Below are 72,089 nucleotides of genomic sequence, written 5' to 3' on the forward strand. Positions count from 1 at the left end.
GGTGACAAAAGATATCTGTATTTGCTTGGAAGACGACACAAATGCAAATATCTTCTTCATTAACAAATTCTGGCCTTGCATTGCATGCCTGCATGCTTGGAATTTGGAGGTTCTTTTTTTGACTCATTCAGGAAAATGGTTACCAGGTCTAATCACCACTACTGTAGTGGTGCCCAGTTAATTATTTTATAAAATTCCAAACTAATGTTGCTAGACTAAATAAGTAGAGGACAAGTATTTGTAATTAATAGGAATAACCCTATAATCGAAACATTCATATTTTAAAATGGTAGAGTGGACGATCCTAAGTCGTCTTTAAACCAACATCAAATTCTTAAATCAAATCATCAAACACAAACCTGAAATCAAATTACGAAAACATTACCATCATGATGTGTACGACTTCACCAAAAGCAGTATAAATGCGGTTGCTTTAATCAATTGCAAGTTTCATTAAGAAGCTTCTAGGCTATTAACTACAACCAAGTGGGCTCTAGCTAGGCTATTAATTCACAACCAAGTTCGTTGCAAGTTTTCAGTTGACTTGACTTCGGATTGATAAGAAATTTAAAAATGAAGCTCTATACATATTCCAAAGACACACAAAATCCCATCCATGAATTTAGATTCGAAACCTTATCTAGTGCTGCTGGACTAAATAGTTGTACTGATTGAGAAGGGTAATTTTTTTTTTTTCCGACATTACCTAGAAACCTTCAGGAGGGACGAACAATGGAGGCTCAGCTGATTGTGGATCTTTCAGCATTTCATTTGGAGATAATTCTAATTGTTTTGGGAAAAATTTCATTAGAAGCCAAAAATTGCATTCTTGTGGGTATTTATTAGATTTCTGTACATAAATAATAAAGTAATGATGTGAGATATAAGAATGAACAACAATATATCATGACGTTTACACATATAGTTTTACTGTAACTTATAGGTTTAAAATGGAAATATAGGAAGCCTTTGATGACAAGTTAGGTACATGGATAGATGAATCAGTATGCCCTGATAAGATATTTCCATCATTTGATTCATTTTCATTCACATCAATATTGTTCTCCACCGCTGAGTTGTTCTGCATATCATTTGCATCATGTACACCTCCTATAGCTGTCTCATCAGGAGTATCCACAGCATGTATTCTGGATGTTCTTCGCGTAAAAGGATGAGAAGTGAGATCTTTCTTGTCAAAATGCTTTGCCAATTCAACCATTTTCGACCGAAATGAGTTCTCAGAATGAATCGTGGTCCTCAAAGTAGGCCATTGTGAGCAAAGGAAACGGTACAAGTACATCAAAAGTGAAAACATGGAGACTACACCTGCGATGATGAAGAGTCCCCCGAAGCTGGACACGTGAAGGCTTCGACCATCTGAAGAAATTTTGGCACTTTGATCATCACAGCTGGTTTGGTTTGTGAAGTAATTCCGCTCAATTGAATCCATCGTATCTTTATGTTGAGTGACATTCAAGATTACCCTTGACATGTAGGAGACTAGAGGAGACCCTCTTGGGAAGGCCTGATGTATTAGAAGGCAAAAAAAAAAAAAAAAAATTTAGCATATGGATATAAGAAATGGAACCATTGTTGCAGCACTGTACACTCTGGTTTTTATGGATATATAACAATTCAATCAAAGAAAATTAAGACAGAGAACTCACAAAGCCGAATCCATCAGTTTTGTAGGTTGGTCCAACCATGGTGTACTTGGAACAATTCTTTGCAATGAACAGTTTAAGGTAAGGGATTTCATCGAAAATTGCAGCAACTCCACCATTGTTGGTTCCTCTGGATAGTGCATGGTTATACTCCTCAATGGTTACTGTGGGAACCAAATTAAATCAGAACCCTAATTCCTTCCATTTGGGGATAATTTGACCTAATTGGGAATTTCTAAACCTAATTAGGAGTTACTCAATTTAATTGGGGGTTATCCAATTAAATGAGGAATTACCTAATTATGTTGGAAATTAACCTACCTACCACCATTAGGGATTTGATTAATTCCCTAATTATCAAATCCCTAAATACACCAACTCCACCAACCTCACCTACCACAATTAGGGATTTGATTAATTCCCTAATTAATCAAATCCATAAATGTACCAACCTCACCTACCTCACCAACCACACCAAGGCCCCCTATAAATACTTGGCCACGCACAAGGATGAGGTACGTCAGAATTTCTACTAAAACTCTAGAGAGCTCTTCCCTTCACAAATCCTAGCCAACTCCTCTCTCTCTCTCTCTCTCTCTCTCTCTCTCTCTCTCTCTCTTTTACATAAGGCTCCGGCCGCCCGGTTTTCACCACACATATATATCTCCGTACTCTATTTAGCTATTGATTTTTCCCTAAATCAATTGAACTAACTTAGGCATCGGAGGGCCTTTGGCCAACACCCCCCGGGTGTGGTCCTCTTATCCAATTTATTTTGCAGGGAGAAGGAGGCGGCGAAGAAGAAAGGGGAATCTTTCAACGGAATATTCTCATGGGAGGAAATTTGATCCCACAAATTGGTGCTTTCATTGAGAGCACGAGTTATACTCAAAGCGTGCTCTAAATCCATTTTCCACACTTTTCCAATTCACCAAAGCCTTCCAAACAACCATGGTTGGAAGCAAGAAGACGAGAGGCAAAACCGCCGCGATGGCAAAATCCGCGACGGCTCATAGCCACTCCACCCATGATCCCGCGATCGACATGGTGGCACCACCACCTCTCACCACCGCGCCGGCCACTGCCGTCATCCAAGGCCCCGTGGCCGGATCTAGCCACCCTCATGGCACCACCGCCGAGCATGGTGGAACCTCCCATCAAGGTGGGCTCATTACCACCGCCGACTTAGGCCCAATCTTGGAACAACTTCAAGCATTCCCTCCATTGCCTCCACGCTCGACACACGCTCATGCGCACACCTCCCATGAAACCCTAGCCCGTATGCAGTTGGGCTCCACACACTTCTCTCCTCCCGATCCACGAAGTCAAGCAGACCTCAATATGAGAGTTGACCAACTAGCTCAGAGAATGGACGACCAAAGCAATTTGATGAGGCAGCTCCTCAACCAAATCAATCTGGCTCAAAATCTTGGCCTTGGACCACTGGGCGAAGAGAGAAGGATGGACGAACGCGCCGATAGGCAGCTCGATGGATACCAAGCAGGTCGAGCAGGAGCAAGCAGACAAGGAGAGGGACAACAACGTGATCAGTTTGCCAACATGTCACAAGCATCCGAAAGCCACACTCAGAGCAATGTGCGTGAAAGGTTGGGCCCACAGCCTGACATCCGCGCTCGACTGGGCCCGCAGGGAAATGTTCTTCAAAGGTTAGGCTCCCAGGGTCGTCAACCTGACACACATCGCAATATGGATCGTGAAGAAAGGCGCTCCGCTGACCACTCACAGAGGAACATTCATGAAAGGCTAGGTTCCCAGGGACGTCAACCTGATAACTTTCGCAATGTGGATCACGAGGAAAGGCGCTCCGTTGCTCAATCTCGAAGAGTCGATTCTCATCGACAAGCTACAGAAAACCCTTCGCAGGCGCAGTCCACCAACACGCCGCCCAGGCAACACAGCCGAGAAAATCGAACCTTGCGAGTCAATGAGGAAGTTAATCAGCGTCGCCTAAATCGCGAGGGTCGCCAACGTAACCAACTAGCAATGCGTGCGGAAGACGTTGAGAAGCTTGTGAATGACCGACTTCGAGACTTGAGGACTGGCGGGAACTTCGAAGATGCACTACGCAAGGAGATAGACCAGGCAAACTCCACGCCTTTCACTGCCGAGATTGAGCGGGCTGCTCCCCCGAAGCGATTCTCGACGCCTTCGTTTACCCACTTCAAAGGGGACTCCGATCCCGAAAGTCACCTAAAATACTTCAAAAATGTCATGATCCTTCACAAGACCGACGACGCATTGATGTGCAAGGTGTTTGTAATGACCTTGCGAGGAGCAGCCCAAGACTGGTTCCACACTCTACCATCCGGGTCAATCGACAGCTTCAAGGAGCTGACTTACGTCTTCACTAAAGAGTACACCTCTTACCGGATGATTAAGAAGAACCCGGATCATCTGTTCAACCTACGCAAGAAATCCGACGAATCCCTTCGAGACTACATCAAGAGATTCAAAGCAGAAAAGGCCAACATCGTAGGGTGTGACGACCGAATTGCGTCCTCTGCTTTCAAGAAAGGCCTTCCAGTTGAACACGACTTATACCGCGAGCTGGCTATCGCTCCCAGCCAAACTCTGGCAGAGGTCTTCGCGACCACGGAACGCTATGCGCTCTAGGATGATGATCGAATCGCCGCAAAGAAATCTACTAAGCAGGAAGATCAGCCGTCTAAACGGGCAGGCCAAAGAAGCGATGGGTTTAACAACAAAAACAAGGACAAACGCAGGTCACACCCACAAGGGGACGCTATGGCAGGAGAGAACTACACAAAGTTCTCCATCCCCATACATCAAATCTTAGCCCAAGTGAAAGACAAACCTTGGGTAAAAAGACCACCACCCTTGAGAGGAGATCCAGACAAGAGGGATACCAGGAAATACTGTGCCTTTCATGGGACGAACGGGCACACTACAAACAACTGCTTTGCCTGGAAGACGCATCTTGAAGAACTAGTGAGAGAAGGTCACTGCACGGAATTCATTGCAAAGCAGGCCATCCAGCAAATTGAAAACCGTGACACCGCCAAGGAACCACCTCAGAAATTCATAAGAATTAACACAATCCTGGCCGACTCTGAGGAGTCTGGATTGACAAGCAAAGAAAAGAAGAGGAAGATCAAACAGGCCACTATGATCTCCCAAATCACGACCGACCTTCTACCAGCAGAAGACGACCCTGTGATCGACTTCCAGAAGAAAGACCTGATCGGTCTCGACATGCCACATAACGACGCCCTTGTTATTAGCATTCAAATCGCTCAAGCCATGGTCGACCGAATCCATGCAGATGAGGGCAGCGCAGCTAATATCTTGCAACTGGCAGTCATTCAACAGATGGGCTTGGAAGCAAAGATCAACAAAACAGCCAGATCGCTGACTGGCTTTAATGGTGCAACAACAGTTACTGTGGGCACAATAGACCTTGACGTCTATTCCCCACCTGTAATAAGCTCACAAACATTCATGGTCATTGATGAAGTCTCACCCTACAATGGCATCCTGGGCAGACCATGGATTGGCAAAATCAACGCCATCACCTCTGCCACACATCAGAAAATTCGCTACCCAATTCCTGGGGGCGGTGTCGGCCAGATCAACAGCGACCAGGCAATGGCGAGGAAATGTTCGGCTCAAGGGCTGAAGAAAGGCAAGATAACACAGTTCCTCCCTGTGAATCAGGCAGTTGGACAAGCGAATATCACTCCTTTATAGCAATTAAAGGGTCAGGACCAAGCCGAGGGAATCTATCCAGAGATCTCCCCAGAAGAAGGATGGAAACCCGAAGAGGACGTTGAGCTAATACCCTTGGATCCTGACCAGCCAGACAAAAAAGCGCGGATCGGCTCGCGCCTAAGCCCAGACGAGAAGGTGGAGCTGACCACCTTCCTCCAGAATAACAAAGACATGTTTGCATGGTCGCCATCTGACATGCCTGGCATCGACCCAAACATTATCTGCCACCGGCTCCACGTCAACCCTGCTAGCAAGCCAGTGGCGCAGAAGAGACGCAACTTCGCTCCCGAGAGGGTCGCAATCATTGAAGCCGAGATCGACAAACTCCTAGCCGCCGGCTTCATCGAAGAAGTCTCCTACTCAGAGTGGCTGGCCAACGTTGTTCTGGTGGCAAAACAAGAAAAGGGGAAATGGAGAGTTTGCGTCGATTACACCGACCTCAACAAGGCATGCCCTAAAGACAACTTCCCGTTGCCGAGAATTGACCAACTCGTGGATTCCACCTCCGGCAATGAGTTGCTCAGCTTCATGGACGCCTACTCTGGTTATAATCAAATCCTGATGCACGAGGATGACAGGGCAAAAACCTCTTTCATCATCGAGAGAGGGACCTACTGCTACAAGGTTATGCCTTTTGGTCTAAAGAATGCCGGAGCAACCTACCAAAGACTTGTGAATAAAATCTTCAAGAAACAGATCGGCAAAACAATGGAGGTCTACGTGGACGACATGCTGGTCAAAGCTCCTAAGCGTGCAGATCACATCAAAAACCTCGCTGAGGCATTCAACCTGCTCCGCCAATATCGCATGAAGCTGAATCCAAGTAAATGCACGTTTGGGGTATCGTCCGGCCGATTCCTGGGATACCTAGTCACACAACGAGGCATCGAGGCACATCCACGCCAAATTAAGGCTATTCTCGAGATGAAGTCACCTTCCACAATGAAGGAAATACAAAGTCTGACAGGCAGAGCAGCGGCCCTCAACTGATTCCTCTCTAGATCTACCGACAAGTGCAGACCATTCTTCAAAGCCTTGAAGAAAGGGCAAAGAGACAAATGGGATGAGGAGTGCGAAATAGCTTTCCAAAATCTAAAGACTTACCTCACTTCACCTCCCCTGCTCTCAAAACCAGTTCCTGGTAAGGACTTGTTTGTGTACCTGGCAGTGTCCAACTCAGCCGTCAGCTCAGCTCTCATCCGAGAAGAACTGGGGGCCCAACATCCGGTATTCTACACTTCAAAAGCTCTCCTCGATGCAGAGACTCGCTATCCGAAATTGGAAAAGCTCATTTTGGCCCTTGTAGTTTCCGCAAGAAAGTTGCGACCTTACTATCAAGCTCATCGAGTCATCGTCATGACTGACTCTCCTTTGAGATCAATCCTCCATAGCCCTGATGCTTCTCAACGACTCATGAAGTGGGCTATAGAACTAAGCCAGTATGACCTCCTCTATCGGCCAAAAACCGCAATAAAAGCCCAGGCCTTAGCAGACTTTGTGGCAGAATTCACCCCATCAGCCGATGAAGAAAAACTGGTCAACAGTAAAAAGGAAAGGTCAAAAGCAGATGGTACCTCTGCCGAACCTGGCCAACCTATAGACATGTGGCAATTACGTGTAGACGGAGCGTCAAACCAAAAAGGAGCAGGAGCAGGTGTCGTCATCATCACCCCAGATGGAACCCTAGTGGAGCAAGCCATCACGCTTGGTTTCCCAGCCTCGAACAACGAGGCAGAATATGAGGCATTACTCGCTGGCCTGCGCTTGGCGAAGGAGCTAGCAATCAAGAAGCTAGCCATCTACTCGGATTCCCAGTTGATCACGAGTCAAGCGTCAGGTGAATACATGGCGAAGCACCCAAGGATGATCTTGTACCTTGACAAAGTCCAAGAGCTATTGAAGGCGTTTCCAACCTTCACCATCCAACAGGTACCACGGGCAGAGAACGCGCATGCAGATGCTCTGGCAAGCTTAGGATCAGCGCTGGATACCCAGTTCAGACGCTCCATCCCAGTCGAACACCTTGACCGACCAAGCATCGAAGAAATAGAGCCAGTCAACACAATGCAGATCAACGAGGACCCCAGCTAGCAAGACCCCATCATCGACTACTTGATGAATGGAAATCTGCCAACGGACAAGACCGAAGCCAGAAAGGACCAGCAGAAGGCCGCGAGGTACTACATACACGGCAACAAGCTCATCCGCAGATCATACTCCGGCCCTCATCTCACCTGCATAAAGTATCCTCAAACACTTGAGGTTCTATGTAAAATTCACGACGGCGAATGTGGCAATCACTCTGGGGGCAGATCACTCGCCCAGAAGGCTCTAAATATAGGCTACTTCTGGCCTACCATGCGCCACGACTCCACCGAATATGTCAAGAAATGTGATCGCTGCCAGCGATACAAGCCAATTCCTAACTTGCCTGCCGAAGTCTACCATCCGCAAAACAGTCCCTGGCCATTCATGCAATGGGCCATTGACCTAGTGGGTCCCTTGCCACCAGCGCCTGCCAAGAAAGACATGATGATCGTTGCCACCGACTACTTTACTAAATGGATTGAGGCCGAAGCTCTAGCCTCTACCAAAGAAACCGATGTAGAACGATTCATTTGGAGAAACATCATCTGCCAGTTTGGCTGCCCACAGTCACTAGTAACCGACAATGGCTCACAATTCATCGGCAAGCACATCACCGCCTTCTTCGCAAAATACAAGATCAAACAAAACCTGTCCACCCCGAGGTATCCACAAGGAAACGGACAGGCCGAGGCATCTAACAAAGTCATATTGGACTGCTTGAAGAAAAGGCTAGAAGGCGCCGAAGGGAAATGGGTAGATGAACTCCCCGGAGTACTATGGGCTTATCGCACCACCAAACGAAGATCGACTGGCGAAACTCCATTCTCCCTCGCCTATGGGACGGAAGCGGTCATCCCTCCTCACATCACTGTCCCCTCCTTGAGCCTTGAGGTGGGCAGTGTTGATCAGAACTCTGAGCAGATGAGGCTCAACCTCGACTTGCTTGAAGGCGAATGAGAGAAAACTACTGTCTGGGTTGCTGCCTATCAACAACAGTTGAAGTCTTACTACGACAAAAGGTCAAAGATCAGACAGTTTCAACCAGGCGATCTCGTATTAAGAAAAGCTTTCATCACTGCACCGAGGCAAGGGTCAAAAAAGATGAATCCTAACTGGGAAGGCCCTTACGTAATCAGCCGGATTGGAGGCAGAGGAAGCTACACACTGGACACCATGGAAGGGAAGGAAATTCCACGACAATGGAATGCCTACCATCTCCAAAAATATTATCCATGACACTTCCTCCTGACTGCTCAGTCCCAAGCAGATGATTGAGCCATGCACACCTCTGAAGAAGAGAAGCAACCGTTAGAAGTTTCTGGTTTTTGTATTCAGTTATCTCCATTCTCGAGTGTCACATCTGCTTACTCATTCCAGAACATCTCCATATAAGTTGCCCATAAGCAGCGTCCTTCGGGAGACGCAGGGCGACGACCAGAAGCGTCCTTCGGGAGACGCAGCCCGCAAAAAAGCGTCCTAAGGGAGACGCAGGGTGCGCCAGGAATTTCTTAAAAGGAGGTCTCCATGCCTCCTGCGGGAAGTATCCAGGTTCCTATCCGTTTCCTAAGGGAGGCAGGATAGTCACATAAGTTGCCCATAAGCAGCGTCCTTCGGGAGACGCAGGGCGACGACCAGAAGCGTCCTTCGGGAGACGCAGCCCGCAAAAAAGTGTCCTAAGGGAGACGCAGGGCGCGCCAGGAATTTCTTAAAAGGAGGTCTCCATGCCTCCTGCGGGAAATATCCAGGTTCCTATCCGTTTCCTAAGGGAGGCAGGATAGTCATATAGTTGTCCATAAGCAGCGTCCTTCGGGAGATGCAGGACAACGACCAAAACATCCTACGGGATATGCAGAATACACCCGGAGTCCCTCAAGGGGGACCCTGGCTCTCGCCAATTTCCTAAGGGAAAAGCATCCTACGGGATATGCAGAACACGCCCGGAGTCCCTCAAGGGGGACCCTAGCTCTCGCCAATTTCCTAAGGGAAAGCATCCTACGGGATATGCAGAACACGCCCGGAGTCCTTCAAGGGGGACCCTGGCCCTCGCCAATTTTCTAAGTGAAAACATCCTACGGGATATGTAGAACACGCCCGAAGCCCCCCAAGGGTGACCTCGGCACTCAGAAATCTCCAAAGGGAGATGCGCCATCAAAATACAGACCAACCGGCCAAATTCAACAAAAGGATGATGGTCGAATAAGACCAATTATTCTAAACAAGAAAGCAGACTACAAAAGCTGAAAAGAAATAAAGAAATCTTCATCTACTCCGATACGTTGGCGGGAGGTCCTTGATCTGCAGTCTCTTCTGCATCCGCCTGACCAGCCATGCCTTTAGCAGCTCCACCTGCCTGCTCCACGACATCTGCCATTACATCCTCCTCAGCCGCATCCGCTCCAGCTACCTGCTCTTCAGTTCCTCCTTGCACATGGGACAAGTCAGGGCAGAGCACCTCAATGTCTCCATCTCTAATGCAGACTTGTTATAGGCGCCAAACTTAGCAAGAAGCTTGTCATAACCAAATGAGACGTCAGCATTCTTGCGCTCAAGACGGAAGTAGGCATCTTTTCGACTAACCAAGTCACCAGCAGAAGAGGGGGCAACAGCAGACGAGTTTCATATATTTTCAGCAGCAAAAACTAATCATTTTTTAAGCAAATAGAGTGTCGCTTCCCTTTGTTTTTCCAAGGAAAGACTCGAGAGGGTGCCAAGTTCGCCGGCCTGGCGGACGTGGTTAACCAATTCAGCACAAGTGAACGGGCTTGACAGAAAGTTCGTCTTGAGCAGATCAGACACGCATGCACCTCCTGTGGGGTTGGGCTTGTCAACCTTGGGACCAACAACTGACGTTGCAGAAGAACCCTTCGCTCGGGCAGATGACTCTCTCATCTTCTTAGCCTCTGCCAACCTCGCCTCCAAAGAAGTCCATGAGGCAGAATCAACTCCACTCTTGACTGCCCGTGTCTCAACAACTGAGCCATGAGCAGACCTCCCGCTTCGATCTCCATCCTTTGACTGGTGCAGGTGACTCGAACTTCGGACAGGAATATCATCTCTTTGCTTCTCGGCAGGCGAACTAGTTCGCGAGTGGACTAATTCATGGAGCAGATCACGATTTCCGAGCTTGTTAGTAGGAGGCTTGAGCAGAACGTCCCGAGTGTCTCGCATAGCGCCAACCTTCTTGTTGTCTACACCCAGGAGGGGAGACTGGCAGAACACTTCTCCTGCCCAACTAGCAGATCATCAGAGTATGGACAATTCTACTCCCATCTCTCAACATCCTAGGCTGGGGGCAGACCACCAACTTCCTCCACTGAGGAGCCCAAATCCAAGAAGAAAGCCCAGTTACAACTGGACAGCCCAACAGACGATCTACATCTCCTACATGCCACCACGCGCCATGCAGAAGCTGGGGGGCATTTGTGGGAACCAAATTAAATCAGAACCCTAATTCCTTCCATTTGGGGATAATTTGACCTAATTGGGAATTTCTAAACCTAATTAGGAGTTACTCAATTTAATTGGGGGTTATCCAATTAAATGAGGAATTACCTAATTATGTTGGAAATTAACCTACCTACCACCATTAGGGATTTGATTAATTCCCTAATTATCAAATCCCTAAATACACCAACTCCACCAACCTCACCTACCACAATTAGGGATTTGATTAATTCCCTAATTAATCAAATCCATAAATGTACCAACCTCACCTACCTCACCAACCACACCAAGGCCCCCTATAAATACTTGGCCACGCACAAGGATGAGGTACGTCAGAATTTCTACTAAAACTCTAGAGAGCTCTTCCCTTCACAAATCCTAGCCAACTCCTCTCTCTCTCTCTCTCTCTCTCTCTCTCTCTCTCTCTCTCTCTCTCTCTTTTACATAAGGCTCCGGCCGCCCGGTTTTCACCACACATATATATCTCCGTACCCTATTTAGCTATTGATTTTTCCCTAAATCAATTGAACTAACTTAGGCATCGGAGGGCCTTTGGCCAACACCCCCCGGGTGTGGTCCTCTTATCCATTTTATTTTGCAGGGAGAAGGAGGCGGCGAAGAAGAAAGGGGAATCTTTCAACGGAATATTCTCGTGGGAGGAAATTTGCTCCCACAGTTACATAAGGTTTCAACTTGGATTCTTCAAACCTTAAATTGTCCATTAGAAACCCTTTAATAAATGAATTCTTTTGATATCCTATATTATAACCATTCCTTTTGATCTCTCTTATATCAGTAAATACAGGCTGCAATCTCTGCACTGTTAACATTGAGGCTAAACTTGCAGTGTAACTCTGTGTCAGGATAAGGACCACAAAAACCCAAATTATGAGCACTAATCTTGACCAATTGTTCACCACTTTCTCCCCTATAGCATTAAAAAAGCATTATTAATTAGACTACAAGCTTCATTGAGAATTTTGAAGAAAACAAATGCTTTGGTATAAGGAGAAGAGAACTTACTATGAGCAAAGACAAGAGTTGAAAAGGAGAACCAGAATATCATGCCAAGTTGTTGTTGTGGTGGACCTCTAAACTCAGAGTTTACCCGGTGTTCAAGAACCCATATCACAAAACCTGTAAATATGAAGGCTGCCCCAGTTGTCAGCCAAAGATCCAAACTTAACGGCTTCAAAAAAATCCAAATATTGCCTCTTTCATTATTTTCCACCAAAACTACCATTGACACTCCTGACTCTGAATACGGCAATGTAAAATCTACATACAATGAGCGATTAGCTACAATTGTTGTGTCTCCCACCACAGCATCATACTTCTGCATTTTAAATCACCAATTGAAAAGTACATTAGAGAAGGAGATAGAGAGAAAGAGAGGATGACCATTAATTTAACCTGTAAAATAAAACTTACCGTTGCTTTGATTCCGTAAAGAAGTTCATCATATGTCCCATTGAAGCATAAGAAGTCATGGGGAAGCGGAAATGGTAGTTTAGGCAGTGCAGCAAAGAAGACATCAGCAGCAAATCCCGATATATTTTTGTTTTCCACTTTTATGAATTCATTAAAACCTTCTTTCATTGGAACTCCAATCCTGAGTTTCTTTGTTGCAGGTTGGTCTGTAGTGTCCCCTGGCCAAATTGGTTGCTTGAGTCTTCTCTTTACATCAGATTTTTCTGCTTCACTATTATCATACTTGAGCTGCCTTGACAGCCCTTTTTGTTGGTCAATCCAATATCCAATAATCCTTTCTTTACTGCCAATCACATTGAATATCTCAAAGGTTGAAGGTTCTAACTGTCCCTTGACCAACTGGAAATTCCCACTTAGGCTTTGAAATTTTGAACTTAGGATTGTTTCAAGAAGATTTTTACCCATGTTCCTGGTTTCCAAGCTTGTGTTTTGTTTCATAGACCTAGAACTTGTTGTTCCCACTTTCTCCACCGCCATTGCCAGTGCCCAAACTGTATCATACGCCCATTGAAGAGCATCCTACCCATCAGCCAATGAATATGCAAGGCACTCCCCACAAGTCACGGCAGTCTGTAGCCATTCAAGTGTGATTGCTTCATTATCTCAATCAATCCCTATAATCTTGGAACTGCCTATTTTATGTTTTACCGTTTGTATAATTTACTCTGTTTATACTCATGTACAAAGTCAACTGTATAGCATATAAAAGAAATCCAATACAACCAGAATACTCATCGTGGGGTGTTCTTTCTATTCTACTTCTTATTCTTCTCTAAACCCTAGTTATTTCTCTACATGGTATCAGAGCCTCGCAGAGGCTAGCAACCCCTTTTCGATCCTAATGACAAACTCTTCCTCTCCTATAAACTCTTCTTCTGTCTCTCAGACTACTTTTCAAAATACCATGACCACCACACCATCTTCTATTCCAACTTCTTTCAATATCGCTCACTTGTTTACAACACCAATGGATCGTAATAATTTTCTCTGTTGGAAATCTCAGTTTGAAGATGTACTAGAATTACATGATCTGGAAGATGTGATTAAGACAGAAACCCATCCTCAGAAGAAACTTCCCGATGGTTCTCTCAATCCAGCCTATTCAAAAGACAAACTAGTCTTAAGTTGGATCAAGGCCACGGCTTCATCTTCTATTAAGACCCTTCTGATTCCATGTTCTACAGCATATGAGGCATGGACGCTGCTTGAGAAACGACTGTCACCCTTGTCCAAAACTTATATTCGTACCCTGCGAGATCAGATACGCACCCTCAAAAAGGATCCAGAAAAGTCAGTTGCTGATTATTTGATCCACGCCAAGTCTCTCTTTGATTCTGTCACTGCAGCTGGCACCTTAATTTCTGATGGCGAACTTATTAATTATATACTCGATGGCCTAGGCCATGAATACAAAGAATTTACTACCTCCCTTCATCTTCGACCCTCTCTAACCTTTGATGAATTTTATGATTTGTTAATACAGGAAGAACAGTTGCTGAAGAGGATGTCTTCCCTCTCCTTATCACAAAGTGTAGCACTCACCTCTGATCGCAGTACCAATGATCAGGCCACTCAGAACCGAGCCCAAGGCACCACTCACCACACCCATTCTCAAACCCGGTCTCAAAACTTTGGAAGAGGACGAGGTCGAGGTCGCGGTTGGCATAATGGAAGAAATTCAGGTCGTTCTCCTAACTGGAATTCCAACTACCATAATGGCGGGACCTTCACTCGCGACAACGGCTGGCAAAATAGTCGTGATCACCGTCGTCCTCAATTTCTAACAGATACTAGATCATCAATGCCTTCACATGATGGACGTCCACCACTGCTCCCAACACCACCATATCAACCTCCTTTTCAGTTTCAAGAAACCTGTCAGATGTGCAACCGGCAAGGCCACACTTCACGTGTATGTCCTGATCGTGGTAATTACGCCTACATGGCAGAGTCCAACACCTCCAATATCCCTTCACCATCTGTTCCTACTAACACAAGTTGGTGTGTTGACTCCGGGGCAACCCATCATATGGTGTCTAGTCCTTCTCAACTCCCCTTTGTGAAGCCATATACAGGTAATGATTCCATTATTGTAGGTAATGGCACTCGTCTCTCAATAAGTCATATTGGTCAAACTAATATTGGTCCTTTGAAACTTACTAATGTTCTATGTGTTCCCGCTATCCGAAAGAATCTATTGTCTATACACCGTTTTTCTAAGGATAATAATTGCTATTTTGAGATGCATGCTAATGGTTTTCATGTAAAGGACAATATGACGGGGAGGACATTACTCACTGGCAGTAGCTCTGGCGACTTGTACCATATTCAAGCAGATCCTATAATCTCAGGGAAGCTAGTCTTTTATGGTGAAAGGACTACCCAAGATATTTGGCATACAAGACTTGGCCATCCGTCTCATGATGTTTTTCGTATTTTACTTAATAAATTTCACTTGCCTGTTAGTGGTAAGGTTGATTCTCATAAGGCTTGTCATATTTGCCCTTTGGGAAAATCATGTAGACTTCCCTTTTCCAATCGTACTTTTTATGCTCATGAACCCCTTGCAGTACTTCATCTAGATTTATGGGGACCAGCCCCAGTCTCCTCAAATTTTGGTTATCGTTATTATTTATCTATTGTTGATGAATACACTCGATTTGTGTGGTTTTATCCTTTAGCAAAGAAATCCGATGTGCTTACAACGTTTGTCTTCTTTAAAAGATTGGTGGAAAAACAACACAACCATTCTATTAAAACCATACAAATTGATGGTGGTGGGGAATTCACTAATCGTTTATTCCTTAATTTTCTTCATGAACACGGCATCACACATCACATTTCATGCCCTTACACACCAGAACAAAATGGAATTGTTGAGCGTAAGCATAGACATATTGTTGAAATGGGACTTTGCCTGTTGTCCCAATCACACTTACCTTCGAGTTTTTGGCTCGAAGCTTTTTCCACTGCTGTCTTTCTTATCAACAGGTTACCAACTACACAACTTGGTCAAGTTTCACCCTATGAGAAGTTGTTCCAACGCCCACCTGACTACCGGTTTCTCAAGTCTTTTGGTTGTACATGTTTTCCACACTTAGTGCCATACAACAAGCATAAACTTTCCTCCAAGTCTATTAAGTGTATTTTTCTCGGGTATGACAATCACTACAAGGGGTACAAGTGCTTTGAACCAATCTCTAGGCGAGTGTATATTTCAAGGAATGTTACTTTTGATGAATCTGATTTTTCTTACACTAATATTCTATCCAAGTCCTCTCATGATTCCAGGTCAATACCTCTTGCACCCACGTTATTGGAGCCTCCTCATGTTCCTTTATCTCCAGCTCCCCCAACTACTCCACCTCCTTCTAACCTTGCTACGGACAACCAGCTCTCACCACCAGCAACACCTCTTCCGCTCTCTACTCTGTCTTCATCTCCATCCGACCATCCTCTTCATCAATCTGCAAGCACTTCCCCTCCTTCAATAGAAATCGAGTCATCTCCGACAACTCCAGCCACTACACCACCACCACGTGGGTTCCGCAGCCTTCATAATCTTGTCTACAACTCCACACGCCATCCTCTTCCCCATGCCTTAACTGCAACTCTTACGGATCCTCTCTCAATTGAGCCTACAAGTTATACTCAAGCCTCTAAATTCCCTCACTGGCAGGCAGCGATGCACGAAGAATATACAGCCCTTATGAAGAACCAAACTTGGTCCCTCGTTCCTCCTACACCAACCATGAACGTCGTGGGCTGTAAATGGGTTTTCAAAGTCAAGCGAAAAGCCGATGGCACTATTGAAAGACACAAGGCACGCTTAGTTGCCAAGGGCTTTAATCAAATGGAGGGCCTTGACTATGATGAAACATTTAGTCCTGTTGTCAAGCCAGCTACTATTCGCACTATCTTAACTATTGCTCTTTCCAGGAATTGGCCCTTGCAACAACTTGATGTTCGTAATGCCTTTCTGAATGGCATCTTACAGGAGGAGGTTTATATGAAGCAGCCCCCAGGTTTTGCTGACCCTCTTCGCTCCAAATATGTCTGCAAACTCCACAAGGCACTCTATGGCCTTAAACAGGCCCCCCGTGCATGGTTTCATCGACTTCATTCTTTTTTAATTCATCAAGGATTCTTCCCATAATCCAAAGAGGTTTAGGCCTGCAGTCATCTTGTTTGGTTTTTTCCATCTTATCATGAAGTCTTCAAGACATTTTGTCATTGGTATATGTGGCCTTACTCCCAACACACCTTCCATTGAATCCATGGCTTCCAAACTCACAGGATCTAACAAAGTTGATAGCCCTTCTGTAACAATCCATGCATACCCTTCGCTCATCATACCTATCTTCTTTGCTAGTATGAAGAGTTTGGACCCAAGGGAGGCAGTCATATGCACCAGAAATATTCTTGTTGAAGTTGAGTTTAACCTGCGAAGCTCCCTTCTAATTTCAGCATCATTAGAAGATGGAGGAATGACACTTCTGTAAGGTACTCGAGCACCAACCTCCTGGATAGCGTCCACCAGATACTGAATTAAACCATTGCCATAATCAGTGTCTTCATAGACGAGAACAACTTCCAACCAGCTATAAGCTTCAATGATGGCAGCTATGGCTTTTACTTGAGCAGAGTCATCAAAGGCTGTCCGGACAAAAAATGGGCTACGAGATGGAGAAAGAGAGGGACTGGTGGCAGAGAATGAAATGATGGGAACCTTAGCCTTTCTGCCAAGCTCCATCACAAACTTTGCTTCTGCTGACCTTTGAGGTCCAATGATGGCCTGCACTTTTTCTTTCTTCATCATATACCAGGCTGCATGAATTCAACAGACAAATGTTGAATGAATTAAATTAATTAGCTAAGATCAAAAGGTTGAGTGTATGTGTGTGTGGCCAAAAATATATAGCTGGAAAGAAGGTAGTGTCTAATCCACCTTCAGATGCTGCAGTAACAATATCATCCGCTGAATCCCGGGTGGGAAGATCAAGCCTTGTTTGATAATGAGCATGCTTAGCATAAAAATCTGAGAGTGCCGTGGTCATGCAGCTGTTTGCAATTGCTCCCACTGAGGAATTCAAATCAAGAACTACTCCTACTGGTATTTGTATCACTTCCTTCGCCATTGAAAGCGGGATATTCCCAAGCATGGCCAACGACAGAATGAAGAAGAAAGGCTGAAGGTGCTTCTGGTTTTCCATTATTGTTAAGCCCCCTGGGTTTGTTTCATGCACTCTCACAGATTCCAATTACTTTGTTCTTTTCTTTTAGCTTTACGTTTGTAATTATGACCAGGGCTGATTGTCCGTTTTATAAAGCCCGAGGAGAAAGTATAAACTGTTTCCAGAAAGGCACATTATTAGTTTTTTTTAAAGAAAGTATTTATCTAGAGAGTTGTTTTTAGGAAACATTTTCTAATTTTTAATAACCACAAGCAATAACAATACAAATCTCAGCAATCAACACATAATGACAGATGCAATTAACAATTAAACACCTAAAATATGATTAGTCAACATTCAAGCATGAAAGACTGAACTTTAATAATTTTACTAATGCACAAAGAATGATAAAACATGGAATTTTAGCATATTTATTGTCTTCAAATCTAACTTCAAAGTTCAAGTTTCCAATATTGCAAATAATAAGAATTTATGTCAACTAAAAATTAAAATAAGTTAATTCTTTAAAGGCGCCAAAGCAGCTACACATGTTGTAGTTGAATAAAGCATCTACAATGGACTCCCTAAACCACATCTTTAGACCTCTAGAGACTCTCTATTTTGGAAAGATGGATATGGAGTATAGATGGAGTTATGTTTTTTCAATTTACGAGAAAAGAGAAAACTGCTACAGCTAGTGGCTCCCTATATTTAATGTTGTTTTATTATAAAATATTTAAAATATTGATTTAACGTTGACTTTTTTTTTAAATTGTAAAATCAAGAACTAAATTGCCAAAAAAAATTAGCCAAGAACTAGACTAAAAAAGAATTAAAGCATTTATATGACTCCCTAAACTAGGAAGTATGGTTGCAGTTGAAATTTTCAAGAGAACTCCTAAAATAAGGTTACCTCAATCCTCTTCCCCTAAACATTCAAAAGCCACTTAGAATATAAAAAAGTAAATAAAACTAACAAAACAGATTGAGAAAAGAAAGAAAGAAAACTAAACATTCACTGTGTTGTTAGCTAAACTTCCATGAAGCAAAAGATAATCTAAATAGTCAATTTTTCAAGTCTTTATTCATATATCATCTTTGCAAAAAATTAGACAAATTGGAAATTAAGACATCTAGTTGTGACCAACAAAATTGACAAACTCGGTGCTTCAAGAAAAGACTAGAATAACAACCATTAATCGAGTAGTCAAATGGGTTTCGAATTCAAGTGATTTTTTGTAGAGATATTTTTGAAGGAGTACCTAAAAGATAGACAGTTCATATCATCGAAATACATTATAGGGTGGCTACACAAGATTGTCCCCCAACTAAATTTGAGGGTTCTTCAATGTCTCTCTCTCTCTCAACTAAAATAACAACCATGTAAGTGGGATCCTCAATGGAAGACTTGAGAGGTATGGGACCGAGCAACAAGAAAATGATTAAAAAACTCAAATGCAAATCCCCCAACTTCATTTACACATCAATCATGTGACAATTAAACAATAAACTGCTTCTTTGTAGAAGAGTTATTAGCATAAACGCTACTGACAATACTCATAAATATTGATTCAATTTGCACCACTTGATAAGTCGAGACAAGTCAATACCGGCCACCTAAATATGGACCATGCTTTTCAAGGAAAACAAAACATCCCTTTCCTTGAAACTGTACAGACAATGTCACAATCTCTTTTATTTATCAAAAAGCCAGAAACATCACAATCCGTCATATACCCTATAATCGACTTGTGTAACACTGTATAATCCTATAATCGAAACATTCATATTTTAACATGGTAGAGTGGATGGTACTAAGTCGTCTCTAAACCACCATCAAATTCTTAAATCAAATCATCAAACACAAACTAGAAATCAAATTTCCAAAACATATACCACATAAACAATCGCTCTGCGATGCCCAATAACAACGAAACTTTTGCCTTTGCTGACTTCCTTAGAAAACAAAATGAAAATATATAAATATATATGTATTATGAATTGAATTAAGAAGCTTCTAGGCTATTTACTGACAACCGCGTGGGCTCTAGTTAGGCTATTAATTCACAACCAAGTTCGTTGGAGTGGTTATTCAGCTAGAGCTATCTCGATTAATATGACTAAAGACTTGTACTGATTGAGAAGGGTATATTTTTTTTCTTTTCGACATTACCTAGAAACCTTCAGGAGATGTTGATTGTGGATATTTCAGCGTTTCATTTGGAGATAATTCCAATTATTTTAGGAAACATTTCATTAAGAAGCCAAAAATTGCATTCTTGTGGGTATTTATTAGATTTCCGTACATAAATAATAAAGTAATGATGTGATCTGGTCAACACTCATAGATGTTGATTCAATTTGCATCACATGATAACTCGAGACAAATCAATTTGCATCCTTCTGAGTACTTTCATGGATGACAAAACACCCTTTTCCCGATCTGTTTCAAAAAGTCAGAAACATCACGATCCACATTAAAACCATCATCATCAAGTTTAATTTGATCACATTAATGAGATCGGAATGTATTCATCTAAAATAAAACGAGAAACCAACTTCCCAAGAATGAAAAAATCAACGAAAGAAATGAATGTTGGAATGAAAAAAAATAGACAGTTTTTGGATAATTGCAATGTGGGGTGGCTGTTCAAGATTGTTCCTCAAATAAATTTGCTCTTCAAGATTGTACATTCCACACGGCACATGGCTTAGTGGTTATTTGGATGCACTTACACGGCTTAATGGTTATAGGAAAAAACAAATGATCAATTTCACTTTAAAGAGACACCTTATAAAAATAGACCTGTTTATGAAACTTATTATCTGGATGGGAATCAAGAACAAGAAAATTCAAAGTTAGAAATATTTAAAATTAAAAAAAGGAAGGGATCACTTCTAGTTTGAAAAACCTATTGTGACTATTCTTTTCGACTATAAATGGTGGAATCATCCGTTGCGGTATATAAAAAACAATCGATCTGAAAATTATGTAAATGAAATGTCACAATATTTTTTGAATGCACTTGACACTTCACAACAAGATGACTAAATATGCAAATATACATGTCTTCAACGGTGGCAAAAGATATCTGTATTTGCTTGGAAGACGACACAAATGAAAATATCTTCTTCATTAACAAATTCTGGCCTTGCATTGCATGCCTGCATGCTTGGAATTTGGAGGTCCTTTTTTTGACTCATTCAGGAAAATGGTTACCAGGTCTAATCACCACTACTGTAGTGGTGCCCAGTTAATTATTTTATAAAATTCCAAACTAATGTTGCTAGACGAAATAAGTAGAGGACAAGTATTTGTAATTAATAGGAATAACCCTATAATCGAAACATTCATATTTTAAATTGGTAGAGTGGACGATCCTGAGTCGTCTTTAAACCAACATCAAATTCTTAAATCAAATCATCAAACACAAACCTGAAATCAAATTTACCAAAACATACCAAAAGCAGTATACATATTCACAACCAAAAGCAGTATAAATGCGGTTGCTTTAATCAATTGCAAGTTTCATTAAGTAGCTTCTAGGCTATTAACTGACAACCAAGTGGGCTCTAGCTAGGCTATTAATTCACAACCAAGTTGTAAGACCCGTGTGTTGGGGAAGTAAGAACGGTGAGCAATCCCACATCGCTCGGGGAGGGAAAGGTGAAGTGCTTTAAATGTGTGTGGGCACTTCTCTTCCTAGCACGAGGCCTTTTGGGAGCTCACTGGCTTCGGAGTCATGGGAACTCCGAAGTTAAGCGAGTTGGGGGCTAGAGCAATCCCAGGATGGGTGACCCACTGAGAAGTTGCTCGTGAGTTCCCAGAAATAAAACCGTGAGGGCAGAGAGGGGGGCCCAAAGTAGACAATATCGTGCTAGGGGAGTTGGGTCGTGACAAATGGTATTAGAGCTGGACCCCGACCGGAAGTGTGCTAGCGAGGACGCTGGGCCCCAAGGGGGGTGGATTGAAAGGCCTGTGTCTTGGGGAAACAAGAACGGTGAGCAATCCCGCATCGCTCGGGGAGGGAAAGGTGAAGTGCTTTAAATGTGTGTGGGCACTTCTCTTCCTAGCATGAGGCCTTTTGGAAGCTCACTGGCTTCGGAGTCATGGGTACTCCGAAGTTAAGCGAGTTGGGGGCTAGAGCAATCCCAGGATGGGTGACCCATTGGGAAGTTGCTTGTGAGTTCCCAAAAACAAAACCGTGAGGGCAGAGAGGGGGCCCAAAGTGGACAATATCGTGCTAGGGGAATCAAGTCGTGACACAAGTTCGTTGCAAGTTTTCAGTTGACTTGACTTCTGATTGATAAGAAATTTTAAAATGAAGCTCTATACATATTCCATAGATACACAAAATCCCATCCATGAATTTAGATTCGAAACCTTATCTAGTGCTGCTGGACTAAATAGTTGTACTGATTGAGAAGGGTATTTTTTTTTTTTTTCCGACATTACCTAGAAACCTTCAGGAGGGACGAACAATGGAGGCTTAGCTGATTGTGGATCTTTCAGCATTTCATTTGGAGATAATTCTGAAATTGATACTTAGGTGACGAGGGGTAAATTTAACTAAACAAACAAGACACAACAACTCAACAATCAAGAGGACACACAGAGCATGCCACAAAGGACCTGCAGCCCTAGAAGATTACTAGTGACAACCTAGGCACTCAGAAGGACCCATCAATCTAGGCATCCCCTGTGCTAGCAACAACTATGGTGAAAGTGTGTGAAGTCATCATTATCAAGTAAATAGCAAACAGCAGATATAGATGACTAGTCAACCACCAAGAACACAAACCCAGAAAAATTTACAGATATGCAAAACAGATTTTGTTTACCCAGAAACCCACCATTGGGAAAAACTGGGAGTCATCAACCGACTAGGCAATCCACTAAGTAGAAAAAGATTCTTACAAAGGAATACAAGCAAGCTCAAGCAAAACCTAGATCTATTTAGGAAGATGAGCTTTACCTCCTTTGTGCAATCTTCTTCTCCAACTTAGCAAAGCTTGAAGCTTAGTTCTTCATGGCAATGGCAGCTCCTTCTCCAGCTCGATCATCCCATGGCACTAGCTTGCAAGCTCCAACTCAAACCGAAAACAAACTTTGGATTCAAGGGAGAATGACCAATTTCTTCAAGAAACCATACTCTTGAAGAAATCAGTCTTGAATCTGACCTAGATCTATGTGAGAGAACGATTTAAATAGCTAGATGCATATTCATATTTCAAAAGCAGTTTTTCAAAAAGAAATCAATTAGAAAAACTCATAGATGAAATATGTGGTTCACTCTTTAGGAAGAAGAAGAGAAAGATGGCAAGCCAATCTTTCCAAAACTTCCACACTAAAGAGACGGCTTCCAAAATGAGGAATTCACTTGCCTTTACAGACAAAAGAATCCCTTAGGTCAGACTGACATATGGCAACAGAGAGAGAAAAGAGAATAGGACAAAACAGATGGTTAACCAGCTGGAAATCCTACAGAGCAAGGATGACTAGTCATCATTTATGAAAACAGTTTTAATGCATGATATGCAATGCATGATTTACCTTTGTCAAATTGCTTGAACCTCCATAGGATAGATGAGAGTTAAGAACACTTAGAGATGCTATTCTTAATCTAACCTTGAGCTTGATAAATACATATAAAAGTCCTATTACAAAATTGTCAAGGGAAGCCAAAAGAATTAATCAAAAGTCCTTTTTGGCTTTCCTTGACAACACACTCTCTCATGAACACTCAACCCAAAACCAAACCTAAGAAGATGATTAAATGAAGTACCTGCAAAAACAGTAACCAAACTTCCAGCACAGGACAAGCATATTATATCTCAGAATTTTAAATTTTAAGCAATATGCAATATGTGCAATAAGGGGGTTGAGAGTGTTCTCCCCCTTGGTGATAAGGAAAGAGCAAAAAGGCAAGGAAATAAAACAGCAAATAGAGGAAATAAACATAGGGCAGAAAATCTGATTTGAACACAAAGCATAGATTGATTACAAATCACATTACTGCTGTTCAAAACAAGACAACAACAACTCCCCCTAACAAGATGCACAGACTATCCATAACAGAAACAAAGAAAAGAACCACAATGTAATTACAAACAAAGACTTCCAATCTGCCCAAAATAGACTCCCCTCCAAGATCACATGATCCCCACAATGTGATAACAAATTAAACCATCCAAACTGTCCAAAAAGACTCCCCCTATCTAGGATACAACCTAATCAAACCTCTAGCTAAAAGACTAGAGAATCAGCAGACTCATCAGATTCAGTAGAAGCGTCAGAGTCCTCAGCCTGGCAGCAAGCTCAGCTCTGAGAGAGGCATTTGCGGAATCGGATGAGACAGAGGTGAGAAAGGAGCTTGAAACCTTCTGGCTAAGGGTAAGGGAGGCCTTGCCAAACGGAGCAATGGGAGGAGTCCACTGATCAAAGTCAAGAAAGGACACCTTATGACGCTCACATATAAGCTGGATAAGACATGGGAAGACAAGAGTTCCCTTGTGTTTCGTACCATGACCTATAGTTTTGCCAAGAATAGCATGATAAAGAATATCCCCAAAGGGAATTTTATCATGATTCACCATAGATATCATGAGTTGACAGGCAGCTAAGGTGGGATTCGAATTGTTTCCAGTAGGGAGAACATTATGCCTAATAAAATCCCAAAGGAACTTGTAGAAAGGGGACATATACGACTTAATAGGAAGGCCCTTAGAGGTCAGAGGCATAGACTGATCAGGATAAGCCATGGCTTTAAACAATTCAATAGTATACTCAGAAGAAACAGCAGCAAATTTTTCAGAACTAAAACCAGGGAAAGACCGAAAACCTAAAAACCGATTGATTACAGACGATTTCAGAATAATAGGCACAGACCTAACAACAACCTGAAAGTTGGACCCTTTGGGATCAGCAGGAAAATTAGACTAAAATTCCCTAACTACAGAGGAGTTAAACTTACCAGAGAGAGCATTGAGTGAGTGAAGATGATAATGCTCAAAAATCTGAGTGGCAGATTCTTGAGCAGCCAAGGGGAGAGCTTCAAACTGGTAAGACCTCTCAGGCACGAATTTCCTCTTAGAGACAACATCTTCAAAGAAGGAGGCAGCCTCAGGGGACAAAAATGGAGAGGATTCCTCAACAGGAGTGGTGGAAGAAGAACGGGTCCTAGGAACCCTAGGAACAGAAGGAATGAATCCACTCTGTTAGTGGATTTTGATTTGGAGCGACGCTTGTAAGAGAGGAGGGGTTTCGAAGAAGACATGGTACGCTAGAAGAGAAGTACGAAAACAGAGATTGAAAACAAAAAAAATTGAAAACCCAAAGGAAAAAGGGCAGAGAAGAAGGCGACAGGGAAGAAGGCAACAGATGAAAGAGGCGTGAACCCAAAAAGGTTGGATTCTGAGAATAGGGGCTGAAAAAGACTAACTGACAGAAAAAGAAGAAGAAGAAGAAGAAGACTTGAGTACTCAACAGGGATTCGTTTCTGATTTTAGCGGCTGAAAGAGAAACTGAAAAGGAAGTGCAAGAAACGAGAGGGAAAAAGACCTAAAAAGGAAAAGACAAAAACTGACCCAAATGAAAAAAGAACCGCTCAAAAACAAAAACAAGGAACAAAGAAGAAACCGCTGAAAACAAAAAAAAATAACCGCTAAAAACGAAAGGGTCGTACCGGGTAGGAAAAAAAAATTAAAAACTGATGACTGGTCAACCACAAGGATGATGACTAGTCAACCAATGCAATATCAGGAAAAGCGTCCAACCCAACACAACCAGATGACTAGGCAACCAGAAGCACAGATGACTAGTCAACGAAAGCAATATCATGACAAGCACCATATTTAGAATCGACCCTGTGAAAGACATGTTTTTGGTCAAAAAACACAAGCATGAACTAGCAAATAACTCAGGTGATCAAAGATGCATCAGCAAAATATCCTAGGCCAAGTCTTCAAGCACATGAGTGAGAACAAAATAGAAGAAACATAAAAATCATAAGCAAGGAACATAAGCAAACAGCTCTGAGAGAGAGAGAATGAAATGCAGCTAATGCTCAGAGACAGGGCACATTTTGGAATAGGGGGTTCAGAGCTAAGGGACACACAAGATGATATCATATCTCTCTTGGAGAGACAAGTATACAATGAAAAGTTAAGACATGATCAGAGTAGGCTCAAAAGGCAAGTAACATCACTCTCTAATGAAAAAATATTGTAAGATTTATTTTGATTCACTTGCACATCCCAGACATAAGTGCTTGAAAGGCCCAATTTTACGGCTCTTTGCTCTAGATGCTTCAAACATAACACCTTATACCTTCCTAGAGCCGTGACTACATTTGTAAGATCCCACTTTGACCAACGGAGAGGGGGTTGATGTGCCTTATATGTACATGCCCGCATCAATCTAGCACGAGGCCTTTTGGGAGCTCACTGGCTTCGGAGTCGTAGGAACTCCGAAGTTAAGTGAGTTGGGGGCCAGAGCAATCCCAGGATAGGTGACCCACTGGGAAGTTGGTAGTGAGCTCCCATAAACAAAACCGTGAGGGCCAGAGAGGGGGGGCCCAAAGCGGACAATATCGTGCTACGGCGGAGTCGATCCGGGACGTGACAATTTGGTATCAGAGCCACTCTACCGTGTGGTGCAAGTGTGCCGACGAGGACGTTGGGCCCTTAAGGGGGGTGGATTGTAAGATCCCACTTTGACCAACGGAAAGGAGGTTGATGTGCCTTATATGTATATGCCCGCATCAATCTAGCACGAGGCCTTTTGGGAGCTCACTGGCTTCAGAGTCGTAGGAACTCCGAAGTTAAGCGAGTTGGGGGCCAGAGCAATCCCAGGATGGTGACCCACTGGGAAGTTGGTAGTGAGCTTCCAGAAACAAAACCGTGAGGGCCATAGAGGGGGGGCCCAAATCGGACAATATCGTGCTATGGCGGAGTCGATCCGGGACGTGACAACATTGGTCACACTTCCCCCTTTTTTTTTTAAATTTATTTTTATGTGAAATTTCTGAATAGATTGGCTAAGAGAGTGAGACAAGCTAAGAGACAATAACAATGATAGGCCAAAAGATAATCATAGACACTCGGCTCACCAAGAGGATAAGATAGCACAAGGTAAGTGTCAACTAAAAGCTCTAAACAAGAAAAAGGGGTTGTGCACAAATCTGGAAAGCACAAGAAGCAGTCAAACTTCACACTATCAGAGAGGAGAGATATGAAACCATGACATATTCATTAAAACACATGTTGTTTGGTAAATTGAAATGTGCTGAAGACAAGGAAACAGACATGCTAATCAATCAATTGAGCAAAGGCCAATGGACTGTCGGAGTGTGACATGTTTCTGAAAGTCCAAGGCCTTGGTGACTATATCTGCAAGTTGTTTCTCAGAAGGAACAAACTCTAAGGTTAAAATTTTGTCTTCCATAAGCTCTCTAATAAAATGATGCCTTATGTCTATATGCTTTTTTCTAGAGTGTTGAACAGGATTTTTAGAGATATCTATGGCACTCATGTTGTCACAATAGATTAGAAAGCATGATTGAGCAAGACCATAGTCATCCAACATTTGTCTCATCCAAAGAAGTTGAGTGCAGCAACTCCCAGCTGCAACATACTCTGCTTCAACAATGGATAGGGAGACAGAGTTCTGTTTTTTGCTATGCCAAGCAACAAGGTTGTTGCCTACATAAAAGACCCCTCCGGAAGTGCTCTTCCTATCATCACTACAACCTGCCCAATCGGCATCACTATACCCAACAAGATTGACACAAGTGTCATAGGTATACCACAACCCAAACTCAACAGTCCCACTCACATATTTTATGATTCTCTTAACAGCAAACAAGTGAGACTCTTTTGGATCACTCTGAAATCTAGCACACACACCAACACTATAAGAAATGTCTGGTCTACTAGTAGTCAAGTAGAGAAGACTTCCTATCATGCTTCTATAGAGAGTTTGATTCACATTTTTACTAAGCAAGTCCTTATGAATTTTAGCACTAGTGCTCATTGGAGTTCTTGCAGATTTTGCACCCTCCAAACCAAATTTTTTCACAAGATTTTTTGCATATTTAGATTGAGAAACAAAGATCCCATCATGGCTTTGTTTGATTTGAAGACCTAAGAAGTAGTTAAGCTCACCCACAAGACTCATTTCAAATTCACTAGTCATGACATGAATAAACTCTGGAACATGCAAATCTGAGGTAGACCCAACCACAATATCATCAACATACACTTGAGCAATCAAGACATCCTTTTTAAATCTTTTGACAAACAAGGTTTTGTCAACCGACCCCCTAACATATCCATTTCCTAGAAGATGAGAGGATAACCTCTCATACCATGCTCTAGGAGCTTGTTTCAAACCATAGAGTGCCTTTTTTAAACGAAACACATCATTTGGATGATGTGGATCTTCAAAACCCTTTGGTTTCTCAACATAGACCTCTTCATTTAAAATACCATTCAAAAAAGCAGTTTTGACATCCATTTGATAAAGTTTGAATTTCAAGTGACAAGCAATGGCAAGAAGTAATCTAACAGATTCTAATCTTGCAACAGGGGCAAAAGTTTCATCAAAATCAATGCCTTCCATTTGAGTGTATCCTTGAGCAACCAATCTAGCCTTGTTTCTTACCACACTACCTTGTTCATCAGTTTTATTTTTGAAAATCCACTTAGTGCCTATGACATTTGTGTTAACTGGTCTAGGAACAAGGTACCAAACATCATTTCTCACAAATTGATTTAATTCTTCCTGCATTGCAAGAAATCATTCACCATGATGCAAGGCCTCTTTCACATTTTTAGGCTCTTCCTTTGAGACATAACACACATGGCTAATCTCTTGAGCTAGTTGTTTCTTAGTTCTCACTCCTTCATTAAGAGGGCCAATAATGACACTCTCAGTTTGAGTGAGAGGACTATGATCAGCATGGGAGTTGTCAGCCTGGACAGATGAGATGGAACTAGAAGTTGAAGGGGTTGACAGGGCAATGGGGACAGAACTTCCAAAAGTTGACAGGTCAACCACAAGATCCAGACCTGGAGGGTCATGCTCAAGAGGAGGAGGAAGAAGACCATCCTCATCTAAAGCCATCTCTGTAGAGGCAGCAAAATCATCAATATTGACATTTATGGATTCAATAATGGTTCTTGTTTTACAATTGTACACTCTATAGGCTTGGCTGGAAGTGGAATACCCTAGAAATATTCCCTTATCACACTTAGAATCAAACTTAGCAAGATGCTCCCTATCTCTCAAAATATAACATGTGCTACCAAAGACTCTAAAGTATGACGCATTAGGCTTCTTTCCTTTCCAAATCTCATAGGGAGTTTGTTTGGTACCAGACCTCAAAAACACCCTGTTTGAGATGTAACAAGCTGTATTGACAGCTTCAGCCCAAAAATGTTTAGCAAGATTTTTGCTATTTAGCATCACCCTAGCCATCTCGACAAGAACCCTATTCTTTCTCTCCACAACACCATTTTGCTGAGGTGTAATAGGGGCAGAGAACTCATGTTTAATTCCCATCTCTTCACAAAATTTAAGAAACTGAGAATTCTCAAATTCAGTTCCATGATCTGTTCTAATTCTAACAAGTGGCAGATGACTAGTCATTTTCTCTTTTTACAAAAGATGACAAACAGACTTAAACCTTTGAAAGGTTTCAGATTTCTCACGTAAGAATGAGACCCAAGTGAACCTAGCGAAATCATCAACCATGACCAGAATATATTTCTTTCCACCAAGGGACAAGGTTTGGATAGGACCAACAAGGTCCATATGAACAAGTTCAAGACTTACATGTGTTTGAATGTGTTTGACCTTTTTGTGTGACACTCTAACTTGCTTACCCATTTGACATCCTTCACAAACATGCTGATCAGATTTGTCAAGCTTTGGTAGACCACTCACTAACTCTCTCTTGGACAATTTATGCAAGTCTCTAAAATTCACACATGTCCAAGTCTTTGATGCCACAAGACACTTGTTTCATTCACAACCTTGTTGCAAACTACTTCTTTTGCATCATTGACACCATCAATGCAATAACAATTGTCCCTAGACCTTGACACACTCACAATCTCATTGCCACCTTTTCCAATGATTTTGCAGCCATGCTTGGAGTATCTAACTTCTACTATTCCATCATCACACAGCTGACTTACACTAATGAGATTGGATGTGAGACCCTCAACAAATCTAACATTCTTAAGCTCGGGTAAACCAGGGATACAAACAGTACCTTTCCCCCCAACTTGAGACTTGTGACCTCCACCAAAAGTCACAGTGCCTCCATCAAAAGGGCTGAGAGATGAGAAAACACTCCTATCACCAGACATGTGTTTGGAACAACCACTATCAAAGTACCAAGAATTGATGTTTGAAGCAGCAAAAGCATTTAGCACAACAAGACATTTAGCATGACCTTTTGTAATCCAAGTAGACCTAGGAACAATGGGTGAACTTATTTTAAGGGAGACAAGTTTGGCAATCTTAGTGACTTCATTTAGCAAATGATCAACTTGATCTTGCAAAGATCTGGGATTCCTTTTAGATTTTGAAGACAGTTTTCTGGTCTTATCCTTTTTGTACATATGACAGACTGGTCTAATATGACCAGTCAACCCGCACCTGTGACAAGTTGGAACAAACTTAGGTTTTTTGACTACCTGCTGAACATCAAGAGGTGCAATGGCTGGAGTTTTTGACTTGACAAACTTAGTGGTAGAGCTGGAAGACTTAGAATCAAAATGATTAAATCCAAGACCGCCTTTGTCCCCATGAAGTTTTCCCATATTCAACATTTTGTCAATTTTTGTGGCACCAATGGTCATAGATATAACCTTACTTTTGGCTTCATTCAATTCACCTAGGAGTTGTTTGTTTGAGTTCTGGAACCCAATGTTACTCTCCTTGAGCACATTAACTTGATTTTCAAGATTACTCCTAATTGACACAAGTGCAACAATTTCTTTTTCTAGAGACTCAAATTTGTCACTCAACTCCTTTTTGGTTTCTTTTAAGATGAGAAGGTCATGTTGAAGTTCTTGGTTATTGGCCTCAAGTTTGAGACTCTCTTCTTTCAAGGAAAAAGTCTCTTTGAACAAGCAATCATATTTTCTTCCTAATGACTCGTATGATAGGTCATCAGACTCAAAATCAGAATCATCAGACACAGGTTGCACAGAGGCAATGAAGGCAACTTGTTGGTCTTCATCATCAGAGGAAGATGAATCCTCTTGAGACACTTCACTTTCACTCTCACTCCAGCTCACTTTCATGGCCTTGTCCTTTCCTTTGGAGTATTTTTTCTAATTGTTTGCACAGTCAGCAGCATAGTGACCAATGCCTCCACATGTGAAGCACTTGACAGATTTTCTAAAGTCTTTAGTGAAAGGTTTGACATCCTTGTTCCTCTCATTAGACCGATCAGTTGATGGTCTAAACTATCTCTCACTACCAGAGCTACCATCTCTAGCAAACTTTCCCTTATCCTTAAGAATTCTCCTAAATTTTTTGACAAACAAGGCCATTTCATCCTCAAAATCTGAGGATTTTTCACCACCTTTCAGAGAGGAAACATGCACTCCATGAAGTGCAACACTTTTTGATTCTTTAGTGTCATTTTCTTCCATATTCAACTCCATCTCATAGGTTTTTAATTTTCCTACAAGCTTGCCAAGCTTAATTTCATTTAAGTTTTGGACCTCCATGATTGCAGTTTTCTTTGCTCTAAATCTAGATGGTAGAACACGAAGAATTTTCTGAACAACAAGAAGCTCTTGAATAGGTTGACAAAGACTCATGGCTTCATTTGTGATCATTTCCACTCTCCCATAGAACTCAGAAATAGACTCAGTTTCAGACATCCTAAGTTCTTCAAATTGTGCAAGCACCATATGAAGTTTTAGGGTTCTAACTTGGTCATCCCCTTCATGAACCACCCTTAGTTTATCCCAAGCCCGTTTAGCATTAGGGATGTGTTGTATATGTGCAAACTGTGTGCTGGACAAGGCTGTAACTAAGGCATTTCTGGCCTTCTTGTTTGCATATGCAGCAAACACCTCTGCTTCAGTCCATTCAGACCTAGGCTTGGGCACAACTTCACCCTCAATAGTCTTGACCGGAGCAATCCACTCTTATGTGAGATACACACTTGCATACTCATCAAGAGCATCAAGAAATATCTCAAATTTTTCTCTCCATGCAGCATAGTTATTTCCATCAAAATAAGGTGGAGAGTTGCAAGATCCAGCAACTCGATCCCTTTCCATAGTGAGTACACCTAAACACCAAAACAAATCCTAGGATCTCTCTATTTGTGTTAAGATCTAAAGCTCTGATACCAATTTAAATTGATACTTAGGTGACGAGGGGTAAATTTAACTAAACAAACAAGACACAACAACTCAACAATCAAGAGGACACACAGAGCATGCCACAAAGTACCTGTAGCCCTAGAAGATTACTAGTGACAACCTAAGCACTCAAAAGGACCCATCAATCTAGGCATCCCCTGTGCTAGCAACAACTATGGTGAAAGTGTGTGAAGTCATCATTATCAAGTAAACAGCAAACAACAGATATAGATGACTAGTCAACCACCAAGAACACAAACCCAGAAAAATTTACAGATATGCAAAACAGATTTTGTTTAACCAGAAACCCACCATTGGGAAAAACTGGGAGTCATCAACCGACTAGGCAATCCACTAAGTAGAAAAAGATTCTTACAAAGGAATACAAGCAAGCTCAAGCAAAACCTAGATCTATTTAGGAAGATGAGCTTTACCTCCTTTGTGCAATCTTCTTCTCCAACTTAGCAAAGCTTGAAGCTTAGTTCTTCATGGCAATGGCAGCTCCTTCCCCAGCTCGATCATCCCATGACACTAGCTTGCAAGCTCCAACTCAAACCGAAACCAAACTTTGGATTCAAGGAAGAATGACCAATTTCTTCAAGAAACCATACTCTTGAAGAAATCAGTCTTGAATCTGACCTAGATCTATATGAGAGAACGATTTAAATAGCTAGATGCAGATTCATATTTCAAAAGCAGGTTTTCAAAAAGAAATCAATTAGAAAAACTCATAGATGAAATATGTGGTTCACTCTTTAGGAAGAAGAAGAGAAAGATGGCAAGCCAATCTTTCCAAAACTTCCACACTAAAGAGACGGCTTCCAAAATGAGGAATTCACTTGCCTTTACAGACAAAAGAATCCCTTAGGTCAGACTGACATATGGCAGTAGAGAGAGAAAAGAGAATAGGACAAAACAGATGGTTAACCAGCTGGAAATCCTACAGAGCAAGGATGACTAGTCATCATTTATGAAAACAGTTTTAATGCATGATATGCAATGCATGATTTACCTTTGTCAAATTGCTTGAACCTCCATAGGATAGATGAGAGTTAAGAACACTTAGAGATGCTATTCTTAATCTAACCTTGAGCTTGATAAATACATATAAAAGTCCTATTACAAAATTGTCAAGGGAAGCCAAAAGAATTAATCAAAATTCATACATTAACAAATTCTAATTATTTTGGGAAAAAATTCATTAGAAGCCAAAAATTGCATTCTTGTGGGTATTTATTGGATTTCTGTACATAAATAATAAAGTAATGATGTAAGATGTAAGATATATGAATGAACAACAATATATCATAACGTTTACACATATAGTTTTAATCCATGAGTAAGACTAAACTTTCAACGTAAGTAGCCACATAATAGGCATCATAGTAATTTTTCACCAACCTAATTCCAGTTTGAGTGAGCTGCTTGGACTCAAGATTATACATAGCCAGATTAGATCCTTTACTATCTTGTTCATGAAGCTCGAGAAGAAGTTCATTTTTCATTCTAAATCCCAATGGGGTAAGACTCATTCTGGGAAAACCAACAGTGACCAACTTTTTAAAATACTTTTCTTGGAGAATCCATATGTTAATATGCTCCTCTTGCCCATCCTTGTTGAGTCGCAACAAGCAAATTGATTCTTTGTACTCCTCAACAGATTTAATCCCACCGGCAATACCCTCCGGTAGCTGGATTTCTTGAAATACCTCGTTCCCGGCGTCTAAAGACACAAGATAATCCTTTTGTTTTGACATAGTCCAATATGCTACTCCATTACACATTCCATATCCACAAACCCACTTCATGCTCTTTATCAAAGGAGGAATTACATCAACCGTCTTCCAATACTTTGTGCTTAAACTATAAATCTCCACTGCAGAGAGAAGCTCCTCTACATCAATTGATACCTTCCTTACCACCTTGTAATCATTCACACCCAGGTGGAACCCGAACGCAAGAGTCATGCCATATCCGAATAAAGGCCGCCACGACATGCTGCTCCCTGGAAGGAGCTGCCATGACAAGCTGGTCCTTGGTAGGGTCACACGTTTCTTAAGTGATGGGTTATATATCCATATAGGATTGTTCATGTTCAATTTTTCATATGACAGACAAAGCAAGCCATTGCTGGAACCGTAGATCTCGAAAGGTTTTCGGCTTCGATGTTGAACAATAACGCACACCTCAAATGTTTCATTGGAGAGAAGAGAGTAGCCAGTGTCTCCTGTGCCTCCATTGTTGTGGAGGGCCACTAGAAAAGTATGAGCATGATTGTTGAGATTCCTATTAAGATGTTCAGCAATAAAGCTCAAGCGTCCGATCATATATTTCTCCATGACTTGCATACAGTCATAAACCGAATGAGGGACTTTACGGGTAGTCTTAGTAGGATGTCGATCAAGACTACGTCAGGGATGTACATGGAATTCTTCCGTCTCGTGGATACCATCCTGAATAAGAGTGTAAAGAAATAAGTTAGAAGACAAAGTCATCAAGAAGGAAACAAAGCCATGTCATTGCTACCAAAACTTAAACCATTTCATGGACTCAAATAAGAATTTTAGTTTCACTTCACAAGGAAAAGAAATCCAATGAGTCACTTTTTTATTAACGTAAACATGAATGAATTTTCCGGCAAGAGGAGAATTCATGTTTTTCAAATATTAATAAGATGTAGATCAGCTTATGCTTGAAATTTCAAAAATCCAGTTTCAAGATCTTATACCAAAACACACATGATTTTGTCATAAGTGTTTAGTTAGTAAATATAACCAACAAACACATATATAAGCAGCAAAATGAGGGCAAACTTAGAGTGGATATACTTGTCTGCATTTTGTAATTTGTATTATATTTGGAGCAAAGAGGGAAGAAAAATAATTGTTTCCTTGCAGAGTGGCTCACTGAAGAGCAAAACCAAAGAAGAAACCTAAAATCTGTAGAAATAAATAGGTACCTGAGAAGCTTGACTATGTTGTCGGAGAGAAGTGATGGAAGAACTTTTATATTTTATTTTGATTAATCAATACTATCGCCCATGAGATCTGAAGTCAAAATCTCCTTTCAACAAAGAGGTGAAAAACTTCAACAATGCGGCGAAAGAAATAGGAGAGGGAGAAAAAATTAACACACCGCCGTTGGATGAGATCCAAGGGTTAAGGTGTCAGGTGCGTCCGTTTCTTTTCCTTCTGTTTTTTTTATTTTATAAAAGCGATATTCTATTTTAATCTAATCTAAACTAGGGAAGAGGGATTCGAACTCGGTCGCAGAGTGGGAGCACATCTGCTTTCCTTTAGTTTTTTTGTTGTTGAAAAATGACACATTCTGTCTACATTTTGGTTGATTTTTTTGTTGTGAATTAAAATGACTAACTCACTGCCCTTAAAGATCTTGTTGTTGATGGACTTTAGACAAAGAACTCAATGATGGATGAGTCTTACACACACACACAGAAATTAACCAAGCACAAATGACACAAGTGTTTATAGAGGTTCAACAAATTGCCTACATCCTCTTTGGTGATCACCTTGAGAAATTTCACTAATGAAGATAGGTTACAACTTTGGTTTACAAAGGAAACCCCCTTAGAACACTACCCTCACAATCTGTTTCTCTCACACCCTTGCTCAACACCTTGATACACTTAGAGAACTCTCTTGCTCTCCCCTTGGTTTTTCTGAACAAAGCTCTCACAAGAAAACTCTGACAAGTTTCCAGCTTTTGCCACTACATTTGTTCAACATTCTTTCTCCCTTGTGTTATCTTACTTCATCCCATTACCTACACAAGCCAATGGACAAGAGATAGGATATCTGATTGTCCTCCACGTTCTTTCCTTTTAGTCACCACTTAGACTAAGGGTCAGATTAGGTAGGTAATACAATCCCACTCAGCCACCTCCATTAAACCAGAAAATGGAGAGGAGATTAATCAAAATAGGATAACCAATTAGCCATGAGTGCTCTCCCAACTATCCAGCAGGTAGTCAACCCTCTTTTACCTCAGAAGTGATCCATTAAGCACCTGCAAACTCGTGGAAAGCGATAGCCATTGAAAAGACAGTTGAAAATACGTAAGCAAAGCATCACAGCACGACTGGAGCGACCGGTCGTCAGGAATGGGCGACCGGTCGCCAGAATTTTTCCCTCCATACTTTGAATCTGCTTCTAAGCGACCGGTCGCAAATGTCCAGCGACCGGTCGCTCGTGTGCCTGCGACCGGTCGCAAAGAACTAGCGACCGGTCGCTCTTCAGTTTTGCTTCCAGACTTCGAATCTGCTTCAAAACGACCGGTCGCAAATGTCCAGCGACCGGTCGCTTTTAGGCAGATTCAAAATCATCCTTTGAGCGCCAAAAAAAACTTTGTATCCTTTTAGGTGAGCCATTTTTCCAACATTTTTTGTATCAGTTGTATATATGTAATTTCAATTTTATCAGTCATGTTCATATAATAAACTTTTTGTTGCAATCAAGTACAAACTTACTATTTGATCACTTACGGGTCAAAACAATCACTTCTAACTACACTGACAAGTTCATCATACTTTTTTCTTTCATCTCCTTGAAACTTTCTGTAGGAAGGAGGATGGGTTTTTCTTACACATGCACTGCCAAGGTGTCATGGGGGTACCTGAGGCACTTGGTCTGCAAGTCAAGCCCTAGTTCGACCCCCTTCCGTCTTGTAGTTTAGACTATCGCTTGTACTAAAAAAAATTCCCTAACTTGCATTCTCAAGTTTTTATTTAATGCATTCTTTCCTTCACCTCTCTCATTCCTCACTCCTTCCCTACCTCTTTCCTTCTTACTACATTCCTCATACATTCCCCATTAGTTCCCCTTTTATCTTTAGCTAAAAGTGAAAAAAAAAAATCAAGGGATTTGTAGCTTAAGTGGTTAAGAGGAGTTATACATGCACCGAGATCCTACGTTCAATACCGCTTGTATAAGAGAAAATAAAAAATAAAAAACTAAACGTGTTAGTAAACGGGCTTTCTTGAGCATCCACAACTTCTATAAACACATCAAAATTCGTAAAAATAATGACCATAAATTTCGCTTTTACAAAAGTGATACAAATGTTTTTTCTCAATAACGCCCCGGATATGATAACATTGTCAAAAGAGTATACAAGCACAAATAAAATATATAAATGAATGTTTTTCTCAAGTAGCCAACAAATTAAAGTAAAGAAAAGCATGCCAAGAAAAAGAAGGTGGAATTGGACAAGGAGTTCCTCATTCATTATCAAATGACTGCATGTCCAGAATGCCAATGGTCTTTATCGACGAAGGAATTACACCAAATGCTCCAACAAGTGTCAGTATTCCTATTTAAACACAACTCCTTACTGTTTTCTAAGAGAGTTGTAGATTTTATGTTTGCTGGTCGTCTCATACAGTTTACAAGGAAGGACTTTTGTTTCATTACTAGCCCAAGCTTTAGTGAAACCCCTCAAACGCAGAGTTGTAGGTTTTATCTTCGCGACCGGTCATTTGTACATTTTATTGGATACGTACACATTGTTTTTTTGTTTTTGACACACTTGCTTTACATAAATTCTCGGATGCATATGCTCACCAAATTTGAGTCCCAAATGATGTGGCATGTGCCATGTCATACATATTTAATTAATCAAATCTAACTTGAATTATGATTTCATTTGTTTACTTTAGGAATAAAATTCAAAATTTTAAAACTTAATTAAGAAAAAATCCTTCCCACCAAGTTTGCTGCTCTTTCTTCTCCTTCTTCTCTCCTCATGTTTTCTATTTTTATTTTTCTTAGAAAGTATAGCACAATTGTAGAAAAGTATCACCTACAATTTTCTTAGGATGCTTCTGATTTTTGCAGTGATTTGCTGATTGTCTACTAAAGAGAGTCATTTTGGGCTTCGGAGTAGAAAATGGGCAACTATTTGGATTCATCAGCGTGTGACTTGGTGGTGGTGAGCAACAAACATTGTGGAAGGATACAACAGCAAATTGATGGTTTAGGGCTAGCAATTTTTATTTTTTTGGAACTAATTCTCTTCCTAAAATAAATAAAATCAAAATCCAAGTTGGAATTGGTTAATAAAATATATATGACATGACACATGCCACATCATTTGGGGCTCAAATTTGGTGCACAAATTTGGTGTCCCTAGCATTATTGTTTAATTATCTATTCTCTATAAACATAATAAAAATCATGACAAGAAAATACTACATCTTCAGCATGAGAAATTTTATTTTTTTTAAAAAAAATCATATATATTTAACTAGAAAGTGGTAACTATAATTTAAAGCAAAAAGTCACTTTTGGCCCCTGTGATTTATCATTTTTACCACTAAGGTCCCTTTGGTTTCAATTTGGTTATTTTTGTCCTAGTAGTTTCAATTTGAAGCAATTCAAGGACAATTCTTAATTTCTGTCAAAATTTTAAACTTCCATTACTGTGGAGGGGAATTCGGTCCACAAATTATTAAAAAATTCATTCCTTAAAAAAAAAAATACAAATATAAATTTTTGAAAAATTAGTTTTCAAATTAAAATAATTAATTTTAACAATACATAGTGGTTTTATTTTTATTTTAAGGCGAATTCTTTGAAAATTTAAATTTAAATTTTTTATTTTTAAAATGAATGAACTTTTTAATAAGAGTTTTTCTATTTAAACCTCACACTTTTCTTTGTTCACCCCAATACTTAATTCATTAAGCTTTTAAGTTTTATTATTGAGTAAAAAGACAAAAAAGGTCATCCAACTTAATACTTAACCCTAATAGATATATACACCCCACACACCTCACCACTCTTCATATTAAGTTTTAGAAAAACACAAACTCCTCTACACCCTATTAGAGTAGTCAAGAGCGAGATAGTGGGGGGTGTGGGGTTGATGAGTTTTTTTTAATTTTTTTTTTCCAGTTGGGTGTGTATTTAGGGGTAGTTTGGGAAGATAGTGGGTGCTCTTAGAAATTGAGTAAATTTGAATTAGAAGTTTGGGTGAACTTAAAATATGGGGTGAACAAAGAGAAGTGCGGGTTTTAAATAGAAAAACTATTTTAATAATCTGTGTACCAAATTGCCTCTCCACAAGTAACGGAACTTAAATTTTTTTGACAGAAATTGAGGATTGTCCTTGAATGACTTCAAATAAAAACCACAGGGACAAAAATGAGCAAATTGAAACCATAAGGACCTTAGTAAAAGTGATAAACCATAGTAATAATTTTGATGACGTTGAGTATGGTTTAGGGACTTCGGGTATGCGAGCCGAACTCATGAAATGGCTGATGCTACTTGGGGGGACCTTATTTCTTCGTCAACAAAGTTGGCTATGGATCAGGTGTACAACCACTATTATCTTTCAAATCGCAGTAAACATATATATATCTTATTCATACTACATAAGGCCCTTCTCCAATAAATAAATTGAGAGTGTTCATTACTCAAAATGTTCAAAGTGCTTCTCCAATATATAAATTGAGAATGTTGATTTTACTAAAAATGTTCAAAGCACTACCTCATGTGGCCTGAAAAAAGTGATGGCGGGTATGATTACCAATACACTTCGGAACAAAGTATGTGGTGCTTCTTTTTCCCTCTTCAAATAATTTAACTAAAGGTTGGTGTTATAGCACTCACCGTCATAACAATGCAATCCCACTGGCTTGACTATATGGAAAGTCTCTGGCTTCACCATCGACCTGTATCATCTCATCCTCTCCTTCCTTCTTCCTTTCTTTATTGTACGAGTGATATTGGGAGAGGGAGGAATCGAACCTAGAACCTTAGGTGCAGAGTAATAAGCCCCTTGTCATATTGTCTCATCTTTATACTAAATACATGCAATGGGAAAATGTATAGAGTGGATCTTGTTATATATTAATTGGTCCAATTTGGCTGCTTCCACACAAGTGAAATGATAACAATAGTCCTCACTTAAAAACCAAACTATTTCCTTCCTGCACTACATCAACATGTGTATTTGGAAATTGGACAGCGGAACTGTGGAAGAGCTTTCCTCATTAACTGTACCTTTGGAGGCGGACAAATATTTTTTTGGATTAATCTATACGTTTGCACAATTTCAAATTCTTGTGAGACTAGCACCTGATGCAATGCGGTCTTCTAGACTTAATTACCTTGTTGAAGATAGAAAAAAGATAAAAAAAATTACTTGAAGGATGTGTACAATAGTAAAATGATCAAAGGAAAGTTTGAAAAAATGTAATCTTGAGTGGACTTGACTTGTAAAAGTCATCAAATCAATATTGGCATTAAATACTGCCCTGAAGAAGGTAAAAAATAACTACCTCTGCATCTTTCCTGCTTTTAATTTCTTTTTTGCTTTCAATTTGTAGTGTTTTATCGTCAAGAAGATAGAGAATCGAGAGTGATAACTAATGAGAGGAAGAAGTAGCTGCAGAACAATGGACATTGTCCAAATTACTCTATTCTTGTGGTATATGACTGCAGTAGCATCGGAAGCACCATTGGGAAAGCCTAATTGTTCATCGCAATGCGGATCAGTCACTCAAATCCCATATCCTTTTGGAATTGAAGCTGGCTGCTACCTTGATGACTGGTTCCAAATAATATGTGACAACTCAGCCAGCCCACCGAAAGCTTTCTTGAACGTTACTCGTTTGGAGGTGCTGGAAATTTCTGTTGAAGGCACACTAAAGGTGGCAAGCCCTATTACCTTCTCCAATTGCAGTAACAAGCCAGCAGGGCGCCAGACGGCAAACTTGGAAGGAAGCCCCTTTCTGTTCTCCCGGAAAAACAAATTCACTTCAATGAGCTGTGGAGGAATTGCATTGATGACATCCTTGCACGGTTCCACAATTGGTGGCTGCTTGTCCATATGTGATTCTTATAGTACTAGCGTTCTTCAAACGAAAAGCTGCAGCGGGATGAATTGCTGCCAGACCACCCTTCCTTCATGTCTCAGTTCCTTCAATACTAGTTTTGGAGCAGTATTAAATGCTGACGGTCAAAAGGCATGCAAGTATGCGTTCCTTGTAGACAATGATTGGTTTACATCAAATTCAACAAATATTTCCGCCATTGGTGAAATGGACTACGTTCCTGTAGTGCTGGAATGGTACGTAGTTAATTATACGAAGTTTGATATATATGGAACAAATAATTGGAGAGATGATAACAGCACGGATTGCAGCAGCGGCCAATGTTTCTGCTCAAAGGGCTACCATGGAAACCCTTATCTTCTTCATGGATGCCAAGGTAAACCTCTATCTACCATTATCCAAACTGTACGCAAATCCATGAATGTCATTGATCATACCTTTGATATAATTTAATTTTTTATTTTTTATTATACTGATTTCTTAATACTTTCGCCACTTTTAGTATATATACAAGAATATTAATGTCTTCAAGCACAATTTGCATGGCAACCCTTTGCATGGCGAAATGATGAGTTGAATTGTATAAAATTAACTTATAATTCATTATTATTATTATTATATTTTTCATACCATCTATTGAAACCTTTACTTTCCATTTGTCAAATAAATATCAGACATCAATGAATGTGAGGATCCAGACCACCCCAATAGATGTGGTTCTGGCATTTGTATAAATTATCCTGGGAAGTTTTTCTGTCAATTGCCTGATCAGCGATCATCACGGGCTAATCTAGCCATTATAGGTATGTCCCTGCACTAATCCTTTGATTATTGATGACTTAATTAAAAAAAATAAAATTATGAAACAACATCTTCTTGACAAAGTTATGTATGGTTTCTTGTTTTATTGAGCTATACAGTTCCCAGCAGTGTTCTTGGACTGTTGTTTCTAATGATTGGCTCATGGTGGTCGCACAAAGGCATAAAGAAAAGGAAAAATATTAAACGGAAAGAGAAGTTCTTTAAACAAAATGGTGGTTTAATGTTGGAGCAACAATTATCTTCTGGTGAACTCAATGTTGAGAAGGTTAAGTTGTTCAATTGCAAGGAGCTAGAGAAAGCCACGGACCATTTTAATGCAGACAGAGTTATTGGTCAGGGAGGCCAAGGTACAGTTTATAAAGGAATGTTGGCGGATGGAAGAATAGTTGCTGTCAAGAAGTCTAAAATAGTTGAGGGAGGTCAAGTTGGACAGTTCATTAATGAAATTGTCATTCTCTCACAAATCTGTCATAGGAATGTGGTTAAGCTTTTGGGTTGCTGTTTGGAGACCGAAGTTCCCCTTTTGGTTTATGAATTCATACTCAACGGAACACTTTTTGAATATATTCATCACAAGAATGAGGATTTCCCTCTAACATGGGAAATGAGATTGCGAATTTCAATCGAAGTTGCCGGAGCACTTTCCTACTTACATTCAGCAGCTGCCTTTCCAATTTACCACCGGGACGTCAAGTCTTCTAACATACTCTTGGATGAAAAATACAGAGCCAAAGTAGCAGACTTTGGGACTTCAAGATCAATTTCCATTGACCAAACGCACCTTACAACACTCGTACGTGGAACATTTGGTTATCTGGACCCAGAATACTTCCAATCTTGCCAATTTACAGAGAAGAGTGATGTTTATAGTTTTGGAGTCGTCCTTGCTGAGCTCTTGACTGGACAAAAACCAGTTTCATTCATGAGGCCACAAGAAAGTAGAAGCCTAGCATCTTATTTCCTTATGTCCATGGAGGAAAATAGTTTGTTTGATATTGTTGATGCTCAAGTTATGAAGGATGGTGAAAAAGACCAGATTGTGGCCGTTGCTAATCTTGCAAAAGCATGCTTGAATTTGAATGGAAGAAACCGTCCTACTATGAAAGAAGTGGCAGTAGAATTGGAGGGAATTCAATTGTCAATTAAAGCTTCTGATGCGCAACAAAATTTTGCAGAGGTAGAATATGATCGAAGCCAAATAACCGACCCGTGGTATATTGCTTCTCTTTCATCAACCGGGTCTTGTATGGATAGTGGCACGAGCTGTTCTTTGGATGTACAACCACCAATGTCTTTCTAGTCATAGTGAAGAAAATATTTCTTGTAATATTTTATGGTTTTGGACTTGGAATCCAGTGTTGGCGTGAATCACTGAATCACAATAGGAATTATATATAATTGCTTTTATTATAATTGATTGTAATTATAGGAATACCGGTTTGACCGGGATTGTATTGATTTCCTTTTTCCTTGTTGTAATTACTTCCTGGATAGGCTTGTATTTTGTATCACCATAAATACATCCTTGTGAGAAGAATAGAAATATACACCAGTAAAAAAAAACACTTGCGCGACCAACTTTTGCGTGACGAAACAGAATTCGTCGCTCAAAGTCTTACGCGACTAAATTTTGTGCAACAAAACACACATCGTCGCACAAAGTCATTTTGCACGACAAACCTTTGCACAACGACAAAACATCGTCACTCAAAGTTACTTTGCGCGACGAAAATAAACTTCGTTGCACAAAGTCTTTACAAAAATAAAAAAAATAAAAAAATTTATTTTTTAAAATCTTTGCATGACTTTGCGCGACGAAACACTAAACTTCATTGCACAAAGTATTTAGCGACCAAGTTAGATTCGTCACGCAAAGTCTTTACAAAAATAAATCAAATAAACAAATTATTTTTTAAAATCTTTGCATGACTTTGCGCGACGAAACACTAAACTTTGTTGCACAAAGTCTTTAGCGACCAAGTGTGTTTCGTCACGCAAAGTCTTTACAAAAATAAATATAAAAAAAAAATTATTTTTAAAAATCTTTGCATGACTTTGCTCGACGAAAGACTACACTTCGTTGCACAAAGTATTTAGCGACCAAGTTAGATTTGTCGCACAAAGTCTTTACAAAATTAAATAAAATAAAAAATTTATTTTTTAAAATCTTTGCATGATGTAATCCAAATATTTCGTCGCCTAAACCAATTTATTATTATTTTATTTATTTTGTATGCATAACACATAAGAAATTAAACGGTATATATATTTATTAAGTAGGTTTAAATTTATTATTTTAGTTCGGAAAGGATTTTTGTTAGAAAAATATAATATTGTAGTTCGGATTGGGTTTTTGTTAGAAAATATATATTTTAAATTGACGATCGAATTAGTTCATTGTATTCATATGGGGTCAAGGAGTGTAGCTGTAAAAAATCATCAAAATCGAAATTGAAATAACCGTTTGTAGGGGCATTTTCTTCCGGCAGCAAGTGGGCTGGGCTGATGAAATTGTCCCCTTTGTCTGAGTTCGAAAATTAAGCCCCAAAATGCTTCAAAAGGGCAGCAAGGCCTTAGGAAGTATTTTGGTTACCTTCACCAACTAAAATGACAGCAACTTACAGATAATTTCTTCATGCTTACAGATAAACTTTTGGGCTTGGCATGAAGGCATGTGGCATGGGAGCAAAATTATCAGGGGTTTAGCACTTTAGGAGAGAGAGAGAGAGAGAGAGAGAGAGAGAGAGAGAGAGAGAGAGAGAGAGAGAGAGAGCTGTGGGTTCCTATGAAGGTCAGAGGTTCTAATGGAAGGGAAGAAAGGTTCTAAGGAGGATTGGTGGAGAGTTTTGGGTGATTTTTGTAGCTTCCGGCAGCTTGACAGTGACTCTGTCAAAGCTTCTGTCAATCTGCCAAAACAGGGGAAATAAGGGAAAATGGGCAAGGATAGCACGAAAATGGCTGAGTTTGCAAGTGAGAGAGAAAGCTTGCTCTCTGAAGGTTGTGGGTTGTGTTGTGTTGGGTAGAAGGGGCCCTATTTATAGTTGCTGGGGTTTGTTCTTCTCCAAGAAACCTTAATGGTTTCTTCCCAATCTAGCTAAGCTTTCCTCTTCCTTTCTTCTCCTCTTTCTTGACTTACTTCATGGTGGCAAAGTCAGCTCTGCCCAATCCCACAAAATCAGAGATTTTTGGGAGCTCCAGGCTTCTTCCGGCGGCTACTTCAGAGGGGAGCTTCCATTTTCACTCATTTTCTTTCTCTTCTTTCCTCCTCTTTTCATAGCCAAATCTGATGACGGAAAGGAAATGGGAGCGCCTGCTGGTCTAAGAGATAGCATCCTCTCCTATATGCCAATACCCCTTGGTTTCTTTGGATGCTTGCACTTGGAATTCGTTCTCCCAGCAGCCCCTTGTTGGAAGTTCAAAACATTTTTTCGAAGTTCATTTGAATATTAAACATGCATTTAATCAAATTAATCGCAACGGAAGTCTATAGTGGTTGTTTAAATTCAAAAACAAAACTTCTTCCAAGTATCTTAAGCCATGAACATTGATATGTTTTTCATAAATGGAAAATTCAAGAGAAATGATAAGATCTAATTACCCTTGAAGCAATTATATGAACCAATTTGTGTTTGGTCTTCTCTTGATGATTTCCTCTTTGTTGATCTCCTCTTTGATCTTTGATCTTTGCTCCTTGATCTTTCTCCTCCATGTGAGCCACAAAAGTATATGGCCTCTAAGTCTCCACACCAATTGGACCTTGAGATGAGAAGAAGTATCTTGAGAATACATGGATGCTAGTGCAAGATTCTCAAGATTGGTTTCAATCTAAACCACTTTGAAAGATGAAAGTGTTTCACTCTTGAAAACTCTCTTTTATCTCTCTTTGATCTCCCAAACCTATTTGGTTGATGTTGGATTGTGTTTGTGTGTTAATTAGCTTATGGAAACAATTCTCATACACATTCACTTAAGCATTTTCGGCCAAACCCCATTGGGCTTCCAAAATTGGGCCTTATGACACTTAAACCATAATATTTAGTTGTCTTAAGCCCTTGGGCTTGATACCCAACCATTTGGGCTTTCCGTTAACTATTACTTTGGCCCAAATACGTTTTTACACGTAGTAAATTAATCATCCACATCAAATCAATCAAATTGATTTCCTCATTCTCATTTGTATTACTCAAAGTTAACCATTTAAGGTGTGCGATCCATTAGGTTCTAATTAGCAAGGCAGTGGGAAAATATTAGAACTCTTTCTAACCAACTGGAATTAAAACCCCTTTTTAATTTTTCCTTTATTTGGATTGATCACAATCAATCCTAGGACTTCCACAAGCCAAGAGTGACATCTAGCAATATATCAAGGCTACCCAAGCTAACCAGAATAGATGAAGAACCTATTCAGTTGGAATTGCAATGCAATACGGTCCTTCTCTTATACAATGTTTCAAATCATATTATTAGGGTACGGATTGATTATGTCAAACCCCTAATATGATTTATAACCTCATGTGATTCAAAAGAACATGATTAAGAACAACTTTCTAAATCAAGCTCAAAATACTTTGGCCAAAGATTTACTGAATCACATCTTGAAACATTCTCCTTCTTTATCGAAAGTAGAGATTCCTTATTGTACATTCACATGCCCCTATGATGAATTAAGAGATCCCAACAACACTTAAGACAAATCTTTTACGGCTTGCCTTTAAGAGCTATCAAAGATCAATAACGCATCACAGGACAACCATGATGCCTCAAGTCTAAGGACTAATTTGCATTATTGCAACTATGAGTTCTCGTTTGACATATAGATAAATACTCCATACGAGAACTACGGTTGATCGCGTTCAGTGTACTCATTCACTAATGAGCACCCACATACTTGTATTAGTGTCAACTACACAAATGGTTTGAGACTAACCATCCTCCTAATTGAGCATACATAATATGTGCTAATCTTGACGGTTTATCAATGCCCATTTGATAACCTATGATTAGGAACATTTTGGGATACTATAGTTAGAGATTAAAGGTCTCCGAATCTAATCTTCTTTAGATTACTTTATCTCTTATTTAACATACCCTGGACATTTGTTTCTTCAGACGATGTAAAAGATAACAAATAAGTTTGCCCTTTATATATCGTATATGAAATGTATTCTAAGGAGATTACATCAAATGTATTGGCTCTTAGGGCACATTTCTAACACCCCTCACATGTGAGTCTTTGGCCTTTCATGGCTTTCTGCTTCAGCCAAGTGTTGAAGGCCTTGGATTCTTTTAATTCAAGTGGTATGGGCCTTTTAATATATAGAAAACCAAGCCATTTAATAAGTGGGCTAAATTCACCAAATATTTGGGCTTTTATGGGCTATCTAAAGTAATGAATTATTTTGGTTAGGCTACTCTAGTTGGAGCAATGGTCTATTCCCTCTCTTGTGCTTACCCACATTTGGGCCTAAGAAATGGGCTTGAGTCTCGAGTCCCCCAAGCGACCCAAGACTTCCATTTCTCGGCCCATCAATGAGCCCCATGACAATTCGTTACCATCCATACCACAATCCCACTCAAGTAAGCCCCGGGCATTTGAGTGGCTTAGGCCCACTTAAGCTTGTTGTGGGATAATAATTTCCCGCTTGGCATGCTTTTTAAGTATGACGCTTGATAGGATAATTGACACGAATTTGCAGTGCTAAATGCATCCTTATAATTTTAATCTCAGCTTCTATCGTTATAGATTTCTATTTGGCGTGGAATGTAGGATATGGCTTGTGCATGGCAGACTTCTGTGTACTTCAAATTGAGTCTTTTTCCAATAATATATCGTCTTGGGCCGGGAATTTATTCGAGCCCAACCATCGATTTTTTGGACCTCAACACCGTTAAATTGTGATTTTTCGTTTATAACCGTTGAAATGTGTTGCCCCATTACTTGATCTCTGAATGTTTATTTTTTCTAATTTTTGGCGTATATGATCTCAATGTACAAACAAACAAGTTTGATGGTTGGATCGTTGAAACTAGTTTTGTAGAATGTGTATGCCATCAAAACAATATATTCACTAACAATTAAGAGTTTATGTATACTTTCGTTAAATATAACATAAGATTTTGTGGTATTCACTAGTGTAAATATTTTAAATTGAAGATCAAATTCAGTCATTGTATTCATATAGGGTCAAGGAGTGTAGCTGTAAAAAATCATCAAAATTGGAGTCAAAATAACCGTTAAATCGTGATTTTTCATTTATAACCGTCGAAATGTTTTGTCCCATTACTTGATCTCTGAATGTTTATTTTTTCTGATTTTTGGCGTATATGATCTCGAAGTATAAACAAACAAGTTTAACGGTTGGATCGTTGAAACTAGTTTCGTAGAATGCGTATGCCATCAAAACAATATATTCACTAATAATTAAGTGTTTATTTATATACAAGTTTGACGGTTATTTATATACAAACAAGTTTGACGGTTGGATCATTGAATGGTGTGTGTATATATATATATATATATATTAAGTAACTTTAAATTTATTTATTTAGTACGTATAACACTTAAGAAATTGAATAGTATATATATTTATTAGTAGCTTTAAATTTATTATTGCAGTTAGGATTGGGTTTTTGTTAGAAAAATATATTATTGTGCGTTTTATGTAATAAAAAAAAAATTTGAATTTGAAGGGAGTTTTTTAGTAAACTTTATAATAATAATTTTTTTTTATAAAAAATTATAACAATGGGGTCATTGTGCAAAAACCAATAGCACGATGTCATAATGTAAACATGCGTCGGGCAAACCAATTAATTTTTTTATTTAATTATACACTATAAATTTTGAGATATAGTTGTTTTCATAAGTTTTTATTATTTTTTGAAAACTTTGCTCAACGAATATCAATATTTTGTCGCCTAACCCTTATTTACTTATTTTAATTTTTTATATTGTTAAACTAAATTATTTCTTTATTTTTTTTATTATTTTCAATCGTAAAATAAAATTATTTTATTTTTTATTATTCATAACAATTATTTTTATAAATATTGCGTTATGAACCAATTTTTCGTCTCTCAAAACTTTGCGCGACAAACAATTCGTCGCGCGCAAAACTCTAAAAATTTGGGCGGGTACAAAAAATGGGACGCTTTGCCCGACCAACAATTCGTCGCGCAAAACTCTAAAAATTTGGGAATTGTTTTTAATTTTCTTTTTTAAGACTTTGCGCGACCAAAATAACTCATCCACCATTTTCTCATTGTCTTTCTCTACTCTTACCTCTCCTCTGTCTTTCCCTCTCCCCAAATCCGACCCTTTCTCTCACACTCACTCCTCTCACTTAATCTCTCATCTCTCTCTTTACTATCTCCCACTCTCACTCACTCTCTCATCTCTCTCTCTGTCACTATCTTCTCTAATTCTCTCACACTCACTTCTCCCTCTCATTCTCACTCACTCTCAATCTTGCCAAAAGGTATATTCTCTCCTAATTTTAAAAAAATTTCATTAATATGTGTTTTTGGAGTTAGTTTTGAGTTTGTGCGGGGTTTGGGGTTGAGTATAGGGTGAGGATTGGAGTTTGGGTTGGATTTGGGGTATAACAATTTTAGGGGAGATTATGCCAATTTTTTGTTATTATTTTATGTTATTTTTTTGTTATTTGACCATTTTTTTTTTTGTAGGGAATCGTCGAGACTTTGACGGCTAAAGTTGTGGATTAAGACGCTATCGAAACATATCCTCCGCCACTACCACCACAATAGTCTTGTATTATTGTACTTTGTTAATTTATGTGTACATTTTGAATATTATATATATATATATTGGATAATTTGACCACTATTTTTCATATGTAATTTTATTTTGAATATGTCAATTTAAATTAAGTAATTAAAAAAAATAAATGAAATCATACAATTAAATTAAATTTAAAAAGTAAAAATTTGAAAAAATTAATATAATTAAATTGATATAAGAGAAATAATAAAACAAAAAGTCAAAAACCTTGCGCGACAAAATATTTCGTCGCGCAAAGTATATTTGCGTGACGTTACGTTAATGTTCGTCACGCAAAGTAGATTTGCACGACGAAGATTAGGTTTCGTCGCGCAAACCCTTTCTTCACGAGCTTTGCGTGACGGATCTTGCGCGACCAAAATTTTGTCGCGCATGGTTTGCGTGACGAAATTGTACTTTGCGCAACAAACTTATTTCGTCGCGCAAAGTGTTTTTTGTAGTAGTGATACTAAATTATTCATAACCCTAAATTCTATTTGAGTTGGTATAAGAGCAGTGATCCTTAGGATCCTGCTGCCGTTGCTATTCTTTGCCGCCACCGTCGCTACTGCCTTGCCTTGCCGCTGTTGTTGCTATTATTGTTGCCGTATCATGCTGCAATTTTTTTTCCCTACCCTTGCCTTGTCGTATAAATTTCCTGCCCTTACTAAAATTTGTTGCCCCTTCTCCTACTGACAGGACTAGCCCCGAATTCCTCGGAATCTGTGACGGATCCTGTGGTATTTCTGACATCAAACTGATGCTGGGCCTACTTACTTACGTTATAGCCTTTTTTTCAAATTAAGGAAAAAAGGGACGAGGCTTTCTGCCGAAATTTTGGTAGAGTCTCCCCTAAAAAACGGACTTTCCCAAAATTTTCAACATGTCAAAACACAATTATAAACCCAACCAGTAGCATGCACAAAGTAGAATTATGCAATTTACATAAATGGCCTGAGGCCTTACATTCAACCCTAGCATGAGCGATAATAGAGCATATCTAAAGAAATTCAGTTTATAAGAAAAATATAAAGTTCAACGTAAACAAAATAGATAAAGATTGTCCTACGGAAAGTCAGGCTCTGAAATTCGGGTCTTGGCTCGGCTGCTCGGTTCAAGTCTATGTACTACCTAGGGGGAGCAAAACAAAAAACTTGTGAGTGGACAAAAACAAAACTTTCACATGATGCTAAAAAGAACATGCATTCAAAACCGACTTAGCTATAGGTATATGGTCAAGTCAAAACCAAAGTGAAATCTGTATTCTCGTAATGGTATACTAACCCCCACCCTTTCAAAACCTTTCCCATTTTCCCCAAACTATTCTCTTGAAACTCGTGCCCGTTGGCACGACGAGCGAGGAAGGATCCTCATCGACAAATAAGAATGAATGTATAGGTATATGTATATATACAAAAATTCTCTTATGCGGACATCCGGATGTTATTATCGTGCGGACGCCATGTATTTTGTACTACCCCTCTCTGCTTTCCTGCCTGTTTACAATAGAATCCGCACGATAATAACGTGCGGACATTCGGATAAGAGAATAACTAATATACAGAAATTCTCTTATGCGGACATCCGTACGTTATTATCGTGCGGACGCCATGTATTTTGTACTACCCCTCTCTGCTTTCCTGCCTGTTTACAATAGAATCAGCATGATAATAACGTGCGGATATCCGGATAAGAGAATAACTATAACTATATATATATATATATATATATATATATATATATATATATAAGTATGACCACTACCGAACTTGTACCGGGAACACAATCCAATCGGGGGATTGTTTGACTAGACCACATGAAAGAATCCTCAGTTAACCATGTGGCTAGGGAACGAGCCGTCCAACCGGGGGACTGGGCTCATCAACACTTATAGCAAAATCCTCAATACTCGTACGCCTGTAACAAGTCCTACGCATGCAGACTAATCCTACTAAGGGTCTACGAAACACCCCATCAAGGGTGCCCGGGTTCCGACATATCCAAGTATCCCAACATTCCAAGTATCCAAATCCAATTATTCAAAGCCAAGGAGGTACATAGGGTAGCGCTAATAGCACTCAAAACTAACTTAAACCGTAACCCAATTCACATTTCATAAACTCTTTCCAACACTTCCTTGTACCCAACACGCATCCAAGTATAGATACTTGAAGGGAATAATGTGGGAATGGTGTTGTGTAGAGATTTCTAAAAACTCTACAACCAAACTTTGAGAGTATAAATCACCTAGCATGCCATCTCTAATATGAAATCAAAGTAAGAGTGGAAGCATTAAATAAACTAGGGATTCATGCAAGTATCATTTGGTCCCAATCTTTATAAGTCTATGAAAGTGTGCATCAAAGACTCTCTAAATCCTATTTGAGATAAAGATAAGATGTTCATACCCTTGGAGCGAATCTTGAAACCAAGAATGGTGTTCAAGTAGAGGGAGTGGTCCCTTTGTTGTTGGCTCTCTCTTTGATGTTGATTCTCCACCTTAATTGTAGCTATCCAAATAGGTAGAAAAATATACACCTCCCCAAAGCTCTTCACCAAGGATTGAATGAGATGAGAGAATGAGTAGACAACAAGTGAAGAGTTGTGCTAGCACCTTCACTTGATGTGATAGATTCAAGGGGTTAGGGAGAGAGAGCTTGATGTTTTCTCTCTTCCAATTTCACCAACTTGAAAAACCCTAGGATGATAGGATTCCATAGCTACACACTTATTGGATAAAAAATGTCACAAGAGTGACAAAAATGCCCCCAAGCCCTAGTGTAGCCACAGCCCCTTTTTGTGTGTCATCTTTTGCTATCTTGGTCCAACACATTAATCCTATAATGTGTCACATATGTGCCTAAGTCCATACGGTCAAATCCCTTTTGAATTTCCAAGTCATATGGGACCTTTAATTAAAGTTTTATAACTTTAATTGAATAATTAAATTAATTTAATCAATTTAATTACTCTAGTGACTTAACTAATTTAATCACTCACTTGTCTAACGAGTGTTGGTCTCGGTCATCCTTAGTTGACCGTGTCAAGTGTTAGGTCAACCATTTGACCTTTGACCTTTGACTTTTGACTCTAACCTTTGACTTTCACATTGACTTTGACCAAGTCACAAAATCATTCATTCTCTTCATAATTTCCCAATCGATTCCTTTTCGGTGTGCGATCTTATAGGTTCTAATTAGCGAGGCAGTGGGTATGAATGATTCACTTTGAATCAAGTGTGAATTGTATCCTTTCATACAATTCTCCCTATTGGCGAAGGCTAATTATAATTAGTCCTTACAGGGCTTCCACAAGCCATGAGTGACACCTAGCACTATGTCATGGCTACCCAAGCTAAAAAAAATTCATTTAGAGAACCTAGTCAATTTGTGATTACAATGCAATTCGATTATTCTCCAATTCAATACTCTATGTCATATTCTCGGGATATGGTAAACTTGTGTCAAAATTCCTACTATGACATCTTTGATTATATGATTCAATTTGATGAAATTGTAAACGTTCTTGTTTCAATTTCCATCCAATACTTTGGCCAAAGATTCACAAATCATATCTTTAGAGTATTCTCTCTTCTTACTAAGAGCAGAGATTCCTTGTTATACATTCACTTGTCTCTGCGTACACGCTGAGAATCCTGAGGAACACCTTTAAGTCACATCATTTTGATATGATCGTATAGTTCTCTCAAAGAGAATCAACATATACACAAGACAACTGTGATGTCTCAGGTCTAAGGATTAATTTGCATTATCACAACTTAGAATTTTTTGTTTGACACTTGTGAGTAAGACTTCCATACAAGAATTCTAGAGTTGATTGCGTTCAGTGGACTCCATCTTCTATAGAGCCCCTACACATCTATCTCAGTGTCTCTACACGAAGAACTTGGGACTAGTCATCCTCCCAATTGAGCAGACATAATGTGTACCAGTCTTTGCGGGTCACCATTGTCCAATTGGTGATCCTATGACCAGGAACATTTTAGGATATGATATTTATATGTATAGAAAGGTCTCGTGCATCTAACTTCTTTAGACCACTTTCAATTTATATCTTAATCCATGGACTTGTTACTTTGTGTACGTTATGTATCTAAAGCAACGTTCTTGCCCCTTTACTATTATATATTATTTCCTTAGAATTATCCATTTTATATTGGCTTCTAGGGCATATATCTAACAATAATAACTATTAAAAATAGCATATCAAATCAAGATAATCACGATCTACAAATATCCAAATATACTTCAATACTCTTATAACAATATTATAATTCCACATTAAATACATATAATAAACTCAAAAATCATATAACTCATTATGCATAGTTTACGTCTTGAAAATAATGATTATTATTTAAAAACAAAGTCCATTCACAGATAATCTCACTCAACTTGACCCTGAGAGGGTCCTGCTTGTTGAGTACACTGGGCCAGAGTACCCATTTAAGAATACGAGGGCTAGATTAAAATAAAATACTTCGAATGAGAACTTTAAATTAAATTCCTAGTCTTCTCGGGATTCAAAGTGTGTGTGTGATGAACGGAAAGTTCCTTAGGTCCGACTACGCATTTCGAAAGGTGGAATAACCTCAGAAGATGCTCGGTCAACTGAGTGGTCAAACTTACTAAACATGGTCAACCGGGCCTGCGGGGCCACCGACCTCCGATCTCCGATCCGAAAGTTCCTATGGGTTCAAAAAAGCTTACTAAACATGTCTTGCAAGTTCGGTCCAAATCGAGCGGCTGGATAGCTCGCGATCGCACAATCGGGCGGTTGTCATTTTAGGCAAACTTTGAGTCATTGAATCGGAGCATCCAAGACTCCGATTCTTGATCCGCGAATTCCTACACGATCCTAGAGGTACACATATCAACATATTTGAAAATAGAGTCCATCCAATGGTCCGAACATATCGAACTCGGATAACGCCTAATATGCGTAAATTCGATCGACCATCAAACGATAACCAAATTCAAATCCGAGCATACCATTGTGCTCGGGACGACATGGGGAATATTTTAGAACAAAATGGGCCACCAAAACATGGCCCACATGCCACCAAAACACAAAACAATACCTATACCTACGTGATCAAGACAACTAGTGGAGCAACTTTTGTTCTTGGGCCACTACTAAAAAGTGGCCGGAGCTTGCCGAAAATTCAAGCCAAAAACTGGCCAAAACTTGGGATCGCGAAACGAGTTTCAAAACTTCAAAATCAATCGTAACCAACCCAACCATCAGCTACATCACGTTGAAAGTATGAGAAAGCATATCTGGATTGACAAATTTGGTGGTCGGAATCGTCAGAATTGTTGGAATTGACGATGGAAATTTTGAAGAAAAATCTGGCGGTTTCAAGCTTTTTTCCGGCAGCTGAGGTGGTTGGCTGTGGCGGGGGAAGGGTGGGGTGGGAAGAGGGGGCCGGGCTGGTCACTTTAGTACCGGTCTTGTGACCGGTGGTGGCCGGATGAAGAAAGGGCCAGCCAAAATATGGCCGGCTGAGAGGAGTTTCGCGAAGAGAGAGAAGGAGGTTCGTGAGAGAGAGAGAGAGAGAGAGAGAGAGAGAGAGAGAAAAGAATCTGAGTTTTTAAAAACTCCAATTTCGAAATATTTATAATTGTACTACTGCACCTCGGTGATCGTAATTTCTTCGTTATAATTCCGATTTGAGCCCACTACGTGTCTACGAACTCGTATTGACACACTCTACACAACGGTTTTATTCATTTCCCCAAAATCCTAACGGATTAAAAAAAGACCAAAAAGACCCTACCCCTAGGGCAAAATTGTAATTTCATAATTAAATAACTTAAATAATTTAAATGGATAATCAAAATTGGGTCAAGGTGTTACACCTACACCCTACCCTAATCTACCTTCATGGCTCTTGACGATATTGAGATTGACAACCATTTTGATCAAGAGGCTGTTGCTGATGCTTCAATTACTTCTGCTTCTACACCAGTTGTGACTGTTGTTAACGAACCAACATTTATTCCTTATGGTGTTAAGTTAAATGGCACCAAATACACTCTCTAGTCCCAAGTTGTTACTAAGTTTATTGCGGACCGAGGGAAGATGGGATATCTTACTGGTACTATTGTGAAGGGTTGGCTTATCGGTGCCATGGAATCGAGTGTGATGAATTTGTTTATTTGTCTTCCTACTGCAAAAAATATTTGGGAGGCCGCGTCTAAGACATATTATGAAGGTGCTGAATTGAATTGAAATTCATATTAAGACATCTTATAGACAATGACATCTCTTTGTCTCACATCCTCTTGTTTTGAATTGAAATTCATATTAAAAGTAGAATACTACATAAACCAAATCAATTTTCAAAATTTTGAGTTTCACATGTTGTGGAATTTTTGATTTGTTATTATATCTTGGTCAACTCTAAATCTCATTGATGTTCAATAAATAAGATAATGTCAGGGCCGACCATATGAGGGTGTGTAAGCAGTGGCGAAAGCCAGGATTTCATGTGTGCATCTTACAAATTATATAGAATCAAAAATTCGAACTCACAATACATACAAAAAATAGTATATATGTATCACATATATCAAGAATTATATTGCTTATTCATTGCAATCATAATTTTCCTTGACAAAGGGATAGAAAAATAAGTAAGAAAAATTGCAAGAATTAGATTGCATAATTCGATAAGGATTTAAGTGACTTGAAATATTTAATTATACAAGCTTGACCCTAGCTAGCTTTCCACGCACATGTTATATACTCGAATCCCCATAACCTAACTCAAGCATGGAGCATGAAACTAGCACCCCCTCCCTTCGCTTGTGTGCTCTTTAGAGTAAATATAAGATTTATCATTGCTACTTGGCATATATGATATCAAAATATGGCCAAGAAGAAGGCTTGTCAATTGATGCAGTTCTGGTTTGTCATCTTCAATGTCTCCATCCTCCTTACCAATATAGGTACGTATGACTCAATTCAATTATTTTGTCACTACATATTCATATTCATATGCAAACTTAATCACTTGCACGAGAGAGTGTTTTGCTTTCTTTTACTTTTTTAATTTTAGTTTTTGTTAAATAAAATTAATATAAAGTGATAACATATTGATTTCTAATGGTGGGTAATCATAGTTTCCTTGGACTACAGGGATCCAGGAGAACGAGACTAATAAAATATAATATGATTTGTATTTGTTTATTTAACAGCAATGGCAATGACTTGTGAGACTGAACTGAAGGATGCAGTAATCCACGCATCAGTTTACTCTGGCAGGGCTCATGTTTTAATTCTCGAAAATGTAACGAGAAATGCAAGAACTTGGAGTCTGCACTTTGTGGACAGTGTGAGGGTTTCGTTGGTCCAACATGCATATGCTACCGCAGCTGGATAAATGCAAGCAATCTAGAAATGGATGATTTTCAAATTAAACTTATCATATGTAAGAATTTTGTGAAACAAAACAACAAAATTTGAATTATGACAACTAGTTGTCGTATTTTATGTTGATGAACTGGATTTTCCAAAGGGTTTGTCAAATAAAGATGCCGAAAGTTTAGGGCCTGTTTGGTATATTCAAATTGAATCCAATGTTTTAAACTCAAAAACAGAATTTGAGTCAAAAACAAAGAAAATCTGTTTGGTAGCCCTATTTTTAAAAACTCAAACTTAAGAACAACTAAAAAACACCCCAATTGTTAAAAACAAAAAATATCTGTTTTTTCAGTTTTTTTTTCTAACAACCCACAAGTTCTCAAATTTTGAAGAGTTGAAAACAGTTTTCAAGTTGCATACCAAACAAGTTTTTGAATCTTAAAAATAGATTTAAGAACTCCTTGTTTTTAAGAAAAATCAGAGTTGCTTTTATTGCATTGGAATTTTTTAAAGATGAGAAAAAAAAAATCAACTGGATGATGTAAATTATGATGAGCTTATGGAAATGAAGACCAAAACAAAGAATTGGAAATAGAGATTGAAGAACTACACCAAGCGAAACCAAGAGCTTCAAGATTGGATATCCCTACTCCACAATCTTTTTTATGATGACTTGGAGGCAATGCAAGGAAACAATAATTAAGACATGTAACCGAACCTGAAGTTGCTCAACATGACATATATATAACCGAGTGATAGAAGGAGAGAAACTTAGTAATGTTAGGAATACCATGATGTATACCACCTTTCTGATAGAGGTACATAGGGTGCACCAATACAAGTAGGTCTCAACTCTCTAATAGAGGCAGTTTGCAATGTGGTGTTCCTTCCAACTATTAAATAATTAAATAAATAAAGTTTTACTATTAAATAATTAAATATTTACTTTTTGATATAACCCAATAAATAAAGCGAGTGCCAACTTTGCTATGTATAAATGAGGAAATATTTTTGCTCACCACTTTAACCTAAGGTGTACCCTCATCACCCTTCTCAACACTTGACACGTGTCCATTGGCATAACCATAGTTAACTCTTTACTTTGTATTTATGGAACCATGGTTATGTCAATAGACACGTGTCAAATAAGGGTTGTGAGGATACACTTTGAGTTAAAGTGGTGAGCAAAAATGCTCCCATATAAATAACCATATATCATCTAATTGTACCAATATAATAGTATCTATCTTCCATCTCCATTCTCCACTGATATCATCAAATCCCTATAGTTTTTCTAAGTTCTCATACTCACATTATTAGGAGCTCTGGCCTTTTTGGCCATACATCTCCCCAAACACACGTATACTTAATTCTATATATATATTAATATAATATTTTGTCTTGCTTACACTCTCCTTGCCCTCAATATTTTTGGGTGTGCATAAATATGTTTTGATCATTACCTTATCAATTTCTAATTGCCTCCACGAGGATTTGATTCTAATTCTAGGTAACCCCAAAATGTCTAGTTGATGTATTTTAAAAGATTAGGTGCATTTAGAATTACAGACATTTCAAATAAGAATATTGAGAAGGGGGAGATGTTGAAATAGAAAATGACAGATGGTGAGGGACATATAGGAAGGTTGAAAAGTGGACGTCCTCACATAGTTAAATGCATGAGTTTCCTTTTGGTCCTCTAAATTCTTCACGTCAATCGCTCTCTCGCTTTTTAGTGTCAAATTGGTCCCACCATCAAATTTTGTCAATTTGAGAGCTACAAACATTCAATTTGGCAACTAAAGTACTTTCTTTTAAAAACAAATTTAATTTCATTTTTTATTATAGAAAAAGCGATAGTATTTTATTGATAAAACATAATAAAGTACAAAGCAACCATAGTGCCAAATATGAGTACAACATCTCTAGTGACCAAACACAAAAACAATTTCATTTGGTTTGGAGTATTACACTTAAACATAAAAAGGTTTAAAACTCCGATTCGGCATACAAAAGCACTTGTACTCAGACTTACAATACAGATCCACTGTGCAATGGCAGAAACGGCAAATCCGTATCAAAAAGTAGAAAAGTAAAATACAAACTTCAACAAACTCTTAAAGATAAGAGTTTATAAGAATTATTAGACTATACCAAACAAAGAAACAAAAACACTACTCCACATCCTTTCCGGCAAATCGAAAAGACTCGTAGCGTCATTCATGCTAAACCATAGTGCCACACCAGCTAAACCCTATTCTACACAAACCTTCAACTTTGCAGCTCCAAATCTAGATCTGGGGCAAAACCTTGTGTGCGTGGACCAAGCGGCAACTACATCGTGGAGACTACGGTAATTTGCAGTGACTGCTTCAACAACACAACAAAAAAAAACACAAAAAGTTAGGTCGGCAGCTACCACAACCCCTCCATCTGAGCACAGCAAAACCAAAGACACAATGAAGTAAAAGATCCAATAGCCACATAAAGTGTAACATCCCTGACCTAATTTAATCGATTTAACCCAATTTAATTCTTTGGTGAAATTACATTTTTGCCCTTGGGTGCACGGGCACTTTAGTCACTTTTTGTTCGGGAAGGATTTTGGGGAATTGAGTGGTACCGTTGCGTAGAGCTCGACGATACGAGTTCGTAGACATGCGTCACACCTAATTCCGAGTTGTAACGAATGAGGAAAGGTCTAGAAACGAAAAGGACGTAGTGATAATTTTTAAATTTGTATTGTAGCAAACAGTACTGCTACAGTACCGGGCCTCTCCTATTTCTTCTCCTTCTCCCCCATGACTTCCTCCTCTTCCACTGTCCATTCGCAACAGTCACTGTAGCAAACAGTGACTATTCCACTTCCCGACCACCAACCAACGTCGTTGTGCACCGGTTGGCAGTGCCACCTTCACGAAAAATGTTCCTCTCGTTCTCCTCTACAAAACCAACCCAAAACCCAATCCGATTCATTGACGGTGAGCTCGAATCGAAGCTAAGAAAAGGGTTAAGTTTTTTAGCGGTGTTCTAGCATTTTTTGGCGATTCCGATGGCCAAACCAATCGAGTGAGGTATGAAAATTCATCCCTTCATCGTGCTCTACCTGTTTTTGTAGTTAGTTTGGGTTAATTTTGGACTTTTGAAGATTGATTTAAATACCCATATTGGGTTGACGGTTCCGGCCCTTTTTCACCCATTTTCGGCCACTTTTTGGCCGGGGTCCGAGACCAAAAGTTGGTCCCCTTTTTAGTTTGAACACATTGGTATAGGTTTTGGCCGGTAGTTTGGAGATTTTCCCTCAAGACACCCACTTCTGCCAGTGGCAGGTGGCAGCGCATGGGCCACTTGGTGGCAGTTCATAGAGTTCCAAAATACTCCTCATGTTGTCCTGAGCACGACAGTATGCTCGGATTAGCAACTGATTACCGTTTGACAGTCGAACGGATTTACGCCTATTAGGCGATATCCGGTTTCGATATGTTCGGGCCATTGGATCAGCTCCAATTCCAAGTATGTTGTCCTATGTACCTCTAGAATCGTCTAGGCACTCACGGATCGAGAATCGGAATCTCGGATACTCCGAATCATTGAGTTTAGGGTTAGGTAAAACGGTGACCGTCCGATCGTGCGATCAAGAGTGATCCGACCGCTCGATCGAGACCAAACTTGCAGAATGTGCTTGGTAGACTTTGTTGAAACAGTAGGAACTTTCGGATCGAAAATTGGAGGTCGTAGGCCCTGCGGGCCCAGTTGACCATTATGAGAAGTTTGACCCCTCGAAAAGTACTAGAATGACCTTATAAACGAGTCTTGATTGTTATTTGAGATTATTTTATAGCATTTTTATGGAATAATTGGATATTACTTTGATATTTGAAGTTGTGGAATATATGATTATGAGGTACTTGATTGATTTGTTGTGAAAGCGAGTCTTGGGACTCGACTGTGATTATTTAAAAGTGAGTGGACATTGTTTTAAATTAGCATTACTTTTCCAATATGGACTTGCATGCATAAATGAGATGTGATTTATGTTTTGGCTATGATTTTATCAGAATGTGATGGTTTTTTTCCAGGGATTATTATTATTATTATTTTATTATTAAAATATATAGATTGGGTGATATTAAGTTTAATTATGAAAGTGTTTTATGGATTGTCTTGCATATTTTTATACTTCAGATTATTTTGGGAAAATTGAATTGAGGGAGGGTATATTATTTTTATATTATATATATGGGTTGTCAATCTCACCATCATACGTACCTTCCCTGGTTACTATACACACACGTGGCGTTGGATTTTCCTACTTGTGGGCTCCCTTGGATACAGATTACTGGTTACTTTACCACACGTGGCGTTGGATTTTTCGGTGTGTGGTAAAGAACCCGGACACATTTGATATTGGTTACTTACCCACACATGGCGTTGAATTTTCCGGCTTGTGTGCTCCCTTGGATACTGGTTACTATTACTTTACCACACGTGGCAGTGGATTTTCCGGCGTGTGGTAAAGATTTGGGCACCTTTGGTCGGGTGTGTTGTAGGCCTTGATGATAGTCTGCGCGCGTAAGACGTGGTTTGGGTTGGCCGCACGTGGTGCTGGATTTTTCAGTGTGTGTGCTGTAGAGTGGTAGTCCCCCGGTTGGACAGCTCATCCCTAGACTCAGGGTAGAAAGTTGAAACCCTGCGGGCAACGATCCCCATGTTGGATTGTTTTCCCTGGTACTTGTGATGGTGTGAGGTTGTCTTATATAAATATTATATTTATACTTATGAACTTTGTAGTTTATACCTATACAGTTATGGAAGTTTTCATGGTCTATTTATATATATATGTATACACTTAGTTATTTTTTAAAAGCTTTCCATACATATTACGTTTTGTAAGTCTATATCTCGGAAAGGGGTTTGGTTAGAGTTAAGAGAGTTGAGTTTGGGTATTGCTATACTATATCGGGATTGTGGAAAGTGTTGTTCGGCAATATACGCCTTGGATAGGGTATGGTTGCGGGGAAAGAACTGATAAAAGGAAAGGAACTTATAAAGTGTTCAGTGTGTGCCTTGTCAAATTTGATGTTGTAAATAAATCTAAATTTAATTGTTGGTACTACTTTAAATAATCGTGATTGTTGATTTAAGAATTACGTGTGGCTTGATCCCTCACAAAGGGGTACGTAGGTAGTCTGGCGTTTAACCTAGGTGCAGTAGCAAAATAAACTGTTTGAGCTGTTCTTGTATTGTTCTAAATGTGGAAATGAATTTTGGAAGGAGAAAGGACTTTTCTGTTTGCTATTATGATATTTGATACGGGAGTATGGATTTACAAAGGAGTTCAAAAGCAAAAACGTAATAGAAAATGTTTGGTTATAAGGCCGGAGGCCTGTTTGTTTATTGTGTGTGACGTATTTTGTGCATGCTGAAAAAAGGATGGAAGCCCGAAGAGGACGTCGAGCTAGTACCTCTTGATCCTGACAAGCTAGAGAGAAAAGCGCGGATCAGCTCGCGCCTAAGCCAGGAGGAAAAGGTAGAGCTTGCAGCCTTCCTCAAGAACAACAAAGACGTATTTGCATGGTCGCCATCCAACATGCCAAGAATGGATCCCCAGATAATCTGTCATCTCCTACACGTTAACCCAGCTGTCAAGCCTATAGCGTAGAAGAGACGCAACTTCGTCCCCGAGAGGGCTGCCATCATTGAAGTCGAGATCGACAAGCTCCTAACTGCTGGTTTCATTGAAGAAGTCTCCTATGCAGAATGGCTGGCGAACGTTGTTCTAGTAGCAAAGAAAGATAAAGGCCTGTGGAAAGTGTGCGTCGACTACACTGAACTCAACAAGGCATGCCCTAAAGACAACTTTCCACTACCAAGAATTGATCAGCTCGTCGATTCAACTTCTAGCAATCAACTGCTAAGCTTCATGGACGCCTACTCCAGCTACAATCAAATCATGATGCATGAAGACAACAAGGCAAATAACTCATTCATCATCGAAAGAGGTACATACTGCTACAAAGTCATGCTCTTTGGGCTGAAGAATGCCGGAGCAACCTACCAAAGGATAGAAAACAAAATTTTCAAGGAGCAAATCGGTAAAATTTTCAAAGCTCCCAAGCGAGCAAACCACATCAAAAACCTTGCCGAGACATTTAGTCTGCTCAGAAAATACATCATGAAGTTGAACCCGAGCAAATACACATTTGGAGTCTCGTTCGGCCGATTCCTGGGATACATAGTCACCCAAAGAGGAATTGAGGCACATCCGAATCAAATCAAGGCTATAATCAACATGAAGTCACATGCCACAACAAAGGAGATACAAAGTCTAACGGGTAGAGCAGCAGCTCTCAATTGATTCCTCTCGAGATCTACCTACAATTGCAGGCCATTCTTCAAAGCCTTGAAGAAAGGACACAAGGACAAGTGGGATGACGAGTGTGAAGTAGCTTTTCAAAACTTGAAAACTTACCTCACTTCACCTTCCTTACTCTCAAAACCAATACCAGACGAAGACCTGTACATCTACCTGGCGGTGTTCGACTCAGCTGTCAGCTCAGCTCTCATCCAAGAAGGGCTGGGGGCAAAACATTCGGTATTCTACACTTCAAAAGCTCTCCTCGACTCAGAGACTCGCTATTCGAAAATGGAAGCTCATTTTTTCGCTTGTGGTTTCCGCGAGAAAACTAAGCCCTTACCATCAAGCTCTCCAGATAATTGTCATGACATAATTTCCTTTAAGATTGATCCTCCACAGCCCCGACGCTTCTCAGCGACTCATGAAATGGGCTATTGAACTCAGTCAATACGACCTCCTCTACTGGCCGAAGACTGCTATAAAAGCTCAGGCTTTAGCAGATTTTGTTGTAGAGTTTACTCTGACAGCCGAAGAAGAGAAGCTGGTCATGAAAAGCAAGGAAAAAGCAGACGATACCTCACCCGCCAATTCAAACCTACCTAATGACATGTGGCAGTTGCATGTAGACGGAGCGCAAAATCACAAAGGTGTAGGGGCAGGCGTCGTCATAATCACCCATGACGGAACTTCGTTGGAACAAGCCATCATACTAGGCTTTCCTGCTTTAAACAACGAGGCAGAATATCATGCATTGCTTACTGGACTGTGCCTAGCAAAAGAACTGTCGATCAAAAGATTGGCCATCTACTCAGACTCCTAGCTGATCACGAATCAAGCCTCAAGCGAGTACATGGCGAAACATACAAGAATGATCCAGTACCTCGACAAATTCTAAGGACTTTTGAAAGAATTCCTTACCTTCACCATCCAACAAGTCCCACGGGCGGAGAACACTCATGCAGATGCGTTGTCGAGCCTAAGATCAGAGTTGGACACCCAGTTCAGACGCTCCATCCCAGTTGAACACCTTGACCTGCCAAGCATCGAAGAAATAGAGCCAATCGACTCAATGCAAATTGATGAAGACCCTAGCTGGCAAGACCCCATCATCGACTACTTGGTGAATGGAAATCTTAAGTTCGAATCTAGGAAGGTCCAGTAGAAAGCAGTGAGATACTACATGCAAGGCGACAAGCTCATTCGCAGATCATACTCCGGCCCTCATCTCACCTGCATAAAATACCCTCAAACACTTGAGGTCCTCTGCAAAATTCACGACGGCGAGTGTGGCAACCACTCTAGAGGCAGGTCACTCGCCCAGAAGGCTCTAAATATAGGTTATTTCTGGGCTACCATGCTCCATTACTCCACTGAGTATGTCAAAAGATGTGATTGCTGTCAACGGTACAAACCGGTTCTAACCTTCTTGCTGAAGTTTACCATCTGCAGAATAGTCTGTGGCCTTTCAGGCAATGGGCCATCGACTTAGTGGGCCCCATGCCAATAAAGAAATGATGATCATCGCCACTGATTACTTTATTAAATGTATCGAGGCCGAAGCTCTATCCTCTACTAAAGAAGCTGATGTGAAACAATTTGTCTGGAGAAACATAATCTGCCGATTTGGCTGCCCACAATCACTAGTTACTGACAATGGCTCACAATTTATCGGCAAGCAGATCAACGCATTCTTCAAAAAATACGGCATCAAACAACATCTGTCTACCCCTAGATATCATCAGCGCAATGGCCAGGCCGAGGCATCCAACAAAATAATATTGGATTGTTTAAAGAAGAGATTAGGAGGTGTTGAAGGGAAATGGGTAGATGAGCTCCCTGGAGCACTATGGGCTTATTGCACCACCAAACGAAGATCAACTGGCGAAACCCCGTTTTCCCTAGGCTATGGAACTGAAGCGATCATTCCTCCGCATGTCACTGTCCCCTCCATAGGCATTGAAGTGGGCCGTATTGAGTAGAACTTCGGGAGACGCAGCCCGCAAAGAAGCGTCCTACGGGAGACATAGGGTGCGCCAGGAATTTCCTAAGGGAAGTATCCAGGTTCCTATCCATTTCCTAGGGGGGGCAGGATAGTCATATAGTTTCCCATAAAAAGCGTCCTTCGGGAGACGCAGCCCGCAAAGTAGCGTCCTAAGGGAGACGCAAGGTGCACCAGGAATTTCTTAAAAGGAGGTCTCCATGCTTCATGCGGAAAGTATCTAGGTTCCTATCCGTTTCTTAAGGGGGTAGGATAGTCAAATAGTTCCCCATAAAAAAAAAATCATAAGGGAAGCGCAAGGCGACAACCAGAGGCGTCATTCGGGAGACGCAGCCCGCAAAGCAGTATCCTAAGGGGGCCACAGGGTGCGCTAGGAATTTCCTAAGAGGGGCAGGATAGTCATACAGTTGACCCTAAGAGCATCCTAGGATTTCTACGGAAAATGCAGAATATGCCCGGAGTCCTTCAAGGGGGACCCTGGCTTTTGCCAAAATCCTAAGGGGAAACGTACAGCCAAGACACTAGCCGGTTGCTCAAGCAGTTCACATGACAATATGCAAATTGAAGTTGAAAAAATAATAACTGAAATTTCCATAGCAAAGTGACCAACCGGCCGAGTTCAAACAAAAAGAAGATGGTCAAACAAGACCAATTGTTCTAAACAAAAAGCAGACTACAAAAGCTGAAAAAAAGAGATAAAGGAGTCTTCATCTACTTCGAAACGCTAGGAGGGGATCCCTGATCTGCAGCCTTTTCATCGTTCATCAAATCAGCCACGCTCTCAGCAGCTTCACATGCCTGATCTATGACGTCTGCCACCACCTCATCGGCTGATCCTCTTCAGCCACCTGCTCTTCAACTCATTCCATGTTCACAGCATTAACCTATTCACGATAAAGCATCTCAATGTCTTCATCTCTGATGGCGTAGAAGGGATCATTTCCATTTGTGCAGTCCAAGTAGCGTAGTCAGCAACAAAAGAGATGTCGGTATTCTTGCGCTCAAGATGGAAGTAAGCATCTTTCCGACCAGCCAAGTCAGTGTTAAGCTCATAATTTCATACATATACATGCCCAAATTTACTTACTTCTTTTGCTTAGTTTCTTATAATTTTGAGTTATTTGCCTCCCTTTGTGTGTTTTGTAGGCCAAAAGAGCAAGAGAGCATAATTCATGCAATTCAAGCATGTTAAGGCCTAATTTGGATGAAGGGAAGAAGAGCTTAAAGACAAACTCATTTTGGCTACAGCCCCCTGCCAGTCCAGTTCCGTAGGTCATATTGCAAGCTTTGTTTCAGAAACCTACATAGCTCGGATGAGGCAACATTCGTCATGAAAGTTGTTCCAATGGGTGTATACTATAACATATCCAAAATTCAGCCCCATTGGATAAATATGGAGTCTGTTACCTAGCAAACACTGAACCATGCTCAGGATGGATTTTTGTCAGCGAGCAAAACGAGTTAGCAATTTGTTTCGGCCTTAACTTTCTCCTCCGAGCTTGGATTGGGCCAATACTTGTGTGGTTGGATCATACACATTCTTAACTTCACAATGGACATCTTAAAGTCTTCATTTGATTCAGCCTAGCCCAATTCGTAAGCCCTTGAAGTTGCTGGTCATGCTGACCTCAGGATGAGCTGGTTGGAAGCTTGGTCATGGTGAGCTAGGCATGAGCTATTGAGCTGGTTGGAAGCTTGGTCATGGTGACATGAAGATGAGCTAGGGCTGCTGGTGGGATTTATTGGTGAAGTGCATCAACCAATTCAGATTTTCTAATTCAAGTGCATCAACCAATTCAGATTTTATAATACAAGTGTTGTATGCATTAGCCATATTGAATTCAGATTTTCACTTCCCCTAGGCCTATAAATAGGGATGTTCTCTAAGCTTGTAAACACACCCCAAGGGGGGGAGCTCTCAAACACTTCTCTAGAACTCCCTTCCCTTCTCTTCCTCAAATTCTCTTAGTTTCATTTTCTAGTTTTCAATTGTAGTAATGAAATATTTGTGCTGAAATTCTCCTTAAGTTTTTCTTAGTTCCACTTTACTTTTCATTATGTAAATTCTTTTCTTTAGTTTCAAGTTTGATTAGTTTCCAAGTTTCAATTATGGTTTTTGTTCTTATTCATTATGCTTATAAGTTAATATGCTAGTTTGAATGATTGATCACCATTTAGGCTTGCATGTTAGCTATCTTGGTTTGAATTAAGAGTAGACACCATGCTTTAATTCGAATTGAACTATGAATAGGAAGAGTATGTATGGACATTCGACAACAGGGATTAGATACATGCTTGGTTGCTTAAATTGTTCTTCTATGCTTAATGGGTTCCTAATGCTTAATTTTAGGTTAGACAACAAATGATCAAATTAGGGAATTAGGAACACAAGGTTATGACCAAACACCATGGCTTAATCATACTTTAGCTAGAATCAATCCATTAATCTAATTGAACTTGGGAACTTATCAGCTTGAGTTAGTTATTTCTTTCTTCCTTGTTTTATTTATTTCCTTTCTTTTTCATTTCTGTTTTGTGTAGGAAAAATGAATTGGATCATTCAATCACCAATCCTCGTGGGATCGACCTCGCACTTACATATGCTATACTACCAAACGGCTCGTGCACTTGCGAGTATCACAAGTTGAGGATGCAACTGAATCCATTTTGGTGCAGGTGTATCTACGCAACAGTCAGCAGCAGAAGAGTTAAGCTCGGAATCTTTCTCAGTAAGGGAACTCTTCAACTCAGATATAATCGCCCTCAAATCAGACGTCTTCTTCTCATAACGGGTCTGTTCGGCAGAAAGCTTGCTAACTAGCTCGGCATTCTTCTTCTCCAACTCACTGAGCTGAGCAGAAGAGGGAGCAATAGCATACGAATTCCGAATGGTCTCAACAGCAAAAACTACTCCTTTTTGAAGCAGATGAAATGTTGCTTCCCTTTGTTTTTCCAAGGAAAGACTTGAAAAAGTCCCAAGATCACCAGCCTGACGGATTTGATCAACCAGCTCAGCACAAGCGAATGGACTTGATAGAAAGTGCGTCTTGAGCAGATTAGACACACTTGCATCCCCTGCAGAGCTAGACTTATCTACCGTAGGATCAGATGCTGACGTTGCAGAAGAACCTTTCGCCCAGGCAAATGACTCTCTTGCTTTCTTAGCCTCTGCCAACCTCACTTCCAAAGGAATTGGTGACGACGAATCAACTCCACGCTTGATTGCTCGTGACTCAACAGCCGGATCATGATGGTTGGATGGATGAGCAGACCTCCTAGATCGACCTCCACTCTTCGACTGGTGCAAATGACACGAACTTCAGATAGGAATATCTGCATCTCTTTGCCTCTCAACAGGTGAACTAGATCGCGCACGGACTACTTCACGGAGCAGATCACGATCTCCAAACTCATCAGCAAGAGGCTGAAGGGGAACATCCCTAATGTTGTGCATACCGCCAATCTTCTTGCTGTTCGCACGACTTTGCAAAACTTAAGGGAAGGTATCGTATAGCAGTGTAGCTCGGAAGTCCAAGTGTCGTATCCACAGAGAGCGGTGTAAATATAACAGAGCTGAAAAAGAACAATTATGATTGAAAAGTAGATTTATGCAAGATTTGATTTCAAGAAAATTCAATTGATTAAAACACTAAGGCATTGGGTTTCCACTTTTAACATAAGCATGCAACTCTTAATAATTTGATCCACAAAATATTTTCCATTGTAGTTGTTCAAAATAATTAAAGATCTTTTTAATTTCCTTTAGAAGTATTTTAAGCATAACTTGTACCATTGGCAACAAACTATCAAAAAATAATCTTCATCAAAATTCTATTAATCTTTGGTAATTCTCTTCTCTTTTAAAAGCATGAAAGTTTTTACTACACAATGGGAAAAACATGATTAAACCCATGAAATAGATGATCAAACATTCATCAATTAATTAAATAGAAAACTACAAATTCCATTTGAACAAAAACTACAAATTCACATTAAAGCTTAAGTTTGGATCAAACTAATAAAAATTACACACTTATATTAAAAGTTTTCTCCCTAGCCTTAGCTAGGGAGTTAGTTCCCCATAATAAAATAAAACTAAAAACAGAAATTAAAACTTAGAAAGATGGAGGGAAGAGAGAAAGCTCAAGAGTTGTGGAGCTTGGTTGTGTTTGAAGGCTTGTAGAGCTTCCTATTTATAGCCTTAAATCTCAACAACAACAATCACTAGGGAAATATTAAAATCTGAAATTCTTATCCCTTTCAATGCAAAACCGTAGCCCATCTCTTCATTGTTTCTTCTTTTGGCATGGGTGTGGCACTTCATGCATTCTTTTCAATTCTTTTCTTCTTGGTTGCTCCATCCATTGCTTCTTTTCCTTTCTTTTATGCCTTGGTGTGGCACTAATTCTTCATCATTCATTTGGTCATTCCCAACTACAAATTGTTTAATGCCACCAAGTCTCCCTTTGATAATTCTTCTTTGGCAAGTGCGGGACTTCCTATCCTCATCCTTCATTTCATTTGCTGCACTCATAATTTTAATAGTCCATGATTCCAAATCTTCTAAGCCACCATTTGCCTACTAGCAGCCAATGATCTTCTTCAACCTTAAGATAAAATAATAAAATCATCATCAATTATGTAATGGGTATGTAAGCAAGTGAATAAGTGAAAAACATTCCTAATTAACTAAAATTGTAAGAAAATCAATTACTAACAAATATATTTAGGGATAATAAACATGATAGTTTACGTGCTCATCACTTGCTATCTGCACCAATGAGATCTTTGACCCTAGCAGATGACGAGGGAACAACTCATACTTGAGTCTTTTCAGCAGAAGGGAGCTTTGGCTTCTTCCTCAATGGAGACACATTCCTTGTCTGTGAAGAAGTAGCTTGAGTTCTCGACGACTTGACATCAGCCTTCCTCTTTGAGGGGGGGTTCAGTAGAGCACTCCTCTTGTCTAGCAGGTAGAGCATCAGGGTTCCGACCATTCTGCTTCCATCTCTCGACATCCTCGGTAGGGGCAGTCCTCCGTCTTCCTCCCGATACTTGCTCAATAACCAGCGCCACTCACAAAACTTTAGGGGGATGTTCAAAGCGTGGTGGACCTTAGCCATGTCAGGTCCAAGCTTCAATTGCTTACTGATGTCACTCACTACAAGCAGAAGACAAAAGTTAGTCAGCCACACTTCAAGAAATTCAACTAAAAGAGAGCAGATCGAAAACCACAAAAAGACGTATTGTTGCAATAGGTGATGGGAACAAGTGACCATCACCAACGTCGCCCTCCCACCGTCCGTTGACTTCCAACACGTCGTCGTGCCACATGTGATCTCCTTGACTAAAACTGTCAAACAGCTCGGCATTGTAGATGCGAACTTGGGCATACTGCTCGAAGCGCCTCACTTTGAAAAAATAGAAGAACTCTCGCACTGTCAGCTCCAACATGAAGAAACGGCTCAGGTTTTCCAAACACATGATCATCCGGTAGACATTCGGAGTACGCTGACTCGGAGCACACCCCATGGCGCAGAACACCTCCTTGAAAAGCTTTGACAGTGGGAATGTGAAGCCCAAGGAGAAATAAAAGGGACGAAAGGTGATGATTCTGGCATTTGGATCATTCGTATCCACGCAGGACACGACATCAGTCAAAGGCTTTGCCAGCTTGATATGCACGTCATCAAGAATTGCAGAATCATAAGCAGCCCGCAATCTCTGGAACTGAGCTTCAGTTGTAACACGATGCAGATTAGCCACGAACCTCTTCTTGTGCACTTGGGAGCCTCCCCTCAGATACAAAGGCACTTGAGAGCTTGGTGACTTGCTACCATCTTTAGAAGACATGGTCAACGGACAACTGTAAGAAGAGAAGAAAATTCTACAAGTTAGAATGCCCCAAAAAAAAAAAAAAAAAAAAAACTGGCAGAAAAAAAAACAAAAGAAAGCTGGCAGCAAAAAAAAAAAAGGAAGATTGGTTCAACAGCCCAGCTCCATTCCAGCTCGAGCCCAAACTACTGCCCAGCACCATTGCAGCCCAGCATGAAGGCCCGCGTTGCACCAGCTCTAGCGCACCCCTCCGGCCCACGTCAAGCTCGGCCCGTGCAGTGCACGAGGCCCCCTGTTCCACATCAACGCGCGCCTCGTGGTCCAGTCCAGCGCATGTGTCTTTCTGGGAGCTTCTATAATGAGGATTTATAGTGAGGAGGCTATTTGAGGAGGCCCATCTCACCATCAAAAGGGGTGTGGACCCCCCAATGCACCCCCCCCCCCCCATGTACTTTGTTTTTAGTTGTTGATGGTGAGATTTCACCTCCTCAAATAACCTCCTCACTCAACCTCCTCATTCTAGCCTCTCCAGTGTCTTTCTTGCCCAGCGCAAGCCTGTGTCGCGCACAAGGCCCAGCGCTCAATGCCTTTTCTCCGAAGCCCAGCGCCTCTATCCTTCTACCTTGGGCTTCGCTCTTCCTTGCTTCCTCTTCGAGCCCAGCGAACGTAGGCCCAACTCCGCCAGCTCCAGGTCTTTTAGCGCATGCTGGCCTGGCCAGCTCCATTCCAGATTTTACCAACCCTTGCCCACGAGTTTGCAGCTCCACCATGAAGGCACGACCACAGTCAAAAAAGGAGAAAGCTCGGCTGGATCACCTCCTTGTTGCCAAAAGTAAAAAAATAAAATAAAAAAAATTAAAAAAAAAAAATATATATATATATATATATATATATTTGCGTTCTCGACTTACTTTGGATTCACAACAACTCCTCTCTTCAACAAGCAGTACAAATTCTCCAAGATCTTTCTCAAGCTAGAAAGTAGAGAAGTGAAGTTTGCGATGTCAGAAAGGGTGAAGAGAAGCCTTGTATTTATACAAGTTG

General features: G+C 40.1%; 5 protein-coding genes and 1 pseudogene across 8 annotated transcripts; 3 read left to right on the forward strand and 3 right to left on the reverse strand.

Annotated features, from left to right (window-relative positions):
• The first annotated feature begins 4,430 nt into the window (after nucleotides 1–4,430).
• On the forward strand, nucleotides 4,431–5,393 carry LOC110764891 (uncharacterized). Its single transcript, XM_088247161.1, has one exon. The coding sequence runs from the start codon at nucleotides 4,431–4,433 to the stop codon at nucleotides 5,391–5,393; it is 963 nt and encodes a 320-aa protein (XP_088103287.1).
• A 192-nt stretch (nucleotides 5,394–5,585) lies between these two features.
• Nucleotides 5,586–7,505, forward strand: LOC148297473 (uncharacterized). The gene is made up of 2 exons (XM_088247167.1): nucleotides 5,586–6,237; nucleotides 6,676–7,505. The coding sequence occupies exons 1-2, from the start codon at nucleotides 5,586–5,588 to the stop codon at nucleotides 7,503–7,505; spliced, it is 1,482 nt and encodes a 493-aa protein (XP_088103293.1).
• A 2,260-nt stretch (nucleotides 7,506–9,765) lies between these two features.
• Nucleotides 9,766–12,939, reverse strand: LOC148297474 (glutamate receptor 2.8-like). Its single transcript, XM_088247174.1, has 5 exons — nucleotides 12,378–12,939; nucleotides 11,970–12,282; nucleotides 11,627–11,874; nucleotides 10,199–10,709; nucleotides 9,766–9,980 (listed from the first exon to the last, which is right to left on the reverse strand). The coding sequence occupies exons 1-5, from the start codon at nucleotides 12,912–12,914 to the stop codon at nucleotides 9,766–9,768; spliced, it is 1,824 nt and encodes a 607-aa protein (XP_088103300.1). The 5' UTR covers nucleotides 12,915–12,939.
• A 3,627-nt stretch (nucleotides 12,940–16,566) lies between these two features.
• LOC148297475 (glutamate receptor 2.6 pseudogene) lies at nucleotides 16,567–17,725 on the reverse strand (annotated as a pseudogene). The gene is made up of 2 exons (XR_015832956.1): nucleotides 17,386–17,725; nucleotides 16,567–17,264 (listed from the first exon to the last, which is right to left on the reverse strand). The product of XR_015832956.1 is annotated as a glutamate receptor 2.6 pseudogene (transcript).
• Nucleotides 17,726–33,333: 15,608 nt separating this feature from the next.
• On the reverse strand, nucleotides 33,334–34,344 carry LOC110746056 (F-box protein CPR1-like). Its single transcript, XM_021946251.2, has one exon. It carries the CDS (start codon nucleotides 34,342–34,344, stop codon nucleotides 33,334–33,336), a length of 1,011 nt encoding a protein of 336 aa, XP_021801943.2.
• Nucleotides 34,345–40,397: 6,053 nt separating this feature from the next.
• LOC110746053 (wall-associated receptor kinase-like 22) lies at nucleotides 40,398–42,984 on the forward strand. 3 transcript variants are annotated; one of them, XM_021946249.2, is made up of 3 exons: nucleotides 40,398–41,238; nucleotides 41,537–41,665; nucleotides 41,783–42,984. In XM_021946249.2, exons 1-3 carry the CDS (start codon nucleotides 40,398–40,400, stop codon nucleotides 42,982–42,984), a joined length of 2,172 nt encoding a protein of 723 aa, XP_021801941.2. The 3 variants fall into 3 exon arrangements, with proteins under 3 accessions (XP_021801941.2, XP_088103253.1, XP_088103254.1); XM_088247127.1 differs by having other exon boundaries at nucleotides 40,425–41,238; nucleotides 41,537–41,675; nucleotides 41,793–42,984; XM_088247128.1 differs by having other exon boundaries at nucleotides 40,425–41,238; nucleotides 41,537–41,669; nucleotides 41,793–42,984.
• The last annotated feature ends 29,105 nt before the right edge of the window (nucleotides 42,985–72,089 follow it).

The sequence above is a fragment of the Prunus avium genome, chromosome 1 (genome assembly GCF_965620075.1).
Source record: "Prunus avium chromosome 1, drPruAviu1.hap1.1, whole genome shotgun sequence".
NCBI lineage: Eukaryota > Viridiplantae > Streptophyta > Magnoliopsida > Rosales > Rosaceae > Prunus > Prunus avium.

What these genes read in the sequence shown, in the direction of transcription:
- LOC110764891 (XM_088247161.1), top strand. Translation starts at nt 4,431, where the DNA reads ATGGCAGGAGAGAACTACACAAAGTTCTCCATCCCCATACATCAAATC.
- LOC148297473 (XM_088247167.1), top strand. Translation starts at nt 5,586, where the DNA reads ATGTTTGCATGGTCGCCATCTGACATGCCTGGCATCGACCCAAACATT. An exon ending in TCGCATGAAGCTGAATCCAA is followed by an intron (nt 6,238 to 6,675) that starts GTAAATGCACGT and finishes TCCTCGATGCAG; the next exon opens with AGACTCGCTATCCGAAATTG.
- LOC148297474 (XM_088247174.1), bottom strand. Translation starts at nt 12,914, where the DNA reads ATGGCGGTGGAGAAAGTGGGAACAACAAGTTCTAGGTCTATGAAACAA. An exon ending in AACTCTTGTCTTTGCTCATA is followed by an intron (nt 11,875 to 11,969) that starts GTAAGTTCTCTT and finishes TTAATGCTATAG; the next exon opens with GGGAGAAAGTGGTGAACAAT. An exon ending in CGAACTTGGCACCCTCTCGA is followed by an intron (nt 9,981 to 10,198) that starts GTCTTTCCTTGG and finishes GCCTATAACAAG; the next exon opens with TCTGCATTAGAGATGGAGAC.
- LOC110746056 (XM_021946251.2), bottom strand. Translation starts at nt 34,344, where the DNA reads ATGGAGAAATATATGATCGGACGCTTGAGCTTTATTGCTGAACATCTT.
- LOC110746053 (XM_021946249.2), top strand. Translation starts at nt 40,398, where the DNA reads ATGAGAGGAAGAAGTAGCTGCAGAACAATGGACATTGTCCAAATTACT. An exon ending in TCTTCTTCATGGATGCCAAG is followed by an intron (nt 41,239 to 41,536) that starts GTAAACCTCTAT and finishes AATAAATATCAG; the next exon opens with ACATCAATGAATGTGAGGAT. An exon ending in GGCTAATCTAGCCATTATAG is followed by an intron (nt 41,666 to 41,782) that starts GTATGTCCCTGC and finishes TGAGCTATACAG; the next exon opens with TTCCCAGCAGTGTTCTTGGA.